Raw genomic sequence first — 72,089 nt, forward strand, 5'->3', positions numbered from 1 at the left:
CGAAGGTTATAAAAAAGAAAACGTCAGTCTTTGAATTTTCAACAAAACTTTGCACTATATATATATATATATATATATATATATATATATATATATATATATATATATATATATATATATGTGTGTGTGTGTTTAAATTCAAGATATTGTTAAAATAAACAGAATCCTCCTCTAAATTTCATTTTATAATTGTTCTGATGTATTTAGTGTTAAAATAATAAAGTAAATATAATTTCCATATGTATTACGGATGTTTTCAATTCTCTGTCAAACCATCAACAGGTGAAAAAATCAAATGAAGAAGAATTTTTCAAAAGGTAACTTTGAAACAGACACGTGAAGTCAAGCAACAATAGAACATTTTCAGAGTGTACTATTAAAAACGTAAACAATTTCACTTCTGTAATGGCAGAATTACTATCACACGATATTTTTGTTGAAGTTTAATACGTTATTGCTGATTACATACGTTCATTAATTGTAGGTTGTAGGATTTTGATTGAGATCGCTTCGAGTGTTTTGAATTTGTTTTCAATTGCTTTCGAAATATATACTAGATTTTTTTCTTAAACTGAAAGAAGTATTACTGTTCGTGTCGATGGGTGTAAATTGAGGTGGGATTTATATGGTGCATGGTGAGTTGGTGGGATAGTGTAGTGGTTGTAAAACTAATGTAGATATTAGCTTTATTATTATTATTATTATTAATGTTATTAGAGTTTCTTTTTTCTGATCTTATATATATATATATATATATATATATATATATATATATATATATATATATATATATATATACAGACATGCCATGGGTATATACACGTGTATGTGTATGGATGTACGCATGTAATTTAACACACGCGAGCGAACACACAAACGAATACTATACATATGCTACAATACGCACTTGAATTTAGCAAATGAAACTCATCCTGGGAATTGCCCATGCCTCATTGACTTTGGAGTTCACGCATGTAAAGACAAGAAAATATTGGCTTTCTCTCATTCCAAATTCTTTCACCTTCCTTCTTCTTCCCTTTATCTTGTATTCTATTTCATTCTCTTTCCTGTTTCTTTTACTCCTCTTACATTCCGGCGTTTTCAAAACAAACGTATTTTTCAACTTTTCTAAATAATACCTCCTTCAGCAAAATGTAACAAATAAAAACAAAATGGCGATTTTACGCTGAACGAATTAAATAATAAACTGTTATTAAGCTCATTCTCTCAGACTGTTTCATATAAACAAATTGGTTGAGGTCACAGTTGGATCTATTCAAAACAACAGCATTGCACGAACCACAATGTTTATTTTCACTTCGTTTTCTTTACCTTCATTAAATGAAATCAAAACAGATGCGTATTATTTCATCAAAATTAATTACGCAAACAGCAGTTCTTCAGGATTCAGAATAATTCTTGTGTTTGTTGCTTGAGATTTTCTCCTGTAAAGTTTTAATAATCTTCGTTGACCACTGTTGAAAAAATAGTGTTCAGCAAATAACGAATGTATCACTCTGCGGGATGTAATGTAATACTTGGTTCTTAAGTGAGACAGCGACACACCTTGCGGAGATGAGTACATACATCTGTGGTGAAAGCGATTCGAACGCTAAAAAGCATCTGGCTAGAATATTCACTCTCTTCTTTTCTCAGTTTCGTATGGATACCCTTTTCATAAAACAAGTTAAATGAAAATCATTCTCGTTTTGAGAACACAAAGTAACCAGCCAACGTAAAATGGTAAAATAGAACTAGACAAACGATCGACGAAATTCGGAATTTAGATAGGCGGTGAAAAAACACTCAAACGGACGTAGACTTTTACCCATTTCGCGCACACATATTTGCACGCGAAAAGAAGCAAATGGCGACTTAATCAAGCATACTAACTAAACAAAGGTAGGCCCAAAAATATGCAGTGCCACACTGTCTATTGCTCACTGTAGTAAAAAAAAAAAAAAAAAAAATCGTGCAAACCTTTTACCACTGGCAACGCCCGCTTCAGAGAGTGAAAGAAGAAAGAAGAAGAAGAAAAGAATGGGCACTGCGTCTATTTATAGACTAGAGATCATGGGAAGAGTATGCAAATAACTTTGGACGGTTTTGTCCTATAAAAAGCCTGTATTTGGGAGAGAGGGTGTCTTTTTTTGTTTGGCAGAAGCAATTGCTGTCAGAAGTGCATTGGACTGCATGATTGAAGAGTGAAGATTGAGTTGTGGGGTCATTGTATTTAACTACACTCACATATCATATTAGCTACACTACACCATAGGCATACACATCGCAAAGACCCCATGTTTACTTACTGAAATGTTCTTTACATGAGTTTGCATAAACTTTCGAGATGAACACTTATTAGCTGCAAATGACTTTTATATTCTTGTTAGTAAATAAATGTTTTGTCATTTAATCATATTTTTGTTGATCCTTCTATTCTCTCAGCTTTTCATTTCCATTTTATTATGCACACTTTTCTTCCTTCACCATATCTATCATGATCTTATCACATGTATATTAACTTAAGCAGGGTTCTTGGCAACCCTTAAAGACACGATTGCCGTCTAAAATAACCCTGCCAATGGTAGGAGGCACACTACACATCCAGCATCTGATCAGTCTGCGCGTTTCTTGAAAACTTTACTTTGTTGAATAGTGGCACAAATGGAAGAGTATCCGAGTCACCTATGCAGCATCCAGTTTCGTATCCATAATTTTCATGTGTCCTACAACATTGACGGCGAAACACCACTTTATGGCGACAGGAGTCTTGGCTATTTATGTGTGTGGCTTGCTTGTAAAATAATAAGAATAAACTAATTGTAACTGCTTGTAAAATAATTAAAAAAAAAACGATACTTATGATGTACATAGATGAAAACTCAGCTTAATATTATAAGAGTGGAAGAGGGAAACGAATGAAATAAACATGCCATAATTTTCACTCACTTACAAAGTCGGATACAAAGCACCCCTTCCCCATCATACCACACTATAAACTTAAAACACAATCCTTGTACTTAACAGAATATAAATTATGCACACAAATTTTGACACGCAAACAAGCATGTTCATATTTTACAGATATTCTCACATATATACAAAAGCTGATCACGTGATCCATTTAACTTACAACAAAAATTTTAAGAAGACGAACAAATTATGACCTTCACCTTCACCGAGGTGCACGACTTATATGATCTTCACCGAGGTGCGCGACTTGACACACAACAAAAAACAGCCTCTTAATCACCTGCTAACGTACGCGTCACTGTAACGTCAAATGACAACAACCTTCTCAATCGACCTGCCTTTTATACCACTATCTCAATCCTTCCTCTTGCGCATGCGCTCGTAGATTCCTGACAAACTCGACCCTTCCGCTTATAAAAACCCAAGTTTTGTTGTCGCGCATGCCTATACAAGGTACAAACATGTGGGCGTTTGTTTTGTTGGTAAGTACTACACTCCCCCCTGATCTGATGATCACATAGAGTGCACTCCGGGGGTGGCCTCTTAGTTCGTTGGCTTCTGCGAAGGGTGGTATTTAGACTCTCGGATTCAGGTTCTGCTTCTGGTTCTGGGTGTGTTCTGGTTCTGGTTCTGATCCTGCCTGATCAGACGAACTACAACTACCACTCTCTTGCTCAGTGACCTCACTCATCAGCAGCTCATCATCTGATGATTCATCGCTCTCTGTAGTTGTGGGATCGCGCACGTGGCGTGGGGTTCCATCAACAAGGACCGACTGTTGGCTGACCACTCTAGATATTCGTCCTCGCTTGAACTTGGTGGTGCACCGGTTTCCAGGGGGTTTAATCCAAACTGGATCCCCTACCTTGTATTTGTCATGACTCTCCTCGTCGATTGGTTGGACAGTGTCAATGCCCTTTATCCTAACACGGTATTTGTGTATGGCATTGGCCGGTGCTGTTGTTAGTCTTCTCATCCTTTGGTGTGATGTTATACCAATACGTGGCCTCCATAATGGTGCATTGCTTTCTGACAGCAGTTCTCTTGATGCTGCGATGGCTCCTCTCAGCAATGCCATTGCCTGATGGCACATGAGCACATCGCAGTCATAGTCGGACACTCCATTCATTCAACAACTGCCGAACTTGGTGGCTACAAAAAGCAGCATCGTTGTCCGTCAATATCTCTTCCGGCGCACCTCGCTCAGAAAAGATAGATGACAGTTGGCGGACAACATTTGCTGAGTCCTGCCTGGTCATTTGGCGCCACACTGCAAAACGAGTGGGTCCACAGTCGATAAGCGTTAGAAAGTGCTTACCACTGTAATGAGTAATATCCATCGCTAATCGTTGCCACACATGCTCAACCTCCAATCGCCTATTCTGTCATTGCTCAGGTGCAGGATCGATAGACTGGCATGCCTCACAGTGCTTGATGATCTGCCAGACATCCGCCCTTGTCACTGCCGGGTTCACACACCACGCAAAATACAGAGTTCTTTTGATACCTGGATGTCCACTCTGCACATGAATTCTTTGTATTTGGCATGAGCTAATCGCGCCAACTGCGCAAGATCGAGCAGCGAACTCCACGCCTGTCTTCACAGCTTCATACCATTTGTGAGGCACACGGGTTAGTTGGTCTGCATGATTACAGTGTGATGCCACGAGCGTTACACTCACCGACAGGTCATACTCTGATACCAGACTCTTCAGGGTGTTTAGCCTCCGCTGGATTAACATCTCACTGGCTGCCTTAGTGCGAACTCTTGTTTGTCCCGAAAGAGTGTCGGACACCCAGTGGTAGACACAGAGAGAATCCGTGTACAAGTGCAACTTCTTTGACTGCCATTGCAGTGCCAGATTTAAACCCTTCACAACAGCATCAAGTTCCGCCAGGTTGATGTGTTGAGCATCATTCACGGGTTGCAGCCAGCACGCGTCTTCAATTACGTTTCCACGTTGCTCCAATAACACTCCCAATGCCAAAGAACTAGCGTCAACCCACACGTTCACCGTGTCCCCATCGACACACCATTCTCCACGGGCAGGGTCCTCCTTGTTAACTCTCTCTAGGGTTTCTGTCGTCATCAGAGTTAGAAGAGCATCATCAGATACATCATCCCAACCTGTAGTTACTAAACTTGCCCTGTGTTTGATGACGCCCACAGCTGCTCGGAGCCAGCCACACGCTGGTAAGTGACCAATAAGTTTCCCACAAAAGGAAAAAATAGTCCGCCGCGTAATAACATCAGGGATGTTTGGACTCTCACTGCCATGCCTCCATCATAAGGTACCGTCTTTCCCGCAAACGTCCAATCCTAATACCCATACTCCATCCCTCAGACGTTCGGGATCCTTGCACTCCAACTTGAATTAAGCTTACTTTTCTCTGATGTGCGACGCAGATTGTATATCTTCCATTGACGTACACATCGTCAGTATAGGCCGATGTTGCGTCCTCAGTGGTTTTTCCTGGGACAACACTGCATTTACGATGGTCTTCATGATTTGCTGTGCCACATTCAGCCCAAAAGCCAAGTCGAGTAAGGCAGTATCTCTGACCCCGGAACCACACTGTCTGGAATGGCTACAATGTCTCATCCACTCGCACCTGCAAATAAGCCTTCCGCAAGTCTACTATAGACACATTGGAGCCCTTCTAGCGCCATTCTCTCAGCTTGCTGGCGCACACGTCAGCATCGGCAGTGTACGTCTCAATGTATCTATTGAATTCACGATAGTCCAGCACCAGACGAACTTTTGATTTGTTATGCTGGACTACCTCCATTAAGGGAATCAGACCCTTGAGTGGTCCCAGCTTGTTGGGGTAGGGGATCAGCCATCCATCCTGGATCCATGCCTCAAGTTCCTTCTCGTATTCATTACAGGCCTTGTCGGTTATCGAGTACTCTGCAATGCTATTCTTGAGTTCGGTTGGCGCCCTTCCTTCTGTCCACTTCCACGATGCAGTCCATGCTTTTTGGTGAGGGTCGTAGTCCACCTTAAAATCAGGCCAATCAATGTGAACTGTAGCACACACTGGGGTTTCCAAAAATCGCACAGTCCCATCTCTTCCGATAACAACTCCCCCCAGTGCCTTAATAGCATCATATCCCAACAATACATCGAATCCCAGCAAATCCCCTCGCATCACCAGCACATTAATTGTAGTACTTACCAACACAACAAACGCCCACGTGTTTGTGCCTTGTATAGGCATGTGCGACAACAAAACTTGGGTTTTTATAAGCGGAAGTCTCGAGGTTGTCAGGAATCAACAGGCACATGCGCAAGAGGAGGGATTGAGATAGTAGTATAAAATGCAGGTCGAGTGAGAAGGTTGTTGTTGTTGTCATTGGACGTTACAGTGACGCGTGCGTAGGCAGGTGATTAAGAGGCTGTTTTTTTTTTGTGTGTCAAGTCGCGCACCTCGGTGAAGATCATATAAATCGTGCACCTCGGTGAAGGTGAAGGTCATAAGCTATTTCGGCTATTTCGTTTTGTCTCTTTTCCTGGACAACTATGGCTGGGGCAAAGTTTGATTTAAAACTGATACCCGAATTCGACGGATCCACTTCTGTTGTCAACTGGGTCGAAAGGGTTGAGCTGACCTGCAACCTCTGTGAAGTAAAGGGGGTGCATACCGTGATTCCCCTGAGATTGGCTGGATGACGACAGAAACCCTAGAGAGAGTTAACAAGGAGGACCCTGCCCGTGGAGAATGGTGTGTCGATGGGGACACTGTGAATGTGTGGGTTGACGCTAGTTCTTTGGCATTGGGAGTGTTATTGGAGCAACGTGGAAACGTAATTGAAGACGCGTGCTGGCTGCGACCCGTGAATGATGCTCAACACATCAACCTGGCGGAACTTGATGCTGTTGTGAAGGGTTTAAATCTGGCACTGCAATGGCAGTCAAAGAAGTTGCACTTGTACACGGATTCTCTCTGCGTCTACCACTGGGTGTCCGACACTCTTTCGGGACGAACAAGTGTTCGCACTAAGGCAGCCAGTGAGATGTTAATCCGGCGGAGGCTAAACACCCTGAAGAGTCTGGTATCAGAGTATGACCTGTCGGTGAGTGTAACTCTCGTGGCATCACACTGTAATCGTGCAGACCAACTAACCCGTGTGCCTCACAAATGGTATGAAGCTGTGAAGACAGGCGTGGAGTTCGCTGCTCAATCTTTCGCAGTTGGCGCGATTAGCTCATGCCAAATACAAAGAATTCATGTGCAGAGTGGACATCCAGGTATCAAAAGAACTTTGTATTTTGCGAGGCGTGTGGACCTGGCAGTGGCAAGGGCGGATGTCAGGCAGATCATCAAGCACTGTGAGGCATGCCAGTCTATCGATCCTGCACCTGAGCAATGGCAGAAGGGGCGATTGGAAGTTGAGTATGTGTGGCAACGATTAGCGATGGATATTACCCATTACAGTGGTAAGCACTTTCTAACCCTTATCGACTGTGGACCCACTCGTTTTGCGGTGTGGCGGCAAATGACCAGGCAAGACTCAGCAAATGTTGTCCGCCAACTGTCATCTATCTTTTCTGAGCGAAGTGCACCGGAAGAGATATTGACGGACAACGATGCTGCTTTTTGTAGCCACCAAGTTCGGCAGTTGTTGAATGAGTGGGGTGTCCGACTACGACTGTGATGTGCTCATGTGCCATCAGGGAATGGCATTGCTGAGAGGAGCCATCGCAGCATCAAGAGAATTGCTGCCAGAAAGCAATGCACCATTACGGAGGCCACGTAAAGGATGGGAAGACACTAACAACAGCACCGGCCAATGCCATACACAAATACCGTGTCATGACAAATACAAGGTAGGGGATCCAGTTTGGGTTAGACCCCCTGGAAACCGGTGCACCACCAAGTTCAAGCGAGGACGAATATCTGGAGTGGTCAACCAGCAGTCGGTCCTTGTTGATGAAACCCCACGCCATGTGCGCGATCTTCGCCCAGCTAGTGAAGTACATCCCACAACTACAGAGAGCGATGAATCATCAGATGATGAGCTGCTGATGAGTGAGGTCACTGAGCAAGAGAGTGGTAGTTGTAGTTCGTCTGATCAGGCAGGATCAGAACCAGAACCAGAACACACCCAGAACCAGAAGCAGAACCTGAATCCGAGAGTCTAAATACCACCCTTCGCAGAAGCCAACGAACTAAGAGGCCACCCCCGGAGTGCACTCTATGTGATCATCAGATCAGGGGGGAGTGTAGTACTTACCAACAAAACAAACGCCCACATGTTTGTACCTTGTATAGGCATGCGCGACAACAAAACTTGGGTTTTTATAAGCGGAAGGGTCGAGTTTGTCAGGAATCTACAGGCGCATGCGCAAGAGGAGGGATTGAGATAGTAGTATAAAGGCAGGTCGAGTGAGAAGGTTGTTGTTGTTGTTGTTGTTGTCATTGGACGTTACAGTGACGCGTGCGTAGGCAGGTGATTAAGAGGCTGTTTTTTTTGTGTGTGTCAAGTCGCGCACCTCGGTGAAGATCATATAAATCGTGCACCTCGGTGAAGGTGAAGGTCATATTAATGTGTGCGGCAACACCAGAGTCTGTGTGGACTTTGACAGTTCCGGCTCCACAGCAAGCTTGTGTATTGCCACCTATTGTGGTTACTTTGATGTTCTGCTTTGTCCAGTTTCGACACAACGTTGCGCTCATGATTGTGTGTGAGCACCCGGAGACGAGAAGAGCTGAACAAGGCACTTGGTCCACGTGCACATTTATTGTTGGTTGCGCCTCAATTAAATCTTGTCCGGGGAACAGGGCGGCACTGACGTCCTGCCCCCTGATGCATTTCCCGCACAATTTTGGGATAAATGTCCATAACTACCTCATTGGAAATCTCTATCCATTTCTTTCTCCCTCTCTCTCTAAAAGTAAAATAAAGAAAAACGCTGAATTATGCCGCAACAAGCAGTCAAATACCACGGCGAAGAAAACAAAGCACCTTAATAACTGGTTAATTTAAAAGAGGCAGAAATTAAATATTTTCAACGAGAAAAATGAACGCCACAAAGTGCCAAAACTTTTTAAAAAGTCACTTTATGAATAGCCAACACCTAGAACAGACGTGTGAAAGACTTTTAGCTAGTGTGAATCCGTGGCATATCAAACCGTATGCGTGCGCCCATGTTTAATCACACGAAGATGACAGAAAAAAGGGCGACTATGATTTCAGAGTTTCTTGTGCTGCGAAGGAACCAAAATGGATATTATGAGACATGCTTTGTTTCAGTTTAGAATCTGAAGAAAAATACGAAATCGTCAAACGATAACTTAATGAATTTGATCGATCTACAGGAACCAAATTAAAATTAACTCGGAGTATACGCCAATGGAATAAAGGGTTTGCAAAAGGACTGTAACGAATGGTTAACAACGCCGCAAAAAATTGAGGATATTTCACACAACTAACGGACCAAGATGAATGAAAGTTAAAATACTAAAACTAATCTACAACGAAAAACAAACGAAAGGAAAGAAAGATGAACAGAAGGGATTAATAATACATGGATCATAACATTATCCTCCAATCATTTGGAGATCTTCAGGACTGGACGCACTTTTTATGACTTTATTTTATTATCGTCAATTACTTCACATAGCTTTACTTTTTACCCAAGCCACATCTCTAATTCTTCTATTGGACAGTCAATCATACTTTTTAAGTACATTGATTTACACGTTTTTAATCGTTCACCTCTTATGACATCGTAATTGTATTTCTTTTCATTCGATCCATTGCCTTGTTTTCATGGAAAGTCCTTAAAAACCGAATTCCGTATCGCAATAAAAATATCTTATATATGTGTTTTTGCCATCTGTATGCATCATTTGGGGATAGAATGAGTAAAAGCTTATCTCGAACCAGACAATGTGTCAGAAAGGTTATAATATCATGGCTGACATACGAGGGGCGTGCAATAAGTAATGCCACTGCCCCACTTCCCTTAGCAGTAGATCAACGAAATTCGGAACAGTTATTAGTCTTTCTCTACATAGGAAGCACCTAGAGGTATGCATTTCTCTCATCGTTTGAGTCAGCTCTGGAGACTGTTTTTGTAGAACACCCCACGTTGGTCCTCCAACCACGATGTGACATCAGAAATTAAGGCTGCATCATCTGAGAAACGCTTTCCTTTCAAAAACAACTTCATGGCTGGAAGGAGTTGAAAGTCAGGGGGTGCAAGGTCAGGAGAGTAGAGAGGATGGGGGAGAATTTCATAACCACACGCCCGTGCTTCTGATCTGGCGACATGCGAGTTGTGGACTGGAGCGTTGTCCTGCAGGAGGAGGGTACCTTTGCTGATCTTGCTCCGCCTCTTGATTTTGATAGCTTCCCTTAATTTACTCAAAAGTGAAGCATAATAGGCTCCTGTAATTGTGGTACACGTTGCCAGGAAATCTGTCATAAGACTGTGAGCATGACCTTGCCAGCGGAGGGCTGCACCCTGCCTCCTTTGGAGGAAGTGATTCCAAGTGCTTCCACTGCATTGACTGGGCTTTGATCTCTGAATCATAGTGATGGACCCAGGTTTCATCCTGTGTAATCAGTCTTTTGAAAAACTTTGACTAATCTTCTTGGCACATCAAATTCATCCTCGAGCACTCAACGCGTTCTCGCTTCTGGAATGGTGTGAGCAACCTGGAAATCCATCTGGCAGACACCTTATTCGTATGCAAGTGGTTATGAATGATAGTTTCCACAGACTTTGTACTAATCTTGACATCTTTGGCTATTTGGCGAATAGTAATGCGTCGATCTACCAAAATGGCAGCCTCAACTTGACGGAGAGATGCCTCATCAATGACAGAAGGGGGGAGATCAAGTCTGGGAGCTGTTTCCACAGACTTCCGGCCATGTTTGAATTCACGATGCCAGCGTTTTACAAGGTCATATGATGGGGCATTATCACAATAAGTTTCTTTCATTTCATCAAAAGTCTCTTGTGGTGTGCGTCCTTTCAAATACAAAAACCGGATCACTGCTCGACATTCAACAGGCTCCATTTCACACCTAACTCAGTTCAAACACCTGTAAAACAGAAACCATAATTAGTTCAGAGCTGTTATTTGCCACACAACCCGTAGAGATATAAATCATTGCACGTGCAAATTTCAGCTAGATCAGTCAACTGGAAGTGGGTCAGGGGCATTACTTATTGCACGCCTCTCGTATCATTTTATATTTTTCTTCAAGTGTTGCGAGTAACATAGAGAGGAACCAACAGTAAAGAGTTGAAGATTCTATACAGACGAAACCGCCCGATTCTCGTCTCTCCAAGATGGGGTATTTGTTTTAAAACAAAGGATTGAACAGGGATCGATCAATATATTTTAGACTTAATATGTGGGTGTTTTTTATGTGTAACCGGGCATTTTGCGACAGCTTTATGGCGTTTGGAAGTGTCGCAGTGTTTTGTGTTTACGACGGTTGGGGAAGTATACGATAATCAATGAGTGTTTGCGTTGCTTTATGACGATCCTATAGAAAACAATACTTTTCAGAATTTATTTTAAAATGTCTATATCATATTTAATACAAACTTCAGGATAATATTAATTATTTAAACTTGTTTTTTAATGGTTTCAAAATTTTATTGCATTTCGTTTTAAAATAATAGCCAGACGATCTTTTTGTTCATGTTAGAATGATTCCTTTCGTGTCATCATTTCATTGGTTGCTTTGAGTCACGTAATAGTTTCAAATTTCAATTTCACAGATTTGAGCGGTCTTCTTTAGATGAGTTGTTGAACCCTCAACAACTTAATTTTTATCTTCGTGTTTCTTATGTTTTTCTTATGTTATGATAATTGAGTTTACGTACATTAATTTATTATTCTCATTCTCGATATAAGAATGTCGAGAAGTAATTTAAATGCATATTTAATATCCTTTTAAAATATATATAAATTGAGACGATTAATATTTTAGTTAAGTAAATATAATATTTATAATTTTATATATATATATATATATATATATATATATATATATATATATATATATATATATATATATATATATATATATATATATGATGTTATACGTTGGGCTTTAAACAATTTTGTATCGAAGACGAATACATTTCTTGGAAAAGTATAAGAATTAAAAAAAGACATGAGAATCAATGTGTTATTTTGAGAAATTGAAGACACTTATTGAATTTATTTTTCTTGAATGAAATTTGAGAATTAGGAAAAATGTGACAAATAATAATTATTTTAAAGTTATATTTTGAGAAAAGTCAAATAATAATTATTTTATTAAAAAAAAGGAGATTGTGACAGTGTCATTATTTAACGAATATTATATTTGGAGAAAATTACATCAAAATGTATCTTGCATTTATTTAGAATATATTATAGAATATACAGGCACATGCACGGACTTGGAGTTTATATTCGTTACACCCTCCCCATGTCTAGGGAATCTAAACTAGAATCAGGTGACTAGCCCTTCATGTGCTTTAAACTAACTTTACAACATAGCGTTAGTACCTGTATTTTCTTTATTGCTATCCATCAACCCAGGACTGTACTATAATCAATCATGTCTCTTACAGCATAGGTGTAGCACTCTCCCTTGACACTAGCGTCCAAAAACATGCATTTGGTGACTTTAACGCCCACCACAGAAATTGGCTCGGCTTCTCTAACTACACTGACACAGCTGGTAGCGTCATCCATAACTTTGCTATATCCCATTCCCTGACACAAACAGTAACATTCCCGACCCGTCTCCCAGATCGCTAGGACCAGCAAGCCTCACTTCTGGATCTATTTCTGATAACTGTTCCTGATGATTGTGTAACAAATGCTCATTGCCCACTCTGGAATGTTGATCATGCTGTGATAATGATAGACATTACTCTAAACTCTCGACCGTAAGTTGGAGAGCCCTGGCTCAAAATGACACGGTACTACAATAAGGCTGACTGGGATGCGATTAGAGATCACACCAGAGACGCCCCATGAGGAAATATCTTTTCACTTCTAGCAGAACAGTGCGCAAATGAGACCACTGAATGGTTCAAAGCAGGAAGTTCTATAGTAAACCCCACCCTCCCCAATGCTTTACTTCTACATGCGCAGCTGCCATTGCTCAGAAGCAACATGAATAGATTTATCTGGCATAAGTCATGTACAAACAGACAAAAGTATATAGAAGTTAGAAATAATTGCAAGAAAGAAGTAGCAACAGCTAAGAGTAAATATACTGAAACCATCAAGAAACGCATTGAAGCACAAAAATTAGGAACTCGTGATTTCTGGAAAATCTACAATAGTGTAGTAAATAATGGGCAATCGACAATACCTCCACTATCAAACAATCATGATGTTGTTTGCACAGCAACTGAGAAAGCTAACATGCTTGTTCGTCAGTTTACCTCAAACTCTACCTTGGATCCAGCAAGCCATTCCCTCCCTGATTTTCCTCTGCGGACAGAAACCATGCTAGATGATCAGGAGATCATGCCTTCCCAAGTACATGATATTATAAAAAATCTAGACACCTCAAAAGCATGTGGACCTGACCTGACCTAAGGTCGCTCATGTTCTCTCTAAACTCTTTAGCAAATGGCTTAACAAATCTTGCTTTTCTGGCTGCTGAAAAACTGCTTCTGTGGTACCAGTTTACAAAAAACTTAAATTATCGTCCAATTAGCCTCCTCCCTCTTTTCGCCAAAATATTTGAGGACTTAATTAATCAAGCTCTAGTCCACCACTTTACATCTGCTAAACTTCTTTCAGACCACCAATATGGACTTAAGCACGCCCGTTCTACTGCAGATATTTTAAGTGTAATCTCTGAACGTTTATACCAAGCACTAGATAAGGCAGGGGAGGCGAGGGCAGTAGCCCTTGATATATCTAAGGCTTTTGACAGGGTATGTCACGATGGTTTTCTGATGAAAATAAAATCCTATGGAATTACTGGACGAATGCTTAGCATAATTATATCCTTCTTCAATGAGAGAAGAATCCAGATTGTCCTCGATGGGCGTATGTCCAAAAGATTTGATATACATGCGGGTGTGCCACAGGGATCGATTCTTGAACCTTTGTTATTTCTGATATTCATAAATGATTTACCTGATAAAATTGTCTCTGAGATGGATATATTTGCCGACGACACCACGCTCTATAGTAGGCACGTGGGGAAAACCCATGAGGAACATATCTAAGGCTGAAACGCTAGAGGAAGAAAGTCAGTCTGTAGTGGAATGGGGTCAAAAATTCATGGTAACATTCAACGTTGCCAAAGTTTCTTTTAATAATTACATGAAACCTTACCAACCACCAATAGCTATGTCTAGAGATACTTTACATGACAAGCTCTTTGGCTTAACGTTCACAGGAAACATGAGTTAGAATAGATACATCGAGATTATTGCTAGGGCTGCTACAAAGAAGGTGGGCTCTCTCTATCATGCTAGAAAGTCACTTATGCCTGAAAGTATCCTGTACCTCTACAAAACCACCATTCGCCCATGTATGGAGTACTGTTGTCACATCTGGGCTGGTGCATCTGCTACTAGTCTCTTACTCCTGGACAGGGTTCAAAAGACAGTAGCCAACCTAATAGGTCCCAAAATGTCATCTAAACTTCAGCCATAACTCCGTCCCACCGACGAAATGTTGCATCCCTTTGCCTGTTTTACAAGTATTTTAATAGTGGATGCTCTGATGAACTACAAGCCCTTGTACTCCCTCGACGAAAATACCCCCGACAAATCCAACAAGCAGTTGAGATCCCTAGATGTAAGAAAGCCTTTTACTCTAATAGCTTTTTCCCCAGAATGACAGGACTTTGGAATTCTCTTCCGGTTTCCTGCTTCCCAAACTGTACTGACATGCAGAAGTTCAAGTGTAATGTGAATAGATATCTTGCTGCTAAACTCCCTATATAGTACATCTGCAACTTAGGTCCTATATCAAAGTGGCAATATGCCTTGTTTGAAGTGAAAATGTAATAAAAAAAATACATTATATTTTTTATTTTAGTCAGAGTGGCTAGTTATTGAAAAATCATGTAAACGATAAACGAATAAAAAGGAAAAAAATAAATAAATCAAATATATGTCATCTCATATTTGACTAGCTGGCTGCCCGGCGTTGCCCGGTCATATAATACACTTAAACATGATATTTTAATGCAGATTGTTGATTATATATTACGAGGAATAATATGCCCGGTTGACTTAATTTGCAAAAGATAGACTCAGCCGTTTCGGAACCTCTGAGGAAGGAACACACACATACACACACGCATAAAGTGACCTTTATATAATAATAGAGGAATAGAGATAGAGATATACAATGTTTGCAGCACAGAAGTTCTTATTTTTTACTAAAGAAAAGGTAAAGTTATATATATATATATATATATATATATATATATATATATTTTATTAATTGGTTAGAATATTATTTTATTTTTCATAATTGTAAGTAATATTTTATTATTTATTTGAGAAAAAAAAACACCAGAAAGAAAATAACTGCATCAACTCGATTTGCCCAAGATTTCAAACCACTCTTTCAATTAAAAACTGTTTTCTTAAACTGTCCTCAGTCATGTAAGATTTCCACACAAAAAAAGAATGAACTGTTTCTTGGAATTTTTGTCCCTGAACGTGCATGATTTCTGACAAAAAAGAATTCTTTTCAAATATATTTGAACGAATTTTATAAAAAAAACAATCCCCCCCCCAAAAAAAAAACATGCACACAAAGCAATTTTCAATGCCAAAATTATTGTAAAGTTCCAACGGTGAGTACTCTGTTAACTTTTACCTTTTTTTTTCCAAATGACATATAGACAAGTATGCACTATCCTTTTTTCAAATTTATTCTCAATACAGTTCCAGTTCTTTAATGTACAAGCTCTTTTTTCATTCATTTTTTTATTAAAACTATTACAGACAAAAGAGCATATAAACGGACACGTCCTATTGAGCATTTAAATAAAAAAACTCTCATTCTCTATTGACGACGATTGCAAATTGTACTTAGCTTGAACGCAGATCAAGAGGGCTTTGATAAATAAGCTGATATCAACTGACAAACATGGTAGAAGAACTAAGATATAACTGCGCTAGCTCTTAGGCGTTTCCCATGATGGTTTCAGACACCCACCGTAAGTGGAATGAATATTTAAAGAGTGTAGTTAGAAGCTAAGAAAAAAACAAGTCTTACCATGGGTGCTCAGCGAGTGAGTTCAGGCCGAGAAAAGGAAAAACAAAGATGGCAGCCATCATTTTATTACGTGCGTTCTCGCATAATCTCGTGTGTGTGTGAAGATGGAAACTACAAAACAAGCTTCATTTCTCGGTGCTAAGCGATTCCAGATCGGGCAGGAGAGTAGGCGCAACGGGAGTGGAGATACTTTCTGAAATTATAATCCTTTTTTGTGTGTTTGAGGTGATCCCCCCCCATTACGGAGGCTCAAGCTATTTCGGCAATGGCCAACGCAGGCATAAGCAACATGATTAAGCCTTTTAATGGCGATGGTGATGTGGTGGCGTGGCTTAAAAAAGTGGACCTTGTGGCAAGGATTCAAAAGTTGGACGATGTGACCGCAGTAATACCACTGCTTCTAGAAGAGAAAGTAAGACCGGTCCTGGATTTCCGAGAGCTGAACCAACATGTTAAGTGCCATACTGGAGGCGACACCATAGATGTGTGCAGTAAGACCATTAGAGAATGGAGACAGATGAATGATGCATCTACGTTGGTAGATCTAAAATCTGCCTATTTGCAACTCCACATCGCCAAGAAGCTCTGGAAATACCAGTTAGTCAGGTACAAAGGCAAAACCTACTGCCTTACGTGAGTGGGGTTCGGGTTGAATTCGGCACCCAAGATCATATCAACTATCCTCAGGAAGATTCTGGAGAAATGGGAAAAGGAGATGAGGAAGTGAGTTCATACATAGACGACATCCTTGTGAATGAGACTCTGGTAACTGCCAAGGAGGTGGTGGCTCATTTGAAGAGGTTTGGGTTGGTCGCCAAAGACAGAGGGGCTGCTTTGGGGCTAAGGCTGAAACGAGGTGCGTCGGGCAGCCTAGAGTTTCACAGGGGGAACGAGATCCCACAACTGAAGCAAGAGCTCAACAGACGGGAACTTTTTTCCATATGCGGGAAGTTGATTGGACATTGCCCCGTTGCTAGCTGGATTATACCAGCATGCAGCTACATAAAGAGGCATGCCGAAGGAAGAGGGTGGAATGATAAAGTGGAGGAAGAACGGTCGCCATGATGGCAGAGCTCCTGAAAGAAGCAGAACGGCAAGATCCAGTCCGGGGAACCTGGAACGTACCGCGAACATTGGATGGAGTCGTGTGGTGTGATGCAAGCAGCATTGCAACAGGGGTTGTTTTGAAAGTTGGAGGAGTGGTTGCAGAAGATGCGGCCTGGCTAAGGAAGAAGAATGATGTCAGCCACATCAATGTAGCAGAATTAGATGCGATAATCAATGGGGTCAATCTGGCCTTGAAATGGGGACTGCGTGACATCTGCATCAAAACAGACCCTGTTACGGTGTTTGCTTGGCTAAAGTCCCTCATTTCAAGAGAATAAAGGATAAGAACGAAAGGGGCAGCAGAGATATTAGTGAAGCACAGGCTTGGGATGCTAGCTGAGCTGATGCAGGAGTTTTGTTTGAAGCTTCACGTAGATATGGTGGCTTCTGAGAAGAACCGAGCAGATGCTCTCACGACTTTGATGTAACAAGGAATTGGTGTTTTATTGTATCTTTTTTTGTAATACACTTAGACTTATTTATAAACAAGTCGTCTGTTTTGTTTTTTTCCTTTGTTTCCTCTCCCTCGTCCTGTGACGTCATACCTGGGGCCCGTGACCCAAGATACACCCTGTGATTAACATTGGAATAGAACCAGAATTCATCCCCATTAATAGAAGAGTACAGCAGACACATCAAGGAAAAATACGTCAATGGCATCTAACCGTGGCCTTCGTTATAAAGATGGCCGGCCAGCTGAAAAAATGACGTCATCGCCGAGGTCCCAACAAGCAAGATATGTGGAACTCTTAGACTGTCAATAATGAACAGTAATTTTTACAGACAGCGTTACAAAACTTCAAAATTGGATTAAAATAAAGAAATAAAGAAAGAACACGATGATTTATACTGAAACTCATCTAATATTAATAATAAAAAAATAATAAAAAAAACACAAGTTATTTGTTTAAGTATTATAAGCAATTGAATATTTCGTTGTATTATAGATTTTAAAGATTAGAAAGCGTTCTTTAATTACTTATAAATTACATTTTAAAAAGTGAAGGAACACGATTTGATTTGAACTAAACTTGAAGTTTATTTAATATAATTAAATGAAAATTATGCATGTAAGATTATGAATATTTGAAGCAGAACACAAGCAAAACATTTGATATGAGTTAAGACAATAAACAAATATTAAAATTAAACTTTTTTTTTAATCAAAATGAATATTTTTAAATCAAAATGAACAATATTTTTTTAATCAAAATGAATATTTTTTAATCAAAATGAATATTTTTTAATCAAAATGAACCACAATATTTTTTCAAAATCTAAAACAATATTTTTAATAAATTCATGAAATATTGCACAGTAAAAAAATAATTAACCTAAAGAAAAAATCATGTTTCTTATTTAAGATTATTTCACAACATAACAAAAATAACATGCAAAATCATTTTTTTATATCCATATTTTCAGTTTGTTAAAATACGTGGGTTTGTATTACTGTACACATAGATTCGAAAAAGTTGTCAAAAAACAAATATATAACAAATAAATGTTATCAAAGGCAAGATAAGTTACTTTTCTGCCAAACTGGATATATTTTTTGTGTTTTTATTCAATGTAACATGTTTATTCAGCTCGAAAAACATACAGTGTTTACCGATGTATTCGAAAATTCAAGATGCCGTCTCACACCCTCTTTAACACCGTAAGTTTGGAAAAAGGTGTTATAAATAAAAAAAACTATTCAAAATACTATTAAAAACCCGCCGAATATATGTCAACCTATGTCACGGTAACATATATTGAGCGAGTTTTTAACAGTATTTTTTCCGGTTTTTTATTTATAACATCTTTTCCCACACTTACCGTGTTAAAGCGAGAATCAGACGCCATCTTGAATGTTCCAATACATCGGTAAACACTGTATGGTTTTCGAACTGAATAAAAATGTTACATTGAATAAAAACACGAAAAATATATCCAGATTGGTAGAAAAGTAACTTATCTTGCCTTTGATAACATTTATTTGTTATATATTTGTTTTTTGACAACTTTTTCGAATCTATGTGTACAGTAATACAAACCCGTTACGTTTCTACCAAACTGGATATATTTTTCGTGTTTTTATTCAATGTAACATGTTTATTCAGCTCGAAAAACAGTGTTTACTGATGTATTCGAAAATTCCAGATGGCGTCTGATTCTCTCTTTAACACGGTAAGTTTGGGAAAAGGTGTTATAAATACAAAACCGGATAAAATACTGTTAAAAACTCGCTCAATATATGTTACCGTGACATAGGTTGACATATATTCGGCGGGTTTTTAATAGTATGTTGTATAGTTTTTTATATATAAAACCTTATCCCAAACTTACCGTGTTAAAGAGAGAATCAGACATCATCTTGAATTTTCGAATACATCGGTAAACACTATGTTTTTCGAACTGAATAAACATGTTACATTGAATAAAAACACGAAAAATATTTGGTAGAAAAGTAACTTATCTTGCCTTTGATAACATTTATTTGTCATATATTTGTTTTTTGACAACTTTTTCGAATCTATGTGTACAGTAATACAAACCCAATTACGTTAATGAAATGAAATGAAAAGACCACGAGTGAACGCGCGTTTTTTTTTAGTTTGGTTTCATATATATATATATATATATATATATATATATATATATATATATATATATATATATATATATATATATATGTATTTTTAAATTTTATCTTTCTAGCTTTAAAAAAAAGTTTAAAAATTTTATCAGCCGGCATAATTTATTTTTAAATATTGAAAAATTTCAGGAAAATTAATTTTTGCTAGATTTTTAAAACACGTATTTTAAAGAATCGATGTTGTCTCGCATTTTCATTAGTTTTGTATGCTGTAAAAATTTTTTTTTTAATATTAGCAATTTATTTGAAGCTTCTTTTGAATGGTAAAAAATTTAGGATGATAATATTGAATTAAATTATAGTTACATCGTGTTAAATACAGGGGGGGCACGTTAAAACTTACTTTGCTGAATGGAGATGGTGTAAAATCTTTTTTTTTAAAGCATTATAATTCTTTATCTTTCGGAAATGAAAATACTGTCACTTTTTGGTCCTTTATGATAATTTCCTCAGCAATTTGGAACGATGCACCGTGAAGGCATTTTAATAAAAAAAGAAATATTACACCGACTCCAAGACGTTACGAGTGCCTACCGGTGACTACCGGTGTCACCGGTAAGGACTATCCGTGATGACGTCAGCAGATTAAATTATTTTTGCCCACCGGCCATCTTTTAAGACGGTCTTGATCTAACCCTACACTCGGACATCGATCGGTAGAAAACAATGAACAGATCAGGAAATCGCCCGTTTTTTAGGGAGGCACTACCCGAGGAGAAACTGGATGATATAACCCCCGGATACTTCGTTAGAAATGGCGTACTAATAAGGAAATGAGACATTTACAGGGCTGAAGTATTAGAAGCAGCCAATGAGACTCTTCTGGAAGGACACCAAAACATACGAGCGAATTGGCGAACATTTTTACTAGAGATACACAGAAAAGTATCCATTGCCTAACATTCCATAGTTGTTAGGTAGCAAGCCGAACCAAAAAATACCTACCGCTCTCTGACATCCCATATCCGCTTTGGAGGAGTCCTGCTGTCATATCCCGACCGTATAACCGCACTTTTGTAATCAAGAGCGGAATTTTCTATTGCTTAATTTTGGAAGTTGAATATATTATGAGTTTATTGTTATGTTTTTTTTGGGTTTTTTTTACAAGTAAAGGTATCATTTTTGCCTTTTTCTAGTAAGATATTGTCATACGAACTCTGTTTAAATGCATCGGTAATTGACGTAACACCCCCGAAGCCCATAGGAAGCATTTCTAAGTTTAAAATCGGGATAACTTATATGCTATTAAATTTTTGACGGCGATGGGGAACAAAATGCTCATTCTTCCGTGGATGACCCTCTTGTCAGGCGGATTATTTCTAATTTCTTGGAATATTTCGAAATCGGACCTCAAGGGAGCATGTAATACTTGCTTGATGCGATTTTGGATCTAGTCATTGAATGATCAATGGCATCACGCCCACCAGAATGTGAGCACCATGAGTAAATGTTGCGCTGCTGCTGTGAAAGTTTTGAGTTTGGTGCCAGTTCAGCACTGGACTGACAGAGTGTCTCTGTCTTCCGGGTGTTGATCGCCAGTCCCATTTTGGTATATGCGGTTACAGCTGCCGAAGGATCTTTGCAGGGCTTCCGATATATGGGAAAGTAGGGTATTGTTGTCGGCATATTGCAGCTCAATGATGCTCTCCAAGGTCAGCTTGGTTGTTGCCTGTAGCCTCTTGATGTTAAATAGATTACCATCAAGCATGAAGTTGATGGCAACTATATCAAAGTCTGATTCTTGATTAGAGATACTCTGCCAGCAGATCTAACAGTTGCCAGTGAGCAGTTACTGGGCCGTAGATGGGGTTCACTGCAACATAGAAACTGTGCATATATCGCCTCTATCAACGGAATCTAGATCTCATTGCCTTGAGAAAAACCACCACTCGTCTTGCAGTGTTCTGAAAGATGTTTGGGCCTTAGAACGAAGGGCCTGGCATAGCCTTTTATGGAGTTGAGATTGTGAGTTGTTCGGATGGGCTCTGTGTATTTTGTGCATTCTGTCCAGGAGAATAGAGATCTCGCCAGCATTCTTGTCAAAGAAGTTCTGGTGGTTTTTGGTTTTGAAACCAATGGCTTGGAAATCATTGTTAAAGATATATATATTAGAATTTCAGCCCGGAGTTGCCCGGGTGTTTGGATGTGTATGCTGAAAAAAAAAAAGTGGTAGTAGGAAGGCAGGTTGGAACCCGTACTGCGGAGGAGGAAAAGAACAGGGGGAAAAACGTGACGTCTTTGCTGTTACGACCACCGCCAAACCGGAAGTGACTTATGTTTAAATTTAGGCTAGATAATCGAAAGGAGTGGATGACTTTCAAAAATATCGGCGAAAAAAGCGACCCCTCCCTGTAGAAAAGTGCGCATGAGGATATTAATGTTTTTAACCAATTTTTCGACATTTGTCGTCTGAAAGGTCGAACTTCAAAACGATACTGATCTTGGAAAAATCCGTCGACTCTGTCAAAAGTTTTAGGCAGACATGCAAACATGCATACATACATACATTTATATATTAGTAACTAAAAATTTTCGACCCAAACCGAGTAAAAAGTTGCGCCATCTCTGAATGCCCTTTATGTTAAATTTCAAATGTCTAGTAATTTGGTAGAGACAGAAAAGGTCCAAATTCTTTTAATTTTGAGCCCTATTATAACCCCTAAACATTTATTGTTTTGGGCTCAAATCAAGTTATTAAGTTAGATTAATTTCCAAGGAACCTATATCTAAAATTCCAAGTGTTTAGACCCCAAATTGTTGGAGGAGTTTGGTAGAGTTCTCAAAGGTAAAATCATTGAACTTTGACGCCATTTCAGCTGAATACTTGCCTAAAATCGATCATAAAGATTTTCCCAAATCTCAGTACTCAGTATATCAAATTTCGAGTCAGTAGACTAAAAATTGACAAAGTAATTGCGTAGGGAAATGCACACAGACAGACACACAGACACGTTCACTTTTATCTATCTATCTATCTATCTATCTATATATCTATCTATCTATATATCTATATATATATATATATATATATATATAAAAGTGAGTGTCTGTGAGTGTATCTGTGTGTCTGTATGTCTGTGTACATTTCCCTACGCAATAACTCTGTCAATTTTTAGTCTACAGACTCGAAATTTGATATACAGGTTACTGAGATTTAGGAAAATCTATGTGATCGGTTTTTGGCCAGAAATTTGACGATTAAAGGGTCAAAGTCCAACGATTTGACCTTTGAGAACTCTACCGAACTCCTACGACAATTTTGGGTCTAAACACTTGAAATTTTATATATAGGTCCCTTAGACATGGATCTAACTTCATAACTTGATTTTAGCCGAAAACAATAAATTTTAAGGGGTCATAATAGGGGTCAAAGTTAAAAACAATTGACCTTTGTGGTCTCTTCCAAATTACTCAGACTATTTCTGGTCTAACTATTTGAAATTTTACATAAAGGGTAATCAGAGATAGGGCAAGCTTTTTCATCAGTTTGGGTCGAAAATGTTTAGTTACCAATATATAAATGTATGTATGTATGTATGTTTGCATGTCTGCCTTAGACTTTCAATGAAGGCGACGGATTTTACCAAGATCAGTATCGTTGTAAAGTTCGATTTTTTATACGACAAATATCGAAAAATTGGCTAAAAACATTAATATCTTTACATTCAACTAGGCACTTTTCTACAGGGGGGGGGGTAATTTTTTTCGCCGATATTTTTGAAAGCTATGCTCTCCTTTAGATTGTCTAGCCTTAATTTAAAAAAATGTCGCATCCGGTTTGGCGTTGGTCGTAACAGCATGAACGTTAGGTTTTACCCCGTTCTTTTCCTCCTTTGCGGTACAGGTTCGAGCCTGCCTTTCTACTACCACTTTTTTTTTTTTGCTCAACATACACATCCAAACACCCGGGCAACGCCGGGCCGAAATGCTAGTATATCTATAAAAGTGAATGTGTGTGTGTGTGTGCGTGTGTGTGTGGGTGTGTGTGTCTCTGTGTGTGTACATTTCCCTACGCAATAACTCTGTCAATTTTTAGTCTACAGACTCGAAATTTGATATACAGGGTACTAAGATTTGGAAAAATCGATGTGATTGGTTTTTGGCCAGAAATTTGGCGATTAAGGGGTCAAAGTTCAACGATATTACCTTTGAGAACTCTACCAAACTCCTCCGACAATTTTTGCTCTAAACACTTGAAATTTTAGATATAGGCTCCTTACAACTGGATCTAAAATAATAACTTCATTTGAGCCCAAAACAATAAATATTAAGGGGCCATAATAGGGGTCAAATTAAAAAAAAGGACTTTTTTCTTTGCTCAGCATAGACCTCCAAATACCCGGGCAACGCCGTGAACCCATGCTAGTTTATATATCTATAAAAGTTAAAGTGTGTGTGTGTGTGTGTGTGTGTGTGTGTGTGTGTACATTTCCCTACGCAATAACTCTAGTCTACAGACTCGAAATTTAATATACAGGTACTGAGATTTGGGGAAATAAATGTAACCGGATTTCAGCCAGAAATTTGGCGATTAAGGGGGTCAAAGTCCAACGATTTGACTTTTGAGAACGTTACCACACTCCTCCGATAATTTTTGGTCTAAACGCTTGAAATTTTAGATATAGGTTTCTTGGACATGGATCTAACTTAATAACTTGATTTGAGCCCCAAAACAATAAATGTTAAGGGGTCATAATAAGAGTCAAAAAAAAAAAAAAATTGACTTTTTTTTTTTTTTGCTCAGCATACACCTCCAAACACCCGGGCAACGCCGTGCCGAAATGCTAGTATATCTATAAAAGTGAACGCCTCTGTGTATCTGTCTGCCTGTCGGTGTATCTGTGTGTCTGTGTGTGTACATTTCCCTACGCAATAACTTTGTCAATTTTTAGTCTACAGACTCGATATTTGATATACAGGGTACTGAGATTTTGGAAAATTGACGTGATCGGTTTTCGGCCAGAAATTTGTCGAGTACGGGGTCAAAGTTTAATGATTTAACCTTTGAGAACTCTATCAAACTCATCCTACAATTTTGGGTCTAAACATTTAAAATTTTATATATAGGTCCCTTAGACATGGATCTAACTTCATAACTTGATTTTAGCCCAAAGCAATCAATGTAAAGGGGTCATCCCAAACAATAAATGTAAAGAGCTATATGCCCAGTCTGTTAAATCCAAAGTAGCTGATCAGCGGCTTGGTTCCCACCAGTTTTGGCAAATAACAAATAGGATCCTGAACAGAAGTGTGCGTTCTATCCCAACCATTATCAACGGACCAGAGGTCATCTCCTCAGCTTCAGACAAGGCCACACTATTTGCCAAGAACTTTGCAGCTAATTCTATCCTATGCGACGAAGGCCATCAACTCCCCATATTTCCTCCTATAACACAGAACACGCTAGGTAACATACAAATATCTGTGCATGAGGTCGCCAAGCTAATCAAGAACCTAGATTCCAGTAAAGCTACTGGCCCTGAAGGCATCCCAATTATAGTGTAAAAAAAGCTTCAACCAGAACTTGCTCCCATACTTACGAAACTGTTTAAGCGCTGCCTTAAGGAGAAGTGCTTTCCAACACCTTGGAAAACCTCATCAGTATGCCCTGTATTTAAGAACATCTCCCTCTCAGTACAGACCAATAAGTCTCCTGTGTGTCATGAGTAATTTGATGGAATCCATATTAAATAGAGAAATAGTCAACCACCTCAGCAGAAATAACCTTCTTAGTGACACGCAATATGGTTTCCGTTCTGCAAGATCTACCGCAGATGTGCTAACGGTTATATCTCATAGGATTAGTGAATCTCTTGACAAAGGCTTCCTTTTCAGAACAATTGCTCTTGACATATCAAAGGCCTATGGCAAGGTATGACATAAAGGCCTACTTCACAAGATCTCCAACTACGGTATAACTGGAAATATTCTCTCTATCATTAAATCATTTCTCTCTGATAGGCTCATAAGAGTAGTGGTTGATGGACAAAAATCAGAGGCCTGCAGTATTAATGCTGGAGTCCCTCAAGGGTCCATCCCGGGCCCAACTCTCTTTCTGATCTACATCAATGATCTCCCTAAACACATACTTAAATCATTTGGTGTACATCTATGCTGATGACACGACCATCTACAGCAACGCATCAAAGGCTGTAAATGACAAAGCTCTCTCTGATTCTCTCTCCTCTGATCTCGAACGAGTGGTTCAGTCGGGGAAGACATGGCTGGTTACCTTTAATGAATCTAAAACCAAACTCCTATCTTTACATCATCAACGCTCTGATCCCCATCTGGTATCAATTGAAATGGATGGCTCTCGTCTAGGAGAAGCCCCATGTTTTGACAAGCTTCTGGGCTTCACCTTCACTCCTGATCTGAAATGGAACACGTACATCAAGTCTGTTGCCAAGGTCGCTGGAAAGATGGTGGCATCCTTCTACTGCTCCAGAAGATATCTCACTACTGATGCAATTCTCTATCTATATAAAAGCCAAGTACATCCAAGGATGGAATACTGCTGCCATATCTGGGCAGGAGCTGCTAAACACAGCCTATCCTGCCTTGACAGAGTACAAAATAGACTTTGTGGCTCAGTGGGGGATATCCTTTTCTCTTCCCTGCAATCTCTCTCCCACAGAAGAGACGTTGCAAGCCTATCTTTGTTTTATCGTTATTTCCATGGCAGGTGGTCGTCTGAACTCCAATCTCTGGTCCCCCCTCGCCAATCTTTTACGAAAAATACCTGTCTAGCTGAATTCACTGTCAAAAACTTTCCCCACTCTTTATCTATGCCTAAATCAAAACGTAGATTCCATGAACAAAGCTTATTTCTTAGAACTGCACGCCTGTGGAACTCTGTTCCGTCTGCCTTCTTCCCTCCTGACTACAACCTGGATGTCTTCAAGTCCAACGTAAACAAATTCCTGATGAACCGCCCTCTTAAGTAGACACTTTTAATATCCACACTGACGTACTGTACTTACAATAACCCTTATCCCTGAGTGGCTTCCGGGCCTTGATAAGTGGTGGCCACCTTGTAAAAAAAAAAAAAGAAAAAAAAGGGGACAGCCCTTTTATCATGCAACACTATTGTGTTACATGATAAAATTTTCATGTAAGTAAAAAAATAGGGAATTAATTAAATGTAAATATGAAATAGGTAGTCAAGGATTCGAACTTGCGAAGCTAGATTTGGAATTGAAAATTCCAATCATAAGTTAAAATAAATACATGATGTTATTGAAATAAGGAATTGCAATTGTTTAGCTTACATATCTGTATATGGAAAAGGAATGTAATAATGAAATTTGATTCTGTTAAGGAATTTAATCGTCAATTGAAAACGTACACATATTTTGTAAAAATGTTATTTGAAAAATAGGTTACTGAACTCGGGGTCATGTCAAGTTTGGTAACGTGACGCATGTCATCCAACCTGCTTGATGAGCACGTTTAATCATGCGATGACCTGACGAGTTCTCAATATAGGTAGAGTTTTTAGATGCAGTCTGAGAGTCTGGGAGAAGAGTCGGATTTTCACAAGATCAGTATCGTTTTGAAGCCCCTCCCCCTTTAGACGACAGATACCGAAAATTGGCTAAAAACATTAATTTATTCACCCTCAACTGGGCACTTTTCAACAGAGGGGGTAACTTTTTTTCGGTGATATTTTCGAAAGTCATCCCCTCCTTTCGATTGTCTAGCCTTAATTCAAATCTACTTCACTTCCGGTTTGGCGGTGGTCATAACAGCAAAGACGTCATGTTTTTTCCCGTTCTTTTCCTCCTTCGCGGTACGGGTTCGAGCCTGACTTCCCACTACCATGTTTTTTTTCTTTTTTGCTTAACACACACTTCCAAACACCCTGGAAACGCCGGGCTGAAACGCTAGTCTTAATCTAAAACCCACATTCACTTTAATAAACAAAACATATTCTCATAATGAGGAAAATGGGTATTACATGCTTTGATAACATGAGTCTACGAAAATTATAAGTTTATTCTCAATATATAGAAGTAGAAAAGTTTAGCATAATCATCTTTTTATCTATGTATACTAGCTATCCCGATCCAGCACTGTTCTAGAGTATTTATACTTCAATTTTAATCTCGTATTGTTTGTGAAAATTGACTAACCAAAAAGTATTATAAATGTCACATTTTTCAAATGGTGAACTTTGGATCGCATACCATCGAAATTTTTTTAAAAACTTTATAATGAATAAAAGGCGATAAAAACCGATTTAAGTGCCGATTTGTTATGTTTTACCCAGCGTCATACGGGCATCCTAATTGTTGCAAAACTACTTAGAAAAAGGTATCAGAAAAAGTAAATGATTCCCTTTAAAAATGATACGTAAAAAAGCAAAGGAAAATGCAGCCTAACTGATATATCAACCCGCAGCTTTTGTACTGTGTAGTCTAATAAATATAAATATATACTGAGTGACCCCCCAAAAATTGGCCTCCAACTCTAATTAGGCCCCGTTTCTTAGTGTTTTGTCCGAATGAAATTAAACTTTGGTCATAACTAGTTTATTATATTCAAAACATCACATCAAAACACTACGGTCTTTGGCCTTTTTTTCTTCGTTCTACAGCATATGTTCTAGATGGCCTCCATTTAGCTTTTTTTTTTTTTTGGGTCACCCTATATAAATATGTAATATTATTATTATTATTATTATTATTATCATTATTATTATTATTATTATTATTATTATTATTATTATTAGTAGTAGTAGTAGTATCATAACTATTACCATATCCCTAAAATAATTATAAATATATAAAATACCAATCCAAAATCATAAATTACAAATCTACAGTTATCTTCCTTGGATATTAAAAGTTTTTATTTTTTTTAAATAACACTTATCTCCTTCGATTTTAAAATTAGCGTTTACTAATAAGGTAGTTAAACATTTTATTTACAAATCGTTTTTTAATTGGAAAATTAAACTGTAAATAATTATTTAAAAATTGGTCGCTAAAATGTAAAATCCAAAGTAGCTGATCAGCGGCTTGGTTCCCACCAGTTTTGGCAAATAACAAATAGGATCCTGAACAGAAGTGTGCGTTCTATCCCAACCATTATCAACGGACCAGAGGTCATCTCCTCAGCTTCAGACAAGGCCACACTATTTGCGCACATGACGAACTTTAAAACAAATTTCCTAATGAAACTCAATAAGGCATTTTAAAGAATTCCTCCTCCTTTTTGTTATTACTCCTATTTTCATTATTAAAATAAACTTTACAACATTTTTCTCATGTTTTTAAATATTTCCAGGACTATCGACCTTACGACAAAAATGCTAGTTCTATGTTGGTGTCTTTACCTCCCTTGCCACCCTTTTTTGCTGATGAGGAGAGTATATTCTAAAACAAAGTATTTGTCAATAATTCTCAATGGTTTTTACCAATTTTAATAAAATGAATATCGTACACTCGATTAGATTTTGTTTGTTCATCGTTTTGAAACTGATTTATAATTTACAATTATTAATCTTTATACTCAATATTAATAGAGTTCTAGAATAAATATAACAATTGAGCTTATTATATATCTACAGAAATATGAGCACTGTTCATTTAAATATTTTAAAATAAACTTTGGTCTTAAGACTCTAGGTTTAATTCCCTCTACAATATATATTATATATATGTATATACATATGTATATATATGTATATATATGCATATATATAAATATAAATATACACATACATACATACATACATAGACATATATATGCATATATACACATATACATATATATATGAATATATACACATATACGTACATATACATATATATACACATATACATACATATATATCTGTACACATATACATATGTATACACATACTTATATACATATATATACATATCTACATATATATATACATATATACACACATATACATATATACATATATATACACATATATACATATATAAATATATATATATACATATATATACGTACATATATATACATACATATATACACATACATATGCATATATATACACATATACACACATATATACACATATATATGCATATATATACATATGCATATATACACATACATATATATACACATATACATATATATACATATGTATATATACACATAAATATATATATACATATATATACATATATACATACACATACATATAAACATATACATATATGTATATATACACATAAATATATATACATATATATACATATATATACATACATATACATGTATACACATATACATATATATACATATATACATACATATACACATACATACATGTGTGTATGTATGTGTACATGTATATATGTGTATATATGTATATATATATGTATATATATATATAGATGTATATATGTATATATATGTATATGTATATATATATGTATATATATTTATGTATATGTATATATATTTATACGTGTGTGTATATGTACATACATATATATATGCATGTATATATGTATATATATGCATATATCTATATACATATGTATATATATATGTATATATTATATATGTATGTATATATATATGTGTATGTATATGTGTATATGTATATATATGCATATATATGTATATATATGTATATATATGTGTGTATATGTAAAGATATATGTGTATATGGGTATATGTGTATTTGTATGCATATATATGTATATGTGTATGCATGTATATATATGTGTGTATGTATATGTGTATATATGTATATATATATGTGTGTGTATGTGTATATGTGTATATGTATATGTATGTATATATCATGAATGTTGAGGATTTGTGCCGTTATGAACGCGTGTTCATTTTAAAAGCTGTACTACTGGCGAAGCGAACGTCTCTCTATTCTATCTTCTGTGTATTTGGGATTGTTTTACTCTTTTATTCATGTTCAATTCACCTATTCGTAACAACCATCATCATCGTCATCATAAATGCCCCTTCATATATATATTCTACGTGTATGTGTATGTGTACGTGTGTGTGCATATGTACGTACATTCGTGTATGTATGAATGTATATGTATGTTATACATATGCACACACACACGTACACATACACGTGCATGTAGAATATATATGAAGGGGCATTTATGTGTATGTGCATGTTGTCATGTGTATGTGCATGTTGTCATGTGTGTTTGTTCTTGCGTATGTATGTTTGCGTGCATCTGTTTGTATGCATGCTTGTATGTGTACGTGTATATCTTTATTTCGATATGTGTGTGGGGTGGAGAGGACTCCCAAAAGCCCTGTTAAGGCAACCCCTCTGGGTGAAGCAAATCTCTGATTAAAAAAAACAAAACAAAGCGGGAGACCAGTACCCACATTAAACTGGTCTGCAGTTTGATTTGTTGCTGGCTATCTTGCTGATGCTTGTTACTGGATCTCAACATTTTGAACCGAGAGAGAGAGAGAGAGAGAGAGAGAGAGACAGTTGCCGTACAAAGCTAAAACTCTGTAACGTCTTTGTATAGATACTTCCTCAGGCATTTGTCTATAAAAATTGTCCGTGGCGATGGAAAAAGTGTCGCGTGTGTAGCTCTGAAATGCTGGAAGCATGTAATAATTGATCTGCCATCATTCTATATATGCATATGTGTGTGTGTGTATGTATGTATGCATGTATGTACGTTAATATATGTACTAGTGTATGTATATGTACGTATATATGTATCTGTGTATATATTTTTGTTTCTTTATTTATTTTTGTGTATATATGTTTATGTGTGTTCGTATATATATACGTATATATATTTGTGTTTATGTATGCATATGTATATGTATATATGCATATATATGTATGTGCATAGGTGCATATATATGTATGTGTAGGTATATGTAGGTAACTTTATATGTATGTGTGTATATGTGCACACATGTCTACGTATATGTATGTGAATATGTATGTATATGTGTGTATGTATTTGTATATGATAGTATATATGTGTATGCATATGTATATGTGTGTGCATGTGTGTATGTATATATTTGTATGTATGTGTTATATGTATTGTGTATGTATGTATGGATGTATGGATGTGTGCATGTGTGCATGTTTATGGGTATATATGTGTATGTATGCGTGTATATGTATATATATATATATGTACGTATGCCAAGGACCGTCTTCAATGTCATGTCTGCTTAAGCGTGTGAATTCGCTGGCAGGACTAAAAAAAAGGTTATCTTCGGGCTCATGGACTTTCAGTGACCGAGGGAGTGGAACGTTGCAATCATCATGTATATATATATATATATATATATATATATATATATATATATGTATATGTGTATATGTGTATCTATGTGTATGTATGTGTATATGTAATATATATGTGTATGTATATATGTATGTATATATATGTATATATATGTGTATATATATATATGTATATATGTGTGTATATATATATATGTATATATGTGTGTATATATATATGTATGTATATGTATATATATATATTTATATGTATAAATATATGTATATATATATATATATTATTATTTGTCTGATTCTATGTATATTTAGTTGTAAATAATGTGTGAAGTTCGTCATCATTGTCTGCCTTCGGGACGTGAGTTTTTATGTACAAACATTTTATTTAAAAAAAAAAAACTCCAGCACTTTTAAACGCGGTTCTATATATTTGGATTTTTCGTCTGATTCTATGTATATTTAGTTGTAAATAATGGTTGAAGTTTTTTATCATTGTCTGCCTTCGGGACGTGAGTTTTTGTGTACAAATATTTTATTAAAAAAAAAAAAAAAACTCCAGCCGTTTGAAACGCTGTTCTATTCATTTGGATTTTTCGTCTGATTCTATGTATATTTAGTTTATTTTTGATTTTTTTTGTCAAACTCATCACTTTCATCCTGATCATTCAGGATATATGACTTTTGAAACGCTCCTTCATGTGTATTTTATATGTATGTGCATGTGTACGTGTGTGTATTCATATGTAAGTATATGCTTATAATGTGTGCCTCTATGTGTGTATGTTTGCATGTGTGTGTACATGCATATGTATGTTTGCGCGCATTCTGTGTGTATGCATGTATGTGTCCACGCATGTGTTTATTTCCATGTGTATGTGGGGCGGAGAGGGCTCCCGTAAGCCGTGGTGAACGTAACCCCTCTAGGAGAAGAAAATCTCTGATTTAAAAAACCATAAAGCGGGAGATCAGTACCCGCAGTAAGCTGGTTTGCAGTTTAACTTGTTGCTGGCTATCTTGCTCTTACTTGTTGCTGGACCTCAACATTTTGAACCGAGAGAGAGATTTAGCTGTCGTACAAAGCTAAATCTCTGTAACATCATCTTTGTATAGATACTCCCTCAGGCAATTGTCTATAGGAATGGAAAAGTTGTGACGCGAGTAGGCTTGAAATGCTGGAAGCATGTAATAATTGATGTGCCATCATTATATGTATCCGTGTGTGCGTGTACGTATATATGTACGTCTGTTTATATATGTACTTGTGTATGTATATGTATATATATCTATGTGTATATGTATGTATATATGTATACATGTTTGCGTGTGTTTGTATGTATATATTTGTTTGTGTATGTATGTATATGTATGTGTATCTATGCATATGTGTATGTTTGTGTATAACTGCATAGATATGTATGTATATGTATACGTATTTAAATGTATGTGTATGTATATGTGCATATATGTGTACGTATTTGTATGTGCATATTATGTATGTATATGTGTGTTTGTATTTGTATATGTGTATACATTCGTATGTATGCATCAGTGTATGTATATGTATTATGTATTGTGTGTGTATATATGTATATATGTGTATGTTTATGAATATATGTGTGTGTATGTGTTTGTGTATGCGTGTACGTATATACATGTATATATAGCAATGACCGTCTTCAGTGTCATGTCTGCTTGAGTGTGTGAATTTGCCAGTGCCACTAAACAATTTTTTTTTTAATAATAAAAAAGTAAAAATAAAAAGTCCTGTTAGGGCTCAAGTGTCTGAGGGAGTGGCACTCGTCTGACAAGACGTTGCAATCATCATATATAAATATATATGTACATATATGTATGTATATATAAGTTATATGTACATATATGTATATATACCCATGTATATATGTAAATGTATATATATATATATATATATATATATATATATATATATATATATGATGGCAGCAAATTCGTTCTCAAATATTGCTATTACTTAATAAAGCATTCAGAAAATTATTAATATATATATATATATATATATTAATAATTTTCTGTTCTCAAATATTGCCATTACTTAATAAAGCAATCAGAAAATTATTAATATATATATATATATATATATATATATATATTAATAATTTTCTGAATGCTTTATTATGTAATGGCAATATTTGAGAACGAATTTGCTGCTATCATATATACATATATATATATCTATATATATACATATATATATAATATATATATATACATATATATACATTTATATATATATACATGGGTATATATACATATATGTACATATAAAATTTTTTGTTAGTGGTACTGGAGAATTCACACACTCAAGCAGAGATGACACTGAAGACGGTCATTGCTATATATACATGTATATACGTACACGCATACACACACACATACACACATATATCCATAAACATACACACATCTATACATATATACATACATACGCAATACATAATACATATACATACATATATACGTACATATATATATACATATATGTTAAGTTTTGAGACATTGTGTTGAACAAAGATGGCGGCGTAGTTCAGATCAGTAACCAAGATGGCGGCGAAGAATTAAATGCGGTCCGTGACGTAGCAAACGGCGAACTGATTAATTCAAAATTCGACAACTTTTATAATAATTTTGCAACGTTTTCATTAGTTGTTTATCACAGCCGTTGGTTACAAAAATGATTGGCGAATCCATTCGTCTCATACCCCCATCACAAGTCAAACACATTTTACACCCCCCCTTTTTTGATATAATGGAAAAATCCTTTCGGATTCAATTTTGGTTTCACTTGAGAAAAGGAAAGAAAAATAAATAAATAAAAATAAATGAAAAAAGAAAAATAAACCAATAAAATAATTGTTTTGTTTTTTGTATTTTTTTTCTTTTTCTTCTGGTTTTATGGGAATTTGTCTTTATTCTCATCGGTCAAAAAGAATTAATATATTGGTATAATGAGTGCAAAAAGAAGCCATTTTTTTAGACATATAAAAATAAACACTTTTTAAATATATATAAACATACAAATAGAATACTTTTCAAATACATATAAACATATGCACAAAAATTCACAAATATACATTTTTTGTTTTGCTTTAACAAATGTTTGCCAAAAAAAGAGACACAAAAAGAACTATTTGACAAATAGGAAGTTTACAAAAGGGTTTTAGCAAGTGGCTGTTTTTTGTGACAAAAACTGGAAACATTATGTTAGGTATTAATTGGTTAATTTAGTAAGTTAGGTAGAAATGGTCGCAGTTTAACGTCGTGCCCGGGACAATTTACAATTTTTTTTAATTTTTAAAATTTTTTTGTGTTTTTTTATTTAAAAGAGATTTATTCATAATTAGATTCCAAAAAGTTCGGTTATAAAATGTCTTAATTTTATTCTTTTTAAAGGTTTAGTGAAAATGTCGGCTATATTATTTTCAGACGTCACATAAGTAAGAGTAATAGATTTTTTTCTTATTTCATCCCTTATAAAATGATATCTGATATCAATATGCTTCGACCTTTGATGAATCATAGAATTATTTGCTAATAAGATACTGCTCTGATTATCACAATGAATTACTATAGGTTTTTTACTAAGATCTGGTTTTAAAATAGATTTTAGAAGGGTGTTCAGAAAAAATGCTTCCTGCGCGGAATGAGTAAGAGCCACATATTCTGCTTCACAAGTAGAAAGGGCAACAATTTGTTGCTTTTTAGTTTTCCAAAAGATCATAGGTCCAAAACATAGTCTAAAACAATACCCCGCTATACTCTTTCTATCATCAGAGTTAGCCCAATCTGAATCCGAAAAGCCTTCTAAATTTAGAGGATATGTAGATTTTTTAAATCTTAAAGATTGTTCCTTGGTTCCTTTTAGGTAACGAAGGATTTGTTTTGCACGATTAAGGTCTTTAATTGTCGGTTTCTATAAGTTTTGAGATAGCTTTGTTACAGCGTAACATATGTCAGGCCTTGTTGCGGTCATCAAGTAGATGAGACTTCCTACCATTTCCCTGTATATTCGGTTATCTATGAATTTTGTGTCGGTCCCTATATTTTTATTTATGTCCATTTCGACGGGAGTTGAACGGGGCTTACAATCTTGCATTCCGAACGAGCAGAATTTTTTCAATGTATCGTGATTAGTTCATAGTTATAGTTTTATTTTCACAGGTAAATTTCATACCGGTAACCATGACAGTCGTCCAAGATCAGCCATTTTAAATTTTTTATTTAATTCATTGTTAACATCTCTTAAAGTGTTGTCACAGTTTGAGGCGACCCAAAAAACCAAAATCAACAATTTATTACCTACATTTTTGGTCTACGAGACATTGTTTGGATTCCTGTTCTATTAAACAATTATGGAGTGTTAAATTCCAATTGTGTGCACTTTGTTTTAGTCCATATAACGATTTATTTAATTTCTACTCCCAATTTTTATTTTTCATTTTAAATCCATCTGGAGGGTAAATGTAGATTTCACAGTCAATCGGAGCATTTAAATAAGCATTTTTTTTACATCCATTTGATGTATTTTTAAATTGTATTGAGTGGCAAGTTATAATAAAATTCTAATTGTCGTTAAATTTGTCGTTGGTGAAAATGTTGCACAATATTCCACTCCAGGAATTTGGGAGAAACCTTCGCCACAAATCTTGCTTTAAAAGTTTCACTGCCAGAAGCTGTGATTTTTTTTGGAAAAAACCCAGAAAAAGAAATGAAAGTGAAGAAATTATATTTTTATCTGTTGGTTTTGCCACTATTTCGTATGTGTTATTTTCAGATAAAACTTTCAATTCGGATACCATAGCTTGTTCCCATTCCTGGTGATTTTGCGAATTAATCACCTCATTATAACTTTCCGGTGCGCTGTTCAACGAATAACAGTAATCTACGGCGTAATCTTGTATCTTTTAAATGTGTAAGAAGTCTGGCCTTTTTCGCTCCCTTATTGGGTATGGACGTGTCTGGTTACTATTTTCGTCAGAAGTACTGTAATTGTCGTCGTTATTAATATTTTCATTGTGATCGATTAAGATGCTAGGTAATATTTCACGTTTTTCATCCACTGGATCGCCATTTTTTAAATTTAATGTATCGTTGAATTTTACACATCTAACCTTTTTTTTTTATGGGATTTTGAGCTGCGAAGTAGATTAAGTATGCCGGGCTATTTTTATCGTAACCTACGAAAGTACCTTTTTCGCTTTTAGTATTTAGTTTACTGGTGTTTTCTATAAATGCAAAACAATCAGAACCAAATAGATGCATTCTGTTCATTTTAGGTTTTACACCGCAAAACGCTTCATACAGCGTTTTTCCTAGCCTCTTATTGAACGATCTATTTCTGATATATGCTGCTGCCATTAAAGCGTATGTCCGTAATCTATGCGCTAATTTCGATTCGATAAGTAGGCATCTTGTCATCTCAAAAAGGGTTCGCAATGCCCTTTCAGAGGTGCCATTTTGGAAATGTACGGCGCCGATTTCTCGTGTTTAATACGGTGGTTAATTAATAGAAGTTCAAAGTCTTTACTAGTAAATTCAGTCCCATTGTCTGAGCGAATACATTTTACTGAACCGTACGGGGCAAGATCAGCTAAATATTTCTTAGTGGCGAGGTTAGTGTCGGATTTGTGTTTTAGAAAATAAACCATAATTAAACCGGAAAAATCATCAATAAAGTTCAAAACGTACCTTAGATTGTTTCTCCCCATCGGGCTGATCGGACCTGCTAAGTCACAATGCACAAGCGAGAGAATTTTCGTAGCATTTTTGTCTGGCGTTCGGCGTATATCTTTTGTCATTTTCCCCTGTGCACACACATCACAATTTGGGATATCGTCTGAAGGTATTATTTTCATGCCTTCGACTACATTTGGTAATTTTTTAATATCAGCTGTATTGCAGTGTCCTAGAATTTTATACCAGGTTTCCAAGTCGTGACAGACAGTTTTTGAGGCAACCATAATTTTTAAATAGTATAGTCGGCCAGTTTCTTTAATGTCAAATACAGTTCCATTGGGGTATGTCAATTTTGATGTATTTTAGCCAAATTGTATATCCACGCCTTGTTTAATTGCAGCCTGCACGGAAAATATATCTTGCTTAAATGTAGGTATGGAAAGAGCATTTTTTAGAATACAGTTACAGATTTCGCCTTTATTATTTTTTAGGGATATTTTAGCATTGCCTCTTTTCAAGACTATATCATTTATTTGACTACCGTCGGCAAGTTCGACAAAATGACTTTGAGGATTAAAGTTTGAATAAAAATTAATAAAATCAGATTCCTTGGTGATAACGTGCGCTGTAGCACCACAGTCTACAAGGAGATGTTTACCGTTTGTGGTATTGTCAAAGTTACATGTGAATAGAAATGTATGTTCTTCCTCAAAGTTCTCAACTTTTTTTACGGAGTCGATTTTATAGCGTTTATTTCGACATTGGAAACTTCTGTGGTTGGGTCGTCCACAATTATAGCAGATAATTTTATTCTTTTTCTTGGGAAAATTACTTTTGGAGAATACGTTGCGGCGAGTTGCGTAATTTGGTGGTGTCTGCTTTCGAGAAGCATTTTTGAACTTCATAATATTGCTGGAGTTATTATTGTCCACGAACATACGATTAGTTTCTTCGTAACTGTGCAATGCCACTTTAAATTCGCTGAAATTTATGGGTTTGTCTTTCTGAATTATAACAGTTGTAAATGGTTTAAAATCGGCTGGAAGTCCTTTGAGGGTCATTGATATCAACAAGCTATTGCTTATTATTTCACCTGAGAGTTTTAAGGCATTGACGGTTGTTTCTGCCCTTATAACGTAGTCGGTAATAGTTTAATCCTCGTTACGTTTCAAAGAGGTTAATTCTGCATATAGTGATATAATTTTCGGTTTCCCTTTTGATAAATAATGTTCTCGTAATATGTTCAATGCTTTCCTCCGACCATCCAATGCGTCTCTTATCAGAGACAGACTTTTATCGTCTAAACATTGAATCAGTTCTGCAAAAACAATCGCGCTTTTTTCGAGAAATTCGGGGTCGTTTGGATTCTCTGTTGTAGATTGTATAACTTTGTGTAGTTTTCGAATCCTTAGATATCCCAGAAATTTTACCTGCCACATTCCGATCCGTCAAAGAAAAGACGGTGGCTGGGCCCATAACCTGTTAAGTTTGGAGACATTGTGTTGAACAAAGATGGCGGCGTAGTTCAGATCAGTAACCAAGATGGCGGCGAAGAATTAAGTGACGTAGCAAACGGCGAACTGATTGAATTCAAAATTCGACAATTTTTATAATAATTTTGCAACGTTTTCATTGGTTGTTTAGCACAGCCGCTGGTTATAAAAATGATTGGCGAATCCATTCGTATCATAATACTCCCATCACAAGGCAAAAACATTTTACAATATATATACATATATATATATATATATACATATATATATATACACATATATATATATATAAATGTATATATATACATATATATACATTTATATATATACATGGGTATATATACATATATATATATATACATATAACTTATATATATACATATATATATATATACATATATATACATATATATAAATATACATATATATACATAATATATATAAACATTTATATACATATTTATATACACACATATACATACATACACATATATATATATTCATACACATATATATACATACCTATACATGTATTTTACATATATATACATACTAGCATTTCAGCCTGGCGTTGCCCGGGTGTTTGGAGGTGTATGCTGAGCAAAAAAAAAAAAAAAAAGAGTAAATTTTTTTTTAATTTGACCCCTATTATGACCCCTTAAAATTTATAGTTTCGGGCTCAAATCACTTTATTAAATTAGATCCAGGTTCAAGGAACCTATATCTAAAATTTCAAGTGTCTAGACCCAAAATTGTCGGAGGAGTTTGGTAGAGTTCTTAAAGGTCAAATCGTTGAAATTTGACCCCTTAACAGTCAAATTTCTGGCTGACACCCGTCACATCGATTTTTCCAAATCTCAGTACCCGGTATTTCAAATTTCGAGTCTATAGACTAAAAATTGACAGAGTTATTGCGTAGGGAAATGTACACAGACAGACAGACAGACACGTTCACTTTTATAGATATATAGATATGCCCTTATATGTATACACATATATATATATATACATATATATATACATATATATACATATATATATACACATACACACACACACACATATATATATAACTACTTCATTTACTCACATAAAATTAATATACGAAAGTATAAATTTATGCGTAAACTTTAAGTATTTATTGAAAAGTGCTCAATATATATAATTGCCAGCATAAGCACGTTTCGTATCTTTCGTGCCAACCACTAAAAATTATCCTCTCGCCATCCGTCTTTTTATACTGTCGTTGTAGAGATGCTGATTCATTGATATGCAAATTAATGCATATCAAACTACACGTTTTCACAATCCTTACCAATCATCTCGCATAAATTCATCCACAGTGTATCCAGACACAGTTAACCCAAACTACATGACTAGACATAGTAAAATCTCACTACGCGGCCAGACATAGCTTACATAGAAAACACGTTTGTCTGCATTTGAAATAAATTTAAAATACACATTTCAAACACATTTCGGAAAACGTCTGAAAAACTTTGAAAAGATATCGATAATACATTAGACAACATATGTAAAAACGCATTTGAAACACATTTTGCAACACATTTCAAACACATTTGTAAATTAAAACACTTGCAAAATAAATTCGAAAGAAATTGCAGCACATTTTAAACATATATTTAATAAATACTTTTCATTTATCATAATTCTCTACCATCAAAGTACTAAACTGCAATTTAAATCAATAATACAAAAAAAGATATTTGAAATAATATATACACATTAGAGAGCAAATCTTTTTTGTGTTATTCATTTGTAATTTTATTGTCATAATTTTCTATATGTATATGCAATATGTTTTAGCATCAACAATATATTATTAGAGTGTTTAAATAATACTTAAAATAATTATATGAATTCATTTTTAATGGACGCAATTTTAATAAAAACCAATAATTAAAAAGAGAAACAAGACATTAGAATAGTAAGATTTCTGTGAGAATGCGTATGCATGTAAGAGTGTGTTTGAGTCATAAAAAGACAAAGCATTTGAATGGAAATGTTGTTGAGTGAGAAAATATTCGAGCAACTAGGAAATTATAAAGCAGCAAGAACAGAAAGAAAAAAGAAAGAAGAGGAAGAAAATAAGATGGTGAAGAAGATGACAATGAAGAGGACGAAGTTAAATGAAGACAACAGCTGGTGAACATTCTGCATTTAATCAGTGACGTGAATCTGACGAGCTGTCAGAGAAGTCGACCAGCAGTATTTTATACGTACCATAAAAATGCATGTCTGCCCCCCCCAACTTGTACCTAACGAAGACTTCCGCGTGTACGCACACAAGCATGTATAGATAACTATTCACAACGCTTGGTAAGTTTGGTTTAATGTTGGAATCAATTTGGCCTCTTTTCACGATCTTCCTTACCAACTATTACTGATTTGCAGGTTGAACATAAGACGTTGATCGTTAAAAAAATCCGAACAAACAAGTTTATTTTAGTTTCTACAAGAATATATTTTAAACAAATGATTCAGTGAATATAATACATATATAGAAAATGCTCTGACCCAAATTGTTGAAGTTAAAAGTAATTTTGCGTAAATTACCTGAGGTAATATGTAAAGCGCTTTACTCTGTATTAAAGTGAGCGAATAAAACAACAATGTTATAATGAATATTTTCTCGTCTTTCATTAACTCTTTAATTCCCTAATATCGATTTTACATAGAATGTCTAAGGATGGGCATAATCACATAAATATAATGCAAAGAATTTGATAACAACGTGGTTATAAATTTGCATCTTATTTATGATATAAAAAGATTAACAATAGTAAGTATTCTTGTAATTTTGATGTTTGGCAATATGTGCACGCCAAAAGAATTTTTACGTGCATCATATTTTTTTTTCATTAAATTGATTTTTTAATAGTTCATATATTTTTCCATAAACTTAGTTGTTTACATAAATATTATTTTTTTTATTACATGTATTTTTACATAATAATATATTTCTTCGTTAAATTAATTTTTATATGCATCATATATTTCTTCATTCATTGATTTTTTACATGCATCATATCATTTTTTATTGAATTAATTTTACATAAATAATATATATATATATATATATATATAAGAGGTGGGTGTAGTTTGCTTGAAGCATTGTATAGTATGTAGTTAAATGGAATTGTAGAAGGCGGTACAATGCAGAAGTAACGGAAAGACACAAGCTGAAGCAGGTGAGAAATTTATTAATACAACTTATAAATACATGTGTACATATTCATATTTCATATACGCAGTATATTTATATTTGCACAGTGGTTACCTGGGAAAGTCGGTCTGGTTGTATGTCCGTGTAATATAATATTTCGAGAAAGATCTCTTCGTCAGATGTTTACTTGACTTTAACAAACGTGTAGTTGTAAGCAGTGACTATACCGCAGCAAATCATTGCCCGGGACTTGTGGGTAGTATATGGTTAGTTTTTTTTTTTCTCAATTCTTATTTTCTATTTCTAAATTATTTATTTTATATTATATTTTATTTTATCTGTTTTTTTCTATTTTTCTTATTTTTTATAATAGTTTATCTTTGGTTCAAACGTCTTGTTGTAAACAGTAAATAGTAAATCGGGCTAAATAATAAATAGTTGGTAGCTTTTTAATTTAATGTGATTGAGTTTGTTTGTTTTTCTTTTACTTATTTTTATTTAATTTATTTATTTTATTTATTTATTCGTTTTTTATAGTAGTTTATGTTTATATTGAGGATATTTAATTAACTAGTTTATTTGTTGTGTGTTTCTGCATTCTGTTTGGTGGTGGTAGTGGACGTAGGCTTAGAATAGGTCGGTTGGTCAAGGGAGACTACTCGATGGGTTGTTCTAAGGGAGATAATCGTTACCAATATTTCTTCTTGGGTGTATAACGTTGCATTCCTTTTGTGTGTTTGTTTGTTTGCTTATTTATTTTATTTTAGTTATGTAGTGTATATATATACTCATTTATGGATTCATGTATCTTTAATTCAATTACCAAGTAACTATAATTATTTATTTATATATGCAATGTGCTATGACGATGCAAGTGGTTAAAGTTATTTCGGGTGTTTTATTAATTTTTTTTTATATATAATGTATTTATTTATTTATTTTTTTATATAATGTATTTATTTATTTGGGTTTCCTTGGATTTCTGTTTTTGGTGTATTATGTCTTATTGTTATTTGCGATTAATATTGTTAGGTTTATTCGGAGAAATCAATTGGGTTATATTGGGGCATATAAACTTATAAATTTGCATGAGTCATATACATGTAGCCGTGTAGCCCACATGCTCGTACCATCTAATTCATATATCTTAGGCTTGCTATTTAATTGTTGAACATTGTTATTATTATTAATGTGTAGTAATCTTGAATAGGGATTGCTTATTTATTATTTTGTTTGTTTATTTATTTTGGTTTCTTTTAATTTAATTTTGGATTTTTTTTGTTTATTTTATTTTGTTTGTTTATTTATTTTTAATTTTATTATGCAATGGTGGGATGGTGTGCATTAAGTTAAGAATGTTGAGCCTAATTCATGTCGGCGATTAATTAATATATATATATATATATATATATATATATATATATATATATATATATATATATACTAGCTGTACCCTACCACGCGTTGCAGTGGCTCAATTTGGTGTAATGGAAAAATTTAATAAAAGATAAAATGCAGGTTTCTTATATTAGTACAGCAATCCACTGCAGAAAGTAAAAAAGAAGGCGAAACTGAAAAAAATGGTACTCTTGCAGAATTTGATCTGGATACTCGGGAGTTTCTGTCAATCATTCATGTTTTGGACTTAACCAACAATCAGTGGATGAAGCCGAACATAGCAAAAATGTTGAAACGCTAATTTTTTTGTTGTCGTTTTAAAAAATGTGAGTTAGAAATTAATATTTGGTTGATGGTGGGGGGAGGGCGGTTACTATACACAGATTCGAAAAAGTTGTCCAAAAACAAATAAATGAAAGCAAAGGTAAGGTAATTTACGTTTCTACCTAATTGGATAATTGTTTAGTGTTTTTATGTAATGTAAAATGTTTAATTGGCTCAAAAAACAGAAATGGTCGCGGACTCTGTTGAATACGTTAAGTTTGGGAAAGTAAGTTGAAAATTAAAAACTATACAAAACAGTGTCTGAAACTCACCGAATATATGTTACCATGACATAGGCTGGCATAATCGGTGGGTTTCTGACAGTATTTTGTATAGTTTTTTTTAGTTTTAACTCACTTTCTCTAACGTAAAGTAATCAACAGTGTCCACCACCATTTGTAGCTTTCAAATACACCAATAAACACTGTTTTTCGAACCGACTAAACGTTACATTAAATGAAAAGGGTTTGTATTACTAAACACAGATACAAAGAAGTTGTCAAAAAATAAATATATAACAAATAAATGTTATCAAAGGCAAGAAAAGTAAGTGTTCTACCTAACTGGATAAGATTTTAGTGTTTTTATGTAATGCATAATCGGTTCAAAAACATTCAATGTTTATCGGTATATCTGAAAAATACAAATGGCGGCAGACTGTATCGAACACGTTAAGTTTGGGGAAATTTTGGGAAAATGAGTTTAAACTAAAAAAACTATACAAAATACTGTTAGGAACTCACTCGATATATGTTACCATGACGTAGGCTGGCATATAATCGGTGGTTTTAAACTTTTGCTCGATACAGGTGACGACTTTTAAAAGTCCCTTTTAGTGATTACCTGGTTTGAGGATATTTGTACAACTAAACGGCAAATCTGCTCAAAAAATCCAGTATTATTTTACTTTAAGGCCCGTTTCACGTTCATATATAAGGAAATATTTTATTGTAGATTTCGGTGTGCTAAAAACGAATCTGCAAACCGTTTACGTAGCAAAAAAAAAAGTTTTCATGATATTCATGAAATTACTTTTTCGAAAAGTGGGTGATCACTTTTCAATGTAAATTAAACTTAGAATGAGAACCCACTTTATGGCCACCTGAGAGAGGGGCATTTTTCTGTTTCTTGGCTAAAAAGTTTTTTGTTTGATTTCTTTTGCATGGTAATAACCCCTGAACTCTGGGACTATTTCCCATTTAACAGCCGTAGCCTTCGTTTACACTATGCGTAAGCATAAACGAAAGCTGTTTAGCCAATAAACATGGGAAAAAATCCCCCTCTCTCAGGTGGCTAGAAAGTGGGTGCTCATTTTAAGTTAAATTTACATGGAAAAGTGATCGCCACTTTTTCGAAAAAGTAATTTCTTCATATCATAAAAACTATTTTTTTGCGATGGAAACGGTTTGCAGATTCGTTTTTAGCACACCAAGATCTACAAAAAAAATTTGTTATTTACGAACGTGAGACGCACGGCCCTTAATGGAAAATTATATCAAAAATCCGGGGGAAAATAGTTTTCAATAAAAACAGCAAATGAATTCGATAGAAAAAAAATGGATGCTATTTTTTTTTCTTTCTGTGTGTTTCTTGGCTAAAAAGTCTTTTTGTTTGATTTCTTTTGCATGGTATTAACCCCTGAACTCTGGGACTATTTTCCATTTCACAGACGTAGCCTTTGTTTATGCTATGCGTGAGCATAAACGAAAACTGTTAAATATGCATTCGCGTACCAAAAAACCTTTAAGCCAATAAACACGAAAATAAAAGCCCCTTCCTCAGGTGGCCAGAAAGTAGGTGCTCATTTTAAGTTAAATTTACATGGAAAAGTGATCACCCACTTTTCGAAAAAAAATTTCTTCAGATCATGAAAACTATTTTGGTACTCCTTGGGCGTTGAGTTCCATGGCGACCCGCAGAATTATTTAATGGTCGTTCCCTTAGTACCCCCCTTGTCAAGGCTAACACATGCGCACGTAACATTTTTTATTTATTTACTTACGTGGTGGAGTTTCTATACTGATAGGTTTTTTGAAATTTTTTCACTGGATTATTATTGATTGAACACTAACCAGATTATGAAAAAAAATTGAAAAAAAAAAATCATTTCAACATTTGAAAGGGGTACTCACTTTTTAGTTACCACGTTCTGGTAAATCGGTCACTTTTTATTTATTTATTTTTTTCTAAATACAGAAGTGTCTTCGGAAGATATAAAATGGTCGCATGTTGACGAAGCAATGTATCGGGAGGCGTACGAGATTAAAAATTATTGGTAAATTTTTAGATTAGGTCCACCTCCTCAATTTTCTTTTAAATGACGACTTGAAATGGTTTTCGACTATGCTGAATACGAAAATCGCATCGAAATTTTGCAGAAATAAGTAGTTATCAAGATATAAAAAGTTGTATTATGCATTGTAATCTTTGGCGGCCATCTTTTTTACGTGTGTGTATTTGTTTATGGCGCGTGTGCACGTAAAAAGATGGCCGCCGAAGAATACAATGCATAATACAACTTTTTATTTCCGCAAAATTTCAATGCGATTTGCGTGTTCAGCATACTCCGAAACCTATAAATGTCGTCATTGAAAGGAAAATTGTGGAGGTGGACCTAATCTAAAAAAATACCAAATTATTAAACATTTCTCCAGCATGTTAGTGAAATTTATAATACTTAAAAAAAAAAAAAAAAGTTTTGAAAAAAAAAACTCACCTTTCACAAAAACAAAATAAAAAAAACCACAAACTGACTAAATAAGTAAAAAAAAAATAATTAAAAAACTCGAAACTTTATTTTCATAAAAACAATAAAAAAACGTCCTGTTCAATCTATATTTTTTTTCTTTGAGAAACAAATATATTTCTGACTTACAAATGCGGTAGAGACTCATTATTTTTACTTCCTATGGTTTTGATATACCGCGTTTTTATTGCTTACAAAATGGGTGACTGATTTATCAGAACGTTGTAACTAAAAAGTGAGCACCACTTTCAAATGTCGAAATAATGATTTCTTTTTTACATTATTTTTAATAATCTGTTTAATTAGTGTCCAATCAATAATAATCCAGTGGGAGTGATGGTTGTACAACGTCGCCTTTCGCACTTTTACAAACATTATTTACGTTAACTCTTTTCATATATAATTTTTTAAAAAAAGTAACTAAACCATTTATTGATAATTTGTCACGTGTACAAATATTTATTTATTTACGTAGGCTTAACTCATTTCATGAATAAGAAAAGTTTTACTATTAAAGAATAATAAAAGGAAAAAGTTACTGAACATTTATAAAAGGAAAAAATAATTTCTCACGTACTTACTTCTTTTCATGAAGGCCAGAGGAATAGTTGGCCGAAAAGTCGTGAAACAACAACTAATAAAGATGAGAATAATAGTCTGCAATAAACAAAAATGGTTCTAATGCAGAGAGCGATCCGCGCTATTTTTTAAATCATATTTCCACGTTTAATTAACGTTTTACGATATGTTTTTTTATTTATTCAATTGTAAGGTTAAAGTACAGAATAGGTACAAAACATCCTTCCCTACCCATGTTAAGAATGACTTTTTAAATAATAACATTATTTCAGCACGGATCACTCTCTGCATGAGTAATCTTATATCGAAAAGCAAACAAAAAAAAAACTCAAAAAGCAAGCAACAAACTTTTTTTTTGGCCTTATATAATAAAGAAAAGATGTGTAAATTAAAAAATTTGGAAGATAAACAAATGAAATATGTTTTTTTTTTTACTTATCGAGTTAACAGAAAATGAAATCTTTCGTCAATTCGTGGCTGTGAAATGAATCGAACCGGAAGTTCAGTTTTATCAACAGAACAGATTTGCAGTAACGGTTAAAAAATATATTTATTTTATTTAATATTTTAATTTTCATAATTCGCGAGATTTTAATAACATAAAAACATACCTCGACTCTAAAAATGGGTTGTCTGAAAATTTCAAATAAATTGGCAATGTAGAAATATGGTTTTATTCGTTTAGAACGAACGAACTTTACATTTTTATATATATAGATAATATAAAGCTGAACGTCTGTGTGTATGTCTGGTCACGAATTGGCTCCTATATGGTTGACTATTATAGAAAAATGATTACATATAATGATAGAAGATGGATCGAGACACAGGAATGGGTATGTTTGATCTGGCATAATAATGATTCACTAAAATTGTGGTGTCTGCATACGCGCCTGGTCCACAAAGTATGGAAATAAAAAATTGAAAAAAAAAAAAACGTTTACAAGTGTTTTTGATATAGATGTACATAATAATATTTGATAAGTATGTTTTAAAACTTAAATTTGGTTTTGATACCCCAAATTCGAAGCTATCTCTTTACAACCCTTCGTTTTCATAACCTATCATACTTTCATAAATTCATTTTCTGTACACTGTTTTTGAAACCAGTCAACAAGGACAGATACTTTTGCTAGTATATATATATATATATATATATATATATATATATATATATTTGAAAAGTGTTTATTTTTATATGTATTTAAAAACATATGATTTACAAAAAAATGGCTTCATTTTGCACACATTATACAAATCTATATATATAAAAATGTAAATTTGGTTCGTTCCAAACGAATAAAACCATATTTCTACGTTACCAATTTATTTGAAATTTTCAGACAACCCATCCAGTCGAGGCATGTTTTTATGTTATTAAAATAAATTTACCTCGCGAATTATTAAAATATTAGATAAAATAAATATATTTTTTTAACCGTGGTGCGAATCTGTTCTGTTGATAAAACTGAACTTCCGGTTCGATTCATTTCACAGCCACGAATTGACGAAAGATTTCATTTTCTATTTAGTAAGTAAAAATAAAAACAAAAAAAACATAATTCATTTGTTTATTTTCCAAATTTTTTAATTTACACATTTTTTCTTTATTATATAAGGCCAAAAAAAAAGTTTGTCGCTTGCTTTTTTATTTTTATTTTTTATTTTTCGATATAAGATTGGTTGGAATAAACAAAACACGATTTAAAAAATAGCGCGGATCACTCTCTGCATAAGCACCGAAAAATGTTACTAAACATTTATTAATAATTTCTCACTTTTACAAACATTTGATTTTAAATTTCTTTTTAAATGACGACTTTTATCGACTTTTTTTTTAAATATCCCCCCAAATGGTGCTTATTCTGAAATCCGTTGTTAACATGGAGAGGTTGAGGGTGTTTATTCTGAAAGCCGTTCTTAACATTTGTAGAGACGGACCTAATGTAAATAAATAAATAAATAAATTTAAAAAAAAAAAACTAAATCATTTACCGATAACTTCTCACTTTTACAAATATTTTTTAATTTACATGCGCGGATGAACAAATTGTTAAATAGTGCGAAAACAAAACGTTTTTGCAATAAACTTTGGGATAATTTTTTGGGTAAATATTTACATTTAGGTCCACCTCCACAATTTTCTTTTTTAAATGACGACTTTTATTGATAAATAAATTTACTTCTCCGCAGCTTTTATTGATAAATAAATCTACTTCTCTGCCACGGGCACTGAACCCCACCTTTTTTTTTAAATAGTATTTTCGGGTGTGTATGCTGACAACAAATATCAGTTAAATTTTGCAAATAGCCCCCCCCCTCCAAAAGTGGTGTTTATTCCGGAAGCTGTTTGGAGGTTGGGGGGGGGGTGATTCCAAGGTGGACCTAATCTAAAAAAAAAAGTTTTTATGCGCACATAAGCAACTATTTTTTTATTAACTTTTTTTTTTTTACTTTTTTATTTAAAAATTAGTAAATTTCAATGAATACAATAATAAATCATTTATCATTAATATGTGTTTTTGGTTTTGTGTTGAATGAAACTTTTTTTTTTTCATTACAACAATAATGAACCAATTTAAATCTTCCGGCATGCGTTTAAGGGTTACGAAATTATCAATACACCGTTTAGTTACTAAGCCAACGTCAGTAAATAAAAAAAATGTTACGTGCGCATGCATTAGCCTTGACTAGGGGGGGGGGCTAAGGGAGCGACCATTAAATAATTATGCTGGTCGCCATGGAACTCAACCCCCAAGGAGTACCTAAAGTGGCACTTATGCAATTATGTTATCGTGCTATTTTTTAAAATAATATTTTCATGTTAAATTCAAATTTTACAATATGTTTTTCTTTTATTAATTTGTTAAGTGAAAGTACAGATAACCCGGTCGGTTTCTAATGTGAGGAAAATCTAGCCCCCCCCCAAAAAAAGGGGTACTCTGGATAATAACTTAACAATAAAATGTCCTCAGTCTCGAAAGATTTCTTCTCTACTGAACGAGGAAACAAGCGGTGAAGTGTAGTTCACCTTCTGTTTCTCTCCCCCTCTCTCTTCCTCTCTTAATATCTCTCTCTATCCATCTCTCCTTTTCCCTCTCTCAATCTATCTTTCTTTCTATATCATCCTCTCCATCTCTCTTTGAGCCCCTTTCTCTCTCTAACTCCCTCTATCTCTTTCCTTTCCTCTGTCTCATCCTCTCTGTTTCTAACTCCCCCCTTTCTCTTTATCTATCAATCCCTTTATCTCTCTATCTCCTTCTTTTTCTCTATTTTCCTCTCACTTTCTCTTTCCTATCTATATATCTTCCTCTCTATCTGCCCTTCTCTAATCCCTCATCCTATTTTAGTCTCCTAAATTAATTACAGTGAATAAGGCATTGTCAAAACATGGATAAATCCTATTTTTAGTCACCTGATTTACTGACTGAGAATAGAAGTTATTTGGAAATTACTGCTACCTTGAACAGCACCAGAAGTAACTGGTAAAACCTTTCTAATTAAATTGATTTTGGCAGCCATTTGGTAACAAAAAGACATAGTCTTAGCCCTTGCTGCATGAGGAATACCTGCGACCTTGCTGCCAAGTAGAAGAATTATTTATTCTACTTTAAAACATTCAATTTTTCAAAAATCTCATGTTCGACATCTCCAAAACATCCAATATGGGGAAAAATATTGCAGAAATGCAAACTTATTGTTTAGGATGAATGCACAATGGTACGTAAAATATAACTTGAGGCTCCAGGTCGATCTTTGCAAGATTTGCGTGGCAATGTCAGACCATTTGGGAATGCAGTAATATTGCTTGCAGGAGATTTCAGACAAATGTTACCTGTTATTCTTCAATCAAAACCAGCAGATGAAATAAATGCTTGCCTTTTTTGTTCCATGTGAAGACATTAAACTTAACTCAAAATATGCATGTCCAGTTGCCACTGTTCGATCCGCGCAAAAACTTTTGCATCACTTGTGGGAAATTGGGTACGAAAAAGTGCCAGCTGATCAAAGTTAAGGGCAAAATTCTTTGATTTTTAACTTCTGTAATTTCTGTAATTTTATTTCATCAAAAGAATAGTTAGTTTAAAAGGTTTTTGCAGATATTCAAATTATAAGAATTCCATTTGACTGAGTGAATGAGCTATTCTTGCAGGTCAATACAAAGATGCCCATGAACTTAACGCTATTATTCAATGTAAAATTCCAAGTGAGGTAGTCAAATACAAATCCATCGACACTGTTGGGAAAGCAGATAAAGTGGTTAATTATCAAACAGCTATATTTGCCAGGGATGCCACCGCATGTATTGCAACTGAAATTTGGTGTACTAATTATCATGTTGTGAAATATAAACCAATCCAAGCTTTGCAATGGCACATAGCTTGCAGTAAAAACAAATTAACAAACAATATCATCGAAACAACAATCTTAACAGGACCTTTCACAGATGAATATATCTTCATTCCATGCATTCCTATGATTCCACCGGATACATCATTACACTTTAAGAAATTGAACTTTCCAATTTTATTGTCATTTGCAATAACCATCAACAAAGCACAGGGAACAATCTTTACAATTGTGGGCCTTACAGTTACACACTGTTTTTTTGTTTTTTTTTTTCACATGGACAATTTATATTACGTATTCAAGAGTCACCAAACCGGAAAATCTCTATATCAGCTAAGAAAATGGAACAACAAAAACTATGTACCCATGCAAAATGGAAAATTAAGCCTATAAGAAACATGCTTTTTCTGATTTTGGAACTTTTTCCATTGCGTCAATTTGAGCCACAGCAATGCGTGGCAGGGTACAGCTAGTATATTAATAATTCTTTTTGGCCAATGAGAATAAAGACAAATTCTCCACAACAAAAAAACACAAAAAAAAATTGTCATTCTATTTGTTCATTTAAAAGTTTACTTTTCTCAAGTAAAAGCAAATTGAATCCGAAAGGATTTTCCATTATATATAAAAGGGGAGTATCTTAAATGTTTTTGACTCCTAGTGTGTGGGGGGGTAGTTATTTATTTGGTGTCAAGCACACCAAAATGTGGCACAAGGCCGGAAGGTGGAGAGTAGACAAGCTAGTAGATAATAATTTTTAACAGCTTAGTAAAAAAAATATTTTAATCATTTTTAACAGTTTAGTAAAAAAATATTTTTAATCATTTTTAACAGTTTAGTAAAAAAATATTTTAATCATTTTTAACAGCTTAATAACAAAACATTTTAATCATTTTTAACAGCTTAATAACAAAACATTTTAATCATTTTTAACAGCTTAATAACAAAACATTTTAATCATTTTTAACAGCTAAGTAACAAAACAAGTTAAAGTATTTTTAACAGCTTAGTAAAAACACATTTTAAATCATTTTTAACAGCTTAGTAACAAAACATTTTTAATCATTTTTAACAGCTTAGTAAAAAAATATTTTGAATCATTTTTAACAGTTTAGTAACAAAACATTTTTAACAGCTTAGTAACAAAACATTTTTAATCATTTTTAATAGCTTTGTAACAAAACAATTTTAATCATTTTTAACAGCTTAGTATCAAAACATTTTTAATCATTTTTAACAGCTTAGTATCAAAACATTTTTAATCATTTTTAACAGCTTAGTAAAAAAATATTTTTAATCATTTTTAACAGTTTAGTAACAAAACATTTTTAACAGCTTAGTAACAAAACATTTTTAATCATTTTTAACAGTTTAGTAACAAAACAATTTTAATCATTTTTAACAGCTTAGTATCAAAACATTTTTAATCATTTTTAACAGCTTAGTAACAAAACATTTTTAATCATTTTTAACAGCTTAGTATCAAAACATTTTTAATCATTTTAACAGCTGTGTAACAACACATTTTTAATTATTTTTTACAGCTTAGTAACGAAACATTTTTAATCATTTTTAACAGCTTAGTAACAAAACATTTTAATCATTTTTAACAGCTTAGTAACAAAACATTTTTAATCATTTTTAACAGCTTAGTAACAAAACATTTTTAATCATTTTTAACAGCGTAGTAATAAAACAATTTTAATCATTTTTAACAGCTTAGTAACAAAACATTTTTAATCATTTTTAACAGTTTAGTTACAAAAAATTTTAATCATTTTTAACAGCTTAGTAACAAAAATTTTTTAATCATTTTTAACAGCTTAGTAACAAAACATTTTTAATCATTTTTAACAGCTTAGTAACAAAACATTTTTAATCATTTTTAACAGCTTAGTATCAAAACAATTTAAATAATTTTTGTCTATTTCAAACTATAATTTTAATTATTTTCGTCTATTTCAAACGATAATTTTAATCATTTTTGTCTATTTCAAACTATAATTTTAGTCATTATCGTCTATTTCAAACTATAATTTTAATCATTTTTCTCGGTATTCCTCTATTTTTACACTTATTCATGAATCTTTATACTTTCAAATACCTGAATATTACCATGAGTAGAATTTTAGACAAGCGGACTGTAATTGTTGAGTTGTTTAAAGCAGGAAACTCAAGGAAGGATATCTGTAAGAGCCTAAAAGTGAACAGAATGCTGGTGTGGAGGACTTTGAAACGTTTGGAGGAGACTGGAGACATTCAGAATTGGCTAGGGCAAGGTCGCCCTCGAACAGCTAGAACCCATAAACTTGTTAAATCTATCAAAGAAAAGATCAGGAGGAATCCTAAGAGATCCATCCAGAATCTGGCTAAAGTGGAGAGTATCGCATGGGACCATGTCAACTGTACTCCGAAAGGACCTGAAGATGTCTCCATTCAAACATGTCAAGAAACAAAACCTTTCTGTTCAAGTTGTTGATAAACGACCCCAAAGATCCGAGATTCTTCTTTCCCGCATTCAGGATGGTACGCTACCAAATCTCGTTTTCAGTGATGAGAAGAAATTTGATGTTGAACACCATTTTAACACCCAAAACAATCGGGTTTGGTCGAAGGATTTGACGAAGTATCCCGAGTGGTGATAAGGAAACGATGTGCCGCATCAATGATGGGTTTGGGCAGCCGTGACAGAGTTCAGTAACAGTCCCCTCTTTTTTGTTGACCAGGGGGTGAAATTGAACCAGCAAAACTATCAAGATGACATCCTTGTTGGCGCATTGTTGCCCTGAGCACAGAAGCACTTCAAAAAACGTCCCAGGTCTTTTCAGCACGATTCCGCACCATCACATGGGGACAAAAAGACTCAGGAGTGGCTTTCCAAGAATGTCCTGCACTTCATTCCCAAAGAGGATTGGCCCCCATCTTCCTCCGATCTGAATCCCCTTGATTTTGGGATCTCGTCGTACCTTGAGAGCAAGGTCTCGGTCACTCACCATCAAAGTTTGGAAGTTCTGAAGGTCAAACTGCAGAAGAAGTGAGCCAAAGTCACACAGAAAGTAATTTGTGACACATGTAAGGCTTTTTCTAAACGTCTTCAACTAGTTATTGACACAGATGGTGGACATATTCAATAATATTTTGTGTATTAACTTTCTATTCTTTTTCTACAATAATACATTTGCAAAAATTCTAAATTTTGTGTAATTTCCTAAATATAACCACTTTACGTTGTAACGATAAATACTGATGACCCTGTATATGAAAATTAATTCAATGAAGAAATATATGGTATCTTTATAACAATCAATTCAATAATTAATTATATAATGTATGCAAAATCAATACAATAAAGAAATATATGATGCATGTAAAAATAAATTGAATGGCGAGATAACGCTATATTTTCACTTGGACTCAACACGTTGTTTGATAAGACAGTCAGAAAGGAAGAAATTCCACTCGTCTTTTTTTACCTTTTTTTTTTATATAAAAGGCATTGATTAACGGTATTATAAACATCGCCTGCATCTTGTTTTTTACAGTTAAACATGGCTGACATGTGGTTAACAAAACACTGGCATTTTGACAATTTTTTTTTCAATTCTCTAATTTTGCCATGTGGTGACATGATAATTTCACGTTGGCATGTGTTCATAAAAGAAATTTATGATCGCTTTACAAATCAATTCAATGAAATTGGTGTATGTAAAATTTACTTCAATTTTTTTCCTGGAAATAAATTACACATGTGATATATATATATATATATATATATATATATATATATATATATATATATATATATGTATAAGTAAACGTGTCTGTGTGTCTGTCTGTATACATTTCTCTACGCAATAACTCTGTCTACGCAATAACTCTATAGACTCGAAATTTGATATACAGGGTACTGAGATTTGGGAAAATCTATGTGATCGGTTTTCGGCCAGAAATTTTGCTGTTAAGGGTTCAAAGTTCAACGATTTCACCTTTAAGAACTCTACCAAACTCCTCCGACAATTTTGGATCTAAACACTTGAAGTTTTAGATATAGGTTCCTTGGACATAGATCTAACTTTATTTGAGCCCAAAACAATAAATTGTAAGGGGTCATAATAGGGGTCAAAGTTAAAAAAAAAATTGACGTTTGTTTTTGTCTTTGTTTTTTTTTTCTTTTTTTGCCAGCATACACCTCCAAACAACCGGGCAAGGCCGGGACCCATGCTAGTATATTTATAAAAGTGAACATGTCTGTGTATCTGTGTGTGTGTGTGTGTGTCTGTGTACATTTCCCTACGCAATAACTTTGTCAATATTAAGTCTACCGACTCGAAATTTGATACACATGATACTGAGATTTGGGAAAATCTACGTGATGTGTTTTCAGCCAGAAATTTGGCTGTTAAGGGGTTCAACGATTTGACTTTTGAGAACTCTATCAGACATCTCCGATAATTTTGGGTCTAAACACTTGAAATTTTAGATATTGGTTCCTTGGACAGGAATCTAACTTAATAACTTGATTTGAGCCCAAAACAATAAATTATATGGGGTCAAAGTTTAAAAAAAATTGACGTGCTTCTGTGCTCAGGGCAACAATGCGCAAACAAGGATGTCATTTTGATAGTTTTGCTGGTTCAATTTCACCCACTGGACAAAAATGATTTAAATTGTTTTGTTACTAAGCTGTTAAAAATGATTACAAATGTTTTGTAACTAAGCTGTTAAAAATGATTAAAAATGTTTTGTTACTAAGCTGTTAAAAATGATTCAAATTGTTTTGTTACTAAGCTGTTAAAAATGGTTAAAAATGTTTCGTTACTATGCTGTTAAAAATGATTAAAATGTTTTGTTACTAAGCTGTTCAAAATGGTTAAAAATGTTTTGTTACTAAGCAATACTATATTAATCATTTTTAACAGCTTAGTAACAAAACATTTTTAATCATTTAAAAATGGTTAAAATTGTTTTGTAACTAAGCTGTTAAAAATGATTAAAAATGTTTTGTTACTAAGCTGTTAAAAATGATTCAAATTGTTTTGTTACTAAGCTGTTAAAAATGATTAAAAATGTTTTGTTATTAAGCTGTTAAAAATGATTAAAAATGTTTTGTTACTAAGCTGTTAAAAATGATTAAAATGTTTTGTTACTAAGCTGTTAAAAATGATTAAAATGTTTTGTTACTAAGCTGTTAAAATGATTAAAATTGTGTTGTTACTAATCTGTTAAAATGATTAAAAATGTTTTGTTACTAAGCTGTTAAAAATGATTAAAATGTTTTCTTACTAAGCTGTTAAAATAATTAAAAATGTGTTGTTACTAAGCTGTTAAAATGATTAAAATGTTTTGTTACTAAGCTGTTAAAAATGATTAAAAATGTTTTGTTACTAAGCTGTTAAAAAATGATTAAAAATGCTTTGTTACTAAGCTGTTAAAAAATGATTAAAATGTTTTTTTACTAAACTGTTAAAAAATGATTAAAAATGTTTTGTTACTAAGCTGTTGAAAATGATTTTAAATGTTTTGTTACTAAGCTATCAGCTTATATATAGCAAGAGCGACATCTCATGTATCTAAATAAGCTGTGGAGCAACTAATCAAGCTGTGGAGCAACTAACCAAGCTGTGGAGCGAGGTGACGCAACAGTGAAGTAAACGGAAGGAAAAAACCGAAGTGATTTATAACCCCATGGTATGGACAGTAATAGAGAAACACGAATCGTCGTGAGATAGTCGTAAGTCCGTGAAAGAATTGGAAAGACGTGTTGAGACAGCAGAGTTTTGTCAACTAAATGGCAGCCAAGAGGTATGCTAAAAAAGGCCTGTTCAGTAAGTGCTGTTAATAAATGCATTTTGTAAAAACTAAAAAATGAACCGATTTAGATTTTCTCTTTTTTCTTTTGCAAATATCTCTGTATGAAACTTTTTTCAAACATCATATATTCTTACATTGGCGTGATATTCAGATATAGCATATATTTATTCATGGAATATTTTTTTACAAAAATCATATATTTCTCCATTGAATTGATTTCTGCATATATCATATATTTCTCTATACAGTACTGATTTTTACATAATTATAAATTTCCTCTACTGAACTAATTTCATCATACCATTTTCGATTGAATTAATCATATATTACTTTATTACATTAAATTTTATATATATATATATATATATATATATATATATATATATATATATATATATATATATATATATATATGTGTATATTATATATATATATCTTTGTGGACTTGTTTTTATACAAATATATTTTTTTCATTTAAATGGCTCTTACATACATCATTGAATTGATTTTTACATATATAATTCCTCATTGAATTTATTTTTTTGCATAAATCATGTATTTCTTGATGTACATCTGAACCGTATATGTCTCTATTATATTGTTTTACACGCCTTATATATTCCTTTAATGAATTCGATTTTTTATATATTTATTCATTAAATTGATTTTTTCATACGTCAGATATTTTTCTTTAGAATAACTTTTATATACACTATATATATTTTCATTAAATTGATTTTTAGAAAGACACGATATATTTCTTCATTGAATTGATTTCTCAATGTATCATATATATCTTAATTGAATTGATTTGTAAATATAAAGTATATTTCTTCATTGAATCGATTTATCATATATCTTATTTTTGAATTGTTTTTACATACATTATATATTTTTTCAATTGATTTATCATATATTTCTTCATTAAATTGATTTTTAAATACATCGTATATTTTGCCATTGAATTGATTTTTACAAACGGCATATATTTATTTTATGTATTACCTTCCTTATTATCATTATAATAAAATTGAAATTATCTACCAATATTTATATACAATAAATTAAAAATTTTAATATCACCTATTGGAAGGATTTCTGTAAAATGATTGTGTGTTACATGTTCTTAGAATAAAGGCAAAATATAATTGCGTTCTGCAATTAAACAATTCTAATGGAACCTTTTTTCGGTAGTTGAAATGTCATCAAATTGTAACAAATGTCATGGAATGGAAATTTATTTCATCGTGTTCAGATAATTGAAACAACAAAACGTATTTTGTGACACTTCAAAAGGTAAAAAGAAATTTGAAAGCCTGTAAACGTTAGAATCTTTAATTTAAGCAAATTCTCATTGATTAAAAAATTGGAAGCTTTTATATCCAATAAATTTGTTAATAGCGATTAAAACAATATTATCTTGATAAAATAAGAGATTTAAAAAGTTGTTATACTAAACATTTAACGTAAATAACGTGAAATAATAACATTTAACGTCGGAATGGACTCAACCCCCGTTCATACATACCAGAACTCTTAACGATCCCAGGTAGGGCTCTACTTCCGAAGTTAACCTCGCGTGCGGAACACAAAACACTCTTTTCATTCTGTAACCTTTTGTTTCTATTTTATTAATAATATGTCTGTACTTACACCGTTGTTTTTTGTGACTAATTCAGAGCCATAACACTGGCGACAGAAGTAATCGAGAAACCTACTCACGTTAAAAACCTAATGCCCTACCAGTTCAATACCAATAAACCAGTGTTCTTATAACACCGACGACAGAAGGATTAAAAAAACTCACGAAATTAAAAGGAATTCAATAAACCAGTGTTCTTATATACTGGCAATACGAGGATTCGAGGAAGATTTTTTTCACGCGGTAACCCCAAAGGAAAAAAAATAACTACTCTGTTAATTGACTTAAAAAATTAATTAACCGAGTAAACCCAATTCTCAGCAAAAATTGAGAACCAGATATGCACGAGGCAAAAAACTGTAAGCAAAATTATTTTACAAAAAACAAACAAACAAACAAACAAAACAAAACAAAAAAACAAAAAGAAATGGTGTCGGTCCATCCTACCAGAAAAATACATTTTAAAAGCTCTAAAAGGAACAAAAATAAGATTAAATTCTTAATCTTCTTATTGTGTTGATTGTTTGAAAGAAAATATTCGTCGCTGTTGTTCTTTCTGCATGACTAAAAAGAAAAAATCTTTACTCTATTACCTTCCTGGAAAAAATATATGCAATATTTTTTGAACTGTTATCTGTTCACTTTGCTTTTTTTGCGCTAAAGGAATTTAGTAGCTGTTTCTTTTTTTTGTCCTAAAAAAAATTCAAACGTCTGAAAATTGCAAAGTGCAACGAACATTTTATTTTGAAACATATTTTTCCCAAATGTTTAAATAACGTAGAAATAATCATTAATTCCCGCTAGTATATGCAAAAGGATGAAAGAAAAGGGGCAAACAACAAAATTATCTTTTCTGACAGCCGAGATAAAAAAAAGACTAAATCTGTACTTTTGTTCTCTCTGAACTAACCAACAAGACAAGATGGAGGAGCTAAGGTTAGCTTTGGCTCAGTTAATGGACTGCAAATTGAACAAAAAGGAAAATGCAAAAAGACTATTACAGAGATGGAAAGAAAACAAGAAATGATGGTACATCATCAACAAAAGCTAGAAGAACGAGTCGAATTATAGAAACAATGACACGAACAATCAATGGAACATCAAAAACAATCGTCCAAGCGACAACAATAGAGAGAGGATCTACTGACAAATTTTGAAGAGTAACGCGGAAAAAGATTAAGTTTTTTTCCAAAATACGATCTGGTCCGCAATAGATAATTTCAAGTACGAAGATGATGAAAAATCATTTGCAGCTTATTTTAGAAGATATAAAGACGTTTTCAATATCGACTGGAGTAATAGGTCTGATCAGAAGAAGATCCGACTCCAACTACGTAAGCTTGAAACGACTGAATACGACAAATTCGTGGACTTTATCTAGCTACGGAAAACCGTGGAGTTATCGTTCAACGAGGCTGTAAATCTACTAAAAAAATATTCTCCCTCAGAACGTCTCTTTTCTATAAGAGTTGGAAATGCTTAAACGTGACCAAAGACGATAATGACGACTTTGACACATGTGTAACGGTAGTCAACAAACAGTGCGATAACTTCAAGTTGTCGTAATTAATTACAGACAATCTTAAATGTCTTGTTTTTGCTAAGGTTTAACCTCAGGAAAAGATGCGGAAATCAGCGCAAAGTTCTAACAAAGCTAAAAAGTGAACTGGACCTACTGCAAAAATTGTCAAAAAGTGGAAATCGAAGCGGGCATCGCAAATATAAAAAAATAACCTGGAAAAACCGCCGACCTATAATACAAGACGGTACACACAAAACTACCCCAAATGTCTGAACAACCAAAAGCACCGAACCCTTATTTCAGATGTGGTGGTGAACACTGGGTCAAGGATTGCCCATACTTAACAAGAAAATGTCTTATACGTAATGAAATGGGACATAAAACTCTCACTGCAGAAAAAATCAGAACAAAAGCTAAGTGCACCAAACCAAAAGCCGAGACACCTTCGAAAAACCTACGTAAATAAATAACGATCTAAATTATCGACATGAATATTAAATTTCAGTTTGACAACGGATTGGAACTTACAATACTAAACTTCAAAACGTGGAAAAAATTACGAAAACCTACTATGTTAAAAATCCATGGAACGGAATTAAAATTAATTTTAACGGTGAATAAAAAAAGAAAAAGAAAAAAAGAAAGAAAAAAGCCTGCCCAGCGGAAACTAAGAAACCAATAACTAGCTTTAAGGGAGAATTCCCAGATGTATTCACTCCTGGCCTTGGGAGGTGTAAAAAAAATGGGCGCGGGTTTAAAGCTGAAATAGAGCACACAACCGGTTAAAAAGGGGGGGGGGGCGCAACGTACCCTTCGCATTCCTGAAGAAGATAAAATAGAAACTGAACAGATTGGAAAACACAGGTTTACAGTCTAAAATTAAATACATTGAGCTCCAGCAGTTTACGTAAAAAAAAAAAAAAAAAAAAGAATTGTCCGCGGAAATGCGCATTTGCGCCGACTTCTAGACCGGAATGAACAGGTCGTTAGAAGACTTCTACCATCTATTACCCATCCCGGAGGAAATGTTCACAAAATTAAATGGCAGCAATTTTTTTCCAAGATCGACCTGAGCGATGCTTAGTTACAAATTTCTGTAAACGACAAAAGCGCTAACCTTCTCTGTATAAATACCCATCTGTGTTTGTACTAATACGAAAAGCTCGCGTTCGGGGTCGAGGTAGCACCTGATATATTCCAGCAGGTTATGGATACTATGATGGGCGACCTTGACACAGCCATCGCATATTTCGATTACATCATTAAAGCGAACAAAATCAGAGAAAAACACGCAAACCATATAAAACAAGTATTCAGTCGAATACAAAATTATGGGTTTAAGGTCAAAGAAGACAAGTGTGAATTCTTCTTACAAAAAATCAAAGACATATTATTGAGAAAAATGGCAAATGCCCAGATTCGGACAGGGAGACCGCCATTAGAGAGATGCCGGTACCGAAAACATAGTACATTGCCAATTATTGCCAAGGGTTTATCGCCAACATGCACAAACTGCGCGCACCACTTAACCAATTACTAAAGAAGGATAAACCTTGGGAATGGATATCGGATACCCAGACATCAATTCAAGAAATTATAAAATCCTTACCTTAAAACAATTCCTAACTCATTTTAACCCGGATTTGGATATAATAGTGGCTAGCGACGCTAGCCAATATGGCATTAGCACATGCATATTACATAGGATGCCAAAACAGTCAATCGCTTTCGCATCCCAGACCCTACTTTCAGCGGAGAAAAATTATTCTCATATCGAAAAAGAAGGACTAGGCATAATTTTCGCAGTTTCGAAATTCCACTGTTTCCTGGAAGACATTTTTTTTTTTTGCAAACCGATCATAAGCCTTTGATATCCATTTTTGGATGAAAAAAGGGACTCCCCACAAAACCGGCTATTAAGATGGGGAACGATTCTTCTAAATTACGATTTTACACTAGAATTTCTCTCCTCGAAAAACGGTCTGTCAAGATTAATCCCTGCCCAAATGGGACCTCTCGAAGATTCGGTAATCGCGCCGCTACGTATTAATAGCAAATTGAAAACCATGACTAATAATATGATCCACGAACTGCCGGTAACACTTAAAGAAATTAAGACAGAAGCCGTGAATGACAATTCCATCCAAACCACTAAGCAGAAGTTAATACTGGGGACTACCGTTTCAGACATTTTTTTTCTGTTTGCGACGAAGTTCTGCTGTACAGTGAATAGATTGTCATCCCTAAAACCCTACAAAAAGGAAACTCACGGATTTTCACATGGGTCATCCTAGAACAAACCGGATGAAAAGCCTAATGAGGAGTTTCGTCTACTCGCCATCTATGGACATTACCAACATGGTGAAAACATGCAAAGGCTGTGCTTTGGCTGCCAAGGCACCTCCATAACGCATAAATCCTCGCCTAAAGCTGAACAACCTGACGGTCCAGGATCCAAACTGACTACGCGGGACAAGCAGAGAACTTCTACTATCTGATAGTAGTAGAAAGGCCAGAAATGCAGAAAACCGACCACAGCAATACGATTATTTAAAATAGATTTGTTTGCTTATTTTGGGGTCGCAGATTGTCTGGACAACGACAACGCTACACAGTTCACCTCCGCAAAGTTCAGGGAATTCTGCAAAATATAACAAGTCCAGCATATCACGACCCCTCAGTATCATTCAATGAGCAATCGACAGTCCGAACGCTTCGTCGACACGCTAAAAAGGGCGTTAAAATAGGTGTAGGCACACCAACGGAAAAGGCTCTTCAACAATTTCTTCAAGTTTATAAAATCATGTAGAGTTGAATGTAATAATCAGAGAAGCGCCCGCGCGTGTGTGTATTGTGCGGTCATACAACTTACCTTCGGGTGGGATCTGAGAGAGAGAGAGAGAGAGATTAAAGATGGCAGCTATGAATTTATAAGGTGTAGTCTCGAGGAATCTCACGAGATCTCATCTTCCACTGCACATGTATGCAAATAGAATAGAGTCAGTTTTCTAATAAAATACCTGTTGGCAGAGGCAGTGGGGAGAACACGTGCTGGAAGTTGAGAGAAAAAGTTTACAGTGACGAATTCTAGCTGAACTTTTGCTTATCGTGTTTATTTTATTTATTTTTTTTGCTGTTTACCAGCCAATTTAACTGCACGAAAACTCCTAACATGCCAAATGCCGGATCCCCAGCTGCATTCATGTTTGAACGAAAAATCAAATCGATTTTTGATAAACTGCTGCACAAACACACAATACAGAACGTCTACTATGGTGACAAAACGATTTAACCTCGACAATAAAGTCTATTTTAAGCATATCAAGAACAACGTTTCTATTTATATTTTTTTAAAAACTTTGACCCCAATTTTGACCCCGTAACATTTATTGTTTTGAGTTCTAATCGAATTAAAAATTTTGATCCGTGTCCAAGTAACCTAAATCTAAAATTTCAAGTGTTTAGAACCAAAATTGGCGGAGGAGTTTGGTCGTGTTTTGAAAGATTAAATCGTTGAACTTTGCCACCCAAATTTCTGACTGAAAACCGATTAAAAAGACTTTCCCAAATCTCAATTCCCTTTATGTCAAATCTCAAGTCTGTAGAGTGTAAATTGACAGAGTAATTTCGTATGGAAATGTACACACACAGAAACAATTTCACTTTTATAGATATATATCTATAAAAGATGATGAGAAGCTTCCAAATAAACTTCCAAATCAGCAAGCGGCATAGTGAAGGTGCTGATTGCGGAACAAATGGAAGGAAAAGAAAACTAGCCCGTACTTTTTAGCATAAGAGGAGAAGAGATAAATACTAAGTAGTCTCTCTATATCCATCAGCCTCTCTCTTTATATTCAAACCTTTTCTTTTTTATATAGTTTTGAGTTCATCTAAACATTAAAAAGGTCTTAAGAACAATCTAAAAATCAAGGAATATTGCTCTGACTACGGATACAAATTCAACACGAAACTGATATTTGAATTTTCGGATGAAATGGTCTGTTAATATTATACGCCTTAAAACCCTTTAAAATTCTATAATGAAACTGAAATGTGGAGAATATTTCTTAATGTCTAATATTTAATGTTATAATTTCTCTGAAATCGTAATTATCTAAATTTTCTTTACCTCCTTTGCATAAAAAGTAAATTAAACTATAATATACCACTGTTAGACATCTTACACCTAACAGCTATATTCGAAAATTCATAATGATCTGTTAATTAGTTTAGGAGTGAATCGTATACATACAAATACATAAACATATTAAGAAAACTCTCAACCGATCGTGTACTGAAGGCCCCTACAGTAAGTTTCATTGATATTCAGCACCATAGATGAAACTAGCATGGATGTGTTTTAATATTGCACTTATTATCATTTAATCATCAACCGATAATGAGTGTGGGTCATCGCTCTGAGCAGATTGCCGTTGTTACATTTTCCAGAATACATCTCATATGCAAGATATTTTCTTATCAAATTGCCCTGAAATTTAGTTTGATGATCTGACATTTTCTTATCACTTTAAACCTGGATCATTATGCATTTTGTAAAGTTTGAAGAAAAGCATACACTTAACCCCTCATTTGGAAAACGTTTGAAATCAAGTCTTTCAGTCGTTTTTCTGAATTTATAGCAATCTGCGCGCACTTTTGTGCACAAGTTTTGATCAGCAACAAACAAGAAATCCACGTGCGATCTGTGTTAGAATTAAAACGTTTTCATATTAAAAACGATTACCAGTTGAATGTTTTCTTGGGGCATACCATTTATATCCGAGAGAGATTCTTGCAAAATCCAATTTTTCAGTTTAAGTTGAGGTCTTTTATAATTGCGTACGTCATTGTTTAATTCATATAAAAAAATTGAAACCAATGCATTTATCATGAAACTTTTCACTCTTATAAAATGATCGGTCAAGTTTTCGATTCATGAAACCCGATTACAATTTAGATAATAATTTATTCAACTCAACGTGCAATGATGATCCAAAACCTGGATATAGTGGGAAATAGTATTCATTTCCTTCATCATCGCAATAAAAAATCGCGTCTTTATTGTGTGTACAGAACCTAAATGCGAAAACAATAAGAACACATTGTAATGACAATATTTATATTTATCGATCATGTGCAATCGATTTGTTGTACCATGTATAAAAGATGAATTTAATCTCCAGAAAACGTTTTAGAAGTTAAGAGGCTATGATTATTAAGCGATAAAGATTACTAATAGTAATCTTTATTAAATTTTTAATAAAACAGTGTTGTTTGAGAAAACTTTAGCACGTAATGAAGTCCCTATTGTTGAATTGCATAGAGCGTAGTTTTAGAAAAATAGACGATTTAACGAAGTTCCAGTAACCGAGCGCATTGTTCCCATTAATAAAGACCATCATTTCTTTGACGTTTATAGTCTTTTCTAGTAAACACAACTTACAAAATCTGTTGGATTTGATAAACCATTGGAGTTTTTCAGATAGAGGACAGGGTCTTGCTGTACACTGTATTACAATATCTGGCACTTTCCCGTTGAACCAAACTTTTATCAGGGCGAAATTTAGTGAGAAATTGTCTGCTATTTTAGTTATATTTTTTGTGATATGTGTTCTTCATGTTATTGTATATATTTTCAATATGAGTTTCTTTTTTTCATTTTGTGTTTGTGTTTATTTTTAAAAAAGAGCCTGGAAACTATCAGTGTAAAGTAGAAGAAAATAATAAATAGTAAAGTTAACAGTTGGTGTTTTTATCGGAATGAAGCTGAAAGATAGAATATATATATATATATATATATATATATATATATATATATATATATATATATATATATATATATATAGAAAGAGAGAGAGAGAGAGAGAGAGAGAGAGATGCTAAACGAATATGAAACATGCAAATGACTTTTAATTAGAAATGAAATCAGAGAAATGTTGGACACTATTGGCTAGATTGAAAAGTGTTGGCAGTTTAGGAAAATATAGAGTGCGGAAACGAACACACACACAACTAGGTGATACGGAATCAACGCAGATAAATCGAAACAAAACAGAATTTCGTAGACACAAAAAGAAACTAAGACAGAATGCACAACAGGAAACTGAGACAACTGCATGTGTAGATATATAAGAACACAACTTGAGGATGTAACGAAATGAAAGGATTGAGGAGTTATTCTATCAGAAAGACTGCAACTAGAAGGACTAAAATTTTCAGGCAGCGTACTGTTTAGAAAACTCAGTAAAAAAACAACAAGAAAAAAAAACAAGGGCCGTCATCGTCGATTAGTCAGCGTAAAACTGCTGGTGTTAAAAACGCAATAGGTTTTGAAACAATGATCAAAATGTAAAAACGCTTACTGAAAATATGGGAATACATACTATCACTCAGATTCCGACGAATTTCGAATTCCTTTGACAATGCACTTTTATTACCAAACAACACATTAGTTTCAATAATTCTACAATTTCCACTACAGAAACAAGTTAAATACACACACACACACACACACACACACACTATATATATATATATATATATATATATATATATATATATATATATATATATATATATACTCGGGTTTTTATTCAAAAGTAATGGACTAATGAATTCAACGAGGTTGTTAGATAGTGCTCAATAAAAAGAGCTGATAATACTTGTTTATTGTTATATAAACATGGTCACATCCTGCTGCTACAAATAGCCACTTGTTTCAATCATACAACAGATATCATCAGGCAAAAAAATTTTTAAAAAAAGGTGACCATACTATGTTTCAAGAAAGCCAAACAAATGAATAGAAAATCTCTCCACACTTCCCAAAAGAAATTCTGGCTAGAAAAACTGGATTCACTATTTGATATTTCGTCCTGTTCTTGCAATCTACCATTGTGGCAACCCTCGTGTAAAATGCAATAAAGGAAATTGCCAAATGAAGCACATTATTTGCACCTGTCCTCTTAAACAAAAGGTAAGTTATTTTCTATTTTTTCCAATGCCTTTGTGAGATAACCTTATATCCAAACCAATTTTCATATTTAAATGCAAACTAATTTTTATATTAACCTGTTTAGATGAATTTTAATATAAGTAAAATCTGATTTTTAAGGTTCCAGTTGAGGACCGTAAATACCTAAAGGATCAGATGATCAAAATAGGGTCGAAAGGTACTTTTCAGCTTGGTCCAGTTGATAAAAGTGCTATAAAAAAAGGTAAAAACGAACGGGGTTAATAAAAAATGTGCATTCATCACCAACATCTTCAACTTCAAATCTCCAGGGTAATATTTCCTCCCTCTCTTATCTTCTCAAAGTTAAGAACCAGAAGCAGAATATTTGCAGCCAAAGACTCATCTAGAAGGGCATTATAGCCTTATTAAATTTCCCAGATATGCTCTTGAGTTAGTCAGGGAGGCATATCTTCTAATCTAGGAGCCAGCCTTGCTCTTGAATTTGCAGGCTATGGGCCTTATTATACTCAATATTAATATAAGCAATATTCTTATTGATAAATGTAAAGTGGACAAGGCAAAAACTAAAGTGAAAACAACTGCAAAAAAAGTCATAATGAAATTGTGGACAATCTGATATGCATTGGAGTTGATGAGAGAATAGATAAGGATACATTGTTTATAAAAAAATTGTGGAGAAAAATGGACAGAAAACTATGAAAAAAAAAACTAAGGGACCAGAACACCATTTAACTGGTCAGTTAAACCAGGCGAGATGGCTAACTCATGTGTTTATGGACTCGTGGTGCATACCCACAAAGGCTCATAACAAAACTCCAGAAGTTAATAATTTTATTGTAAATGTGTATGCCATTTATTGGTTGTAAATTAAATTGAATTTTTGTAATATTCAATTAATTTTCATATTCTTTCAGGAGCGGGGGAGTCAACCAAGAAACGATTAAAAAGAATACCAAATATTAATTTTAATTCGACTCACTGGACACAATATATTTGACATTATGTGGTATTTTTGAACCACCAATGACGGAAGATTTTTTTGATTCTAAAGTTCGAGAATCATTATTTAATGGGAACAAACTTGACTTGCCAGATTTGTCATCACATTCTCAGGACGTGGAATGGGCAGTCAAGTTAACCTCACAGCCAAAGTTTTGAGTCAGAAATTGAGACCATCATTTTTGTCGAAGCAATTTATTTATGTGGAGCAATTTCACTCTGTATATTAAGCTCCATAAAAATAATGTTTTATCTTTTCCTTATTTGTTTGTTTGTTATATTTTCACTTATAACAGAAAAAATCAATTTTGAAATATTGAAATATTACTGCTTAATACATAACATGAAAAGACAGTGTGCTAATACAACTCTAAGATAAATGGAGAACTTGTCAATCATCTCAACAAAAATAACCTTTTCAGTGACATGTCCACTCTGAGAGATCAACAACTGATGTGCTAATTGTGATATCACACAGAATCAGTGAATTTATTGACAAAGGTTTCATTTTTAAAGCGGTAGCTCTTAGCATATCTAAGGCATTTTATAGGGTCTGACACAAAAGTTTACTTCATAAAATCTCTAGCTATGGAACAGCTAGAAATATCCTCAAACATAAAATCCTTTCACTCTGACAGGTCTATTAAAGTGGTCGTTAATGGGCAGAAATACGTAGGTCATAGTAATAATGCTGGCATGCCCCAAAGATCCACATTGTGCCCAACTATCTTCCTTATCTTTATCAAGTACCTCACAAACCATATTCTTCAATCATTTGTCAACATCTCTGCAGACAATACTACCATCTATGGCAACACTACTAAAGCCGAAAAAGATCAGAAGTTTTCTGATTTTCTCTCCTCTGACCTAAAAAGTGTGCTGCAATGGGTTAAGGAATGGTTGGTCAGCTTTAATACGTCCAAAACGAAACTGCTATCTGTTCACCACTAACGCTTATATCCCCAGTTCACCCCAATTGAAATGAACATCTCTTGCCTTGATGAAGCACCCTGTTTTGACAAACTTCTGGAACTCACTTTTACCCTGAATCTGAATGAAATACCTACATCAGATCCCTAACTACTCCAGGAAGTATCTCACCCCCACCGCGATCCTCCATCTGTATACAAAAAAAACAAGTATGTTCTAAGAGGGAGTACTGCTGCCACATCTGGGTTGGAGCTCCAAAGAATACTCTTTCCTGTCTTGACAGAACGCAGAACTTAATAGTTAAACCTTATTCTAGAGTTGTCACAGAGCCTTGATAAGTGGTGACCCTCAAAGTAAAATGAATGAAAAGGGGGGGGTGTGCAGATTTTCAATTAGAAGATTATTTATGATTTGTTATATTAATATTATTTTTATGAAATAAAAAAGAATCACCTGCTTTGAAATACTGAAATTCTTTTGGTGTTCACACGAATATTCAACATTGCAAAGACAAAGAATTTTCAGTATATTTTTGTCTACGACTTTGATACAGTACAAAAAACCGCTCAAGCATTTGATCTAATTTTTGGCATGAATTATTAATAAGTCCAGACGCAACTTTCGGTAAGTGCCATTTTTTAATATTCTGAGAAAAGTGAAAAATTGACCTACCCTCATAGATACAGGGTGACCCCCCCCAAAAAAAAACTAAATGGAGGCCATCTATAACATATCCTGTAGAACGGAGAAAAATAGGCCAAAGATCCTAGTGTTTGGATGTGATGTTTTGAATATAATAAACTAGTTATGACCAAAGTTTCATTCCATTCGAACAAAACCCTAAGAAACGGGGCCTAATTAGAGTTGGAGCCCGTTTTTTGGGGGTCACCCTGTATATACTATATGCCTTCTCTATATTATATATAAAATATATTTAAATATGTTATATATTAAATATATTTATATATATTATATATAGATTATTTGTATATACATTACATATTATTATATATTATACACATTTAAATATCTGTTTGACGATGCAAAACTTATAGATTGCTTTGAAGAAAATGGCCGGCAAAGCCCGAGAGCCCCCTTTCATCAACAGACTTATCAGGACTTAATCGTTGATCATAGAAAAAAAAATAAAAATAAAATATCTCGCAAAAACAGACTTAATGGAGTGTGTGTGTAAGTTTTACCGAGGGAGAAGAAAAAAAAAGGAAAACGAGTTGGAATCTGAATAAAAAAAATATATTTACAATTATATAAAAAATATGTACAAGTGGGGGTAAAGAGGAGAGTTAAAATATATCCCCAAATAAGTCTAACGACCTAACGAATTTCTTTCTGTCGACAGAGAGAAGGTCTGCTTACGAGAATGGAGACCGACTTCAAAATCCATAAGTGATTTTGAGAGTAAGCCGACGGTCCAAAATCCTAAAACCCTTCATTTTATACACATTAGCGGTGGATTTTCATGGAGGTTTTGGGCAATGGCAGATTCCAAGGTGGAAGAAAGGGTTTAAGAGCGACAAGGCTTGCCCAATCTTATTTTTGCAAATAACTATTAACTCCTGATGAGTCTGTTGATGAAAGGGACCTCTCGGGGTTTGCCGGCTATTTTGTTTCAAACACATTTAAATATATATCATATAAATTATGTATACATATCTGTTTATATATATATATCATGAAAATGATATATATTATATACATATATTATATATATTATATGTGTATATATTTTCAATATATTATAGATATCATCTATATATATTATATATTTACTTATACATCATATATATTATATATATAAATATATAATATGCATAATATATATTTAAATATAAGCAATATATATATATAATATAAAATAGTTTGCAATTTGGAGACGGAATTGTTTTTGTTGAGATAAGTGATTTCAATTTTAATCATGCTTTTTATTTTAGATTTAAAATATTAATTACTCCATTTTATTTCAGTATTTAAATTTGTGTATTTCTGTTTTATTAAATGCTAGGTTTTTTTTTCTCGTCCAATACCGGCTTCCATTTTATCTCGAAATTACTCATAACGTCACCAACTTACTTTCGGAAGAACCCCCCTCCCCACCCCCCATCCGCCTTTTCTTTTACATCGTAAGCTTCTTAAAACGTGACTAGCTTAAGTTCAGAATAAAATCACGCTTTCTTTTAACGGTTAATTTAAAAAAA

This window comes from Euprymna scolopes, chromosome 33, assembly GCF_053919585.1.
Source record: "Euprymna scolopes isolate OS-2025 chromosome 33, ASM5391958v1, whole genome shotgun sequence".
NCBI classification, from domain to species: Eukaryota; Metazoa; Mollusca; class Cephalopoda; order Sepiida; family Sepiolidae; genus Euprymna; species Euprymna scolopes.